A 72,089-nucleotide genomic window follows, 5' to 3' on the forward strand; every position below is an offset into this window, starting at 1 on the left:
GAACAATTCGAATATTACGTGTCCATAAAGCAAAATCAAATTTTCTCTGAAGAAGAAATATCGATTTGCCAATTTCGCAGAATATATATATATACACTCTTGTCCAAAATTAAGGTCATAAACATAAAATCCGCGAAAAAAGAAAAACTATTCACTGTGTTGCCATGAAATTTGGCACAGAGGCATCTCTATAGCGATGTGCATTTACAGTACCCGTATCGAAGACGTGCAGTGGTACGACTGCCCAAAATTATGCCACCCCAGACAAGGATTCTTCTGCCACCAAATCTGTCGATTTCTTTTACGTAGGAGGGATGATATCGAGCTCCTCGCTCTCTCCGGATGAAGATTCGACGATTGTCACTCTGTGTGGTAAATCTCAACTCATCAATGAAAAAACACGCCCCCATTCTTGCTGTTCCCAAGACTGCTATGTTCGGCATCACAACAACTGGCTTTTCTGTTGGATGCAGTCAAAGGGACGCACTCAACTGGTCGCCGGGCATAAAGGGCACTCTCTTCTAGACTTCTGTATACTGTTTGTCTGGAAATTCTTATTTCAAACGCAGCAGGAAGATCACGAGCAAGTTGAGGAGCCGTTGTCAGCCTATGCCGTTGTGCGCTTAATGCCAAATAGCGATCATATGCAGGCGTCGTTGCTCTGTGACGGCCTTGGCCTGCCTTCCTGGTTACAGTACCCCTTGTTTGGAATTGATTCCACAACCTGGATACCACTTTTGGTGCCACTTGTAAACATTGACTCACCTCTGCTTGAGACTGCCCAGCTTCAAGCCTACCAACGGCTCTCCATCTCAAGAAATCGTCTAACCGATTATGAAAACTCATTCTCACTGGAAAAAGGTTAATTTTTTTTAATGCAATGTTCACAAAATTGCAGGCAAAAATCCCAGATGCCTAAACGATCTAATTTCAGTAGTTCCTCAAAAACTAATGCTAAACAACATTTCTTCCTACAACGATGTTTAATATCGCATTACCGGTCCTTCACAATACAAAAAATATAATTTGTCTAAATTATACTGGTAGCGATTTAGAATTACTTTGAAAAACATCTTTGTGACCTTAATTTTGGACATGAGTGTATATACAGGGTGGCCATAATTAAACTGACCGTGCTCACATTGTTCTGTAGCGCGATCTATCTGCTAGAATGATGCCACATTTTGTAGGAAGATTAAACAAGACGGGGGGAGGCGAAGGATTCCTCGAAAAAAAATAGTTCCAAAAGTCACCGATAGGGAAATATGTGGCGCTGTGTAATAGAAAATAGAGTGTTAACAAATGCAAATCAATATGGAAATAAAATTACCTTTTATTTTGCTCATTCAAATCATGTTCAATGTGGCTGCCGTGTCTGTGGACCACATATTGCATTCTGTGCACAATATTCACAACAGCAGAAAGTAACATGTCTGCAGGAATCTCCCGTACAGTCCGTGATATGTTATCCTTCAACTTAGCCAGGTCCTTTACAATTCTTTGATAGACATTGGAGTTAAGGTAACCCCATAGCCAGAAGTCGCATGGGGTAAGATCAGGGGACCTAGGGGGCCATTCAGTTGGAAAACAGCGGCTAATGACTCTTTCTGTTGTGAATTTCTGTCGTAGCAGCTGTTGTACCTGTAAAGCAACGTGTGGAGGGGCTCCATCTTGCATGAAAACGATTTCCCCCAGGCATTGTCTTTGCTGAAGTGCCTGAATGACGAAGCTGTTCAACATGTGGCGATATTTCTCTCCGGTAACAGAATAGGTTAGCGGTCCTGTCGGGGTAATGTTCTCATGGAAGAATGGACCTATGATAAATTCCGCTGTGAACCCACACCAAACAGTTACCTTTGGTGAATGTAAGGGAATTGCTGTGACTGCATGTGGTGACGTTATATATATGAACAATGAGAGCACTGTCAGTTTAATTATGGTCACCCTGTATTTAATAACTTATATAATTTTAAACTGATCTATGTATCAAACCTATGCTTAGAATGATATAATTTTTGACTTAAAATTTAAAATGCAAACTTATGTATAACTCTCATTTCAAGTGCTCAGTTCAAAATTTTTTAATATTAACTTAGATTCTTCATGATTCGAAATGATTAGAACAATAGCACTTAATGTAATCTAAAACTCAGATAACAGAGACCAAATTTTAATCATGACTTACAGCAGAATGCTAGAAAATGGTTTATATTATGATTTAAAAATACAGGAGCAAGTACCTTCAGGTATAAATATTTTAAGAAATTCAAAAAAACTTAATTAACTACAAAAAATGTCAAATATTATCAACTTTTTTTAAAAAAAATATTTTTCTGATATTTTAAGGGCTTTTTCAAATTAATTCCTCACAATGTTCAACTATGCTAAATTTTCTGGTATATTTACAATGGCATTTTTTTTCTTTAAAAAAAAGCTTAAAATTTTCTCAAGTCATTAATGAAATGTTTATGGACCTATCTGTGACTTTAACTTTTATTCCAAATAAATTTTTCAGTTATAAAACATCACCTCCAAATATTGATTTGTCCAAAAATTTAACTTGAATATCGGAAGAAATGGCTTAATTGACAAACTTTTTAAAAGTTTCGTTGACTTAATTAAAATAATGTAAAATGTAATTAAATTCTCTAACCAGCTAACAGAGACCTGTTTGAAGTTCTGCTGCTCTTTTTAAATAGTGAAAAAATTTTTATACATGCATGAAATATGAAAGATATTTAACGATAATGGATTGAATCTTCATATATCTCATATAAAAAATACTTGAAATTTCTCTTGACGTGTTGTATCTATCTTGTATTACTTTTGCTTGGAAAATGAATTTTTCCCTCTAATTCACTGCTTAAGATCTCTTATAGTATTTCTTATATTTTTTTAGTTCCCTGCCTGAAGTTTTTCCCGATATTTATTACAAATTACTGAAAGCAGTTCATAAGTATGTTTGCTAGTTGTTGCATCGACCGTCTGCCTTCGCGGAAACAGAGGAATTCTCTTACAAGACATCAAAACTATTTTTACACTAATGAAAGAAGTTTTCAAAAATACACCTTTACGCTTTATCAGTGAAAAATGGAAAGATTATTTGTATCTTCTGTTCAAAGAAATTGCGCGAAATGTATATACAACTATGAACACTGCTGAATTTCCGATGTGATATCCATCTAAGCCTGCTCCGAAAGACTTAAAACTGTTTAACAAAGAATATTATTTGCCTAGTATCTAAATAAAAAGAATGTAAGGAAACAAAATCTGTGAATTATAACTTACTTGAAAAATATTAGTATTTTGTCAATTATAATTCGTCAGATTACTAAATGTTTTATATTTTTACTTGATTGTTTCATTGTCTTTAAAAGCCGCACATCTGCGTAAATATTATTGTGTACAGATGTGATGGTTGTCATGTGATTGTGATTTATAATAAATGAATAAATACATATTTTCTAGCAGTAAGAAAATAATTTACTATAAGTTACAAGCATTTTGACTAAAAAATACTGAAATATAAAATTAACTGGCCAGATGATTAAAAAAGTACTTTTTATTGTAAAAAGTAAGAGCTGAAAAATATGTATACTCATCTTGATGCTTGAATTTTTTTTTGTTATAGACATATAATAAATAAATTTTCATCTTTTTCGTGTGCTTTTTCTTAATTGCATTATTATTTCAATACCTGTTCTAATTTTTTTGATATTGTACTGGATGTATCTATTAAAAAATTTAGACATTTAATGAATTTCCAGATTTCAATTTTTTTTCTAAATTTAATGTCTATTTTTTGTAATTCTAATTAACGAGTTAACTTTTGTAATTAGTTATATTTGGAAAGAAAAGAAACTTTTAAGGACTGAGATTTCTTGTTGAATTAAAATTTCCTTTTAAAATTCTACAATGTATATAAAACTCAGGTGATAATGTTTTATAAAATTTGGCTGTAGTGGGAATTGGAATTTAAAAATTCAAGAAAAAAAATTCGATTTAATTTTAAAAATTTATATCATTTTCTTGGGAAAGTACATTTTTTAACTAAACGCAAAAATTAACTATTGTTTTTTTCTTTATGTCTGAAAATATGTATTTTACTAATTAAAGATTCTGAAAGAATAATATATAAATATGTTGTCCGTTGCATTAAAAATAATATTTTACACCCTTGGTTTTTAAAAAATTATTTTGTGAATTAAAACTTAATCTGTCTTTGAATTTATATATTTTCAATATAATTTATTTTAGAAATTGGAATTTCCTAAATTTGTGTATTTCTTGTCTGAAGTAGATGCTTAAAAGCTATATTGACATTTAAAATTAATGACTGAAGAATATTTGCACTCTCTAAGGATGTAGTTAAAGATTAATTTAATGTTTAGAAGAAGGAGTGAAACTTTATATAAGAATAAATTTTATTGTTATTATAATTTACGAAGTTATTTTGAACTCTTAGGAGAATGTAAAATAAGCAATAATTTCCAAAACCGTTTTCCTTGCAAATTCAAATTTCATAATATAAATTTATTGTATAATATGATTTGTTAATTTTCCAAAATTCTAATCATAATTTATCGCAATTACTACTATCATGATTTTAATTCAATAAATATTAATCTGAAATATATAATAAATTGTATAAGTAATAAAGTAAAATAAATACTTTCGAACAGCTAACTTTTTCTTAATGAAATCTGTTATCCATGTACTTTGGAACTCCAAATTTAAACAGTAATTCTATAGCATGATCAGTGTAAGAATTATTGAGAACAAATGTTGAAAGCTGGGAAAACGTTTCTGGAAAGTGTTGTTTTTTATAAATGTGAAATAACCTGACTTTTAGATGTTTATTAAAATAAAGAAATCTGACAGTTTCCATGTTAAATATTAATTAAACGCTTCCTTGGGCACTATTCTAATTTAGTATAGTTGTTGATTGTATGTCATAGATTTCATTTTAAATCAGGAAATCACTGACATCGATCAGAGCTGATGAAATTCTAGTAAGCGTTTAGCTTTAGAAACTGATTCCTTCTTCCATGGTCATTTGCATTCAACTTATTTCATATTCACTCCTCTCACAACTTCGCATTTTTCATCGTCCCAAAATATACGTATACATGTAATTTGTTAGAAAGTCATTAAAATTTAGTTTTATTTACTTAACTTTTTTCTTGCTGTACTGATAGTATATAAAAGAAGAAGCCGCAGTGGAAATTCTAGTTATATTAAGTATAAATTGATTTATATTTTAAAATATATACTATATTTGTTTTTAAATTAAATAGAAAAAGAAATTGTTGAGCAAATCTGCATAAAGATAATTGTTTTTAGAAGGTAGCTTATTTGATGTTCATGAATCTATTCGGATTACTGTTACTTGGTATATAATTAATGTAGGTATATTTTTTATTCAAAATCTTTTTATAGGGAATCTACAACAAGTCATTTTTCCAAGCATTTTGTGATTATTTGATTTATGTATTATTAGGTTGATTTTCTATGTTTCATTTCTGATTACTAAAGTAATGCTTATATTTCTAACCATTCATAAAAATAGTTATGCTTCTTTTTGTTTTGTTTGAAACTGAATATAAATTTGTTGAAATATGTGGGACAGTTGTGGCAATTTGTGTAAAAGATAATCTGTAGATCCATGATATTTGAAAAATTATATTTCATTTATAATGATTCTCAATCTTTTTCATTATAAAAAGACAATAAATTAATGTTCCGTTTTCTTGTTTGTCTTTTCTTAATTGTATTATATATTCTAATGCCTCGTCTTGTTTTATTGACATTATGCAAGATATATTAATACATAATAGAATTCAAATATTTTGCGAATGCATTTCCATAATTCACTTTTTTTTAAATATATCTACTTTTTGTATAAATTTAATTACGTAGCTAAAGTTTCGAACTGGAAAAATTTGAAAAGAAAAAAACTTTTGAGCTATAATTTTTTTTTTTGTTTAAATTAAGTCTCATTTTTAAAATTCTAGAATATATAAAACTGATGTGATAAAGCATTATAAGGGTTAGTTGTAGTTAGTACAGAAATTTAAGAATTAAAGTATTTTCCAATTTAACTACAAAATTTATATCGTTCTGTTATGAGCATTACAACTCTTAGATAATGAAAAGAAATTAATTTTTTTTTTATTTATTTCAATTTGAAAATATGTATTTTTCTTGTTAAAGACATACTTCTAAAGGAAATATATGTAAATATTTAGACCTTTGCATTAAAAATGATATTTTATTCCCTTTATTATTGATTTTATTTCGCGAATTAAAATCGAATCTGTTTTTGAATTTATATTTTTTATTGAAATTTACTTGAGTAAAGGAATTTCATAATTTTTAGTATTTCTTGTATGAAGTAATGGCTTAAAAGCTATAATATTATTGAAAGTTAACGCCTCAAGAACATTTGTACGTTATGAGGCTGTAACTAATGATTAATTGAATGTTTAGAACAAGGAGTGAACGTTTAAGCCAGAATATATTTTATTGTTATTATGACTTGCGAAATTATTTTGAACTATTAGGAGAATGGAATCAGAAGACAATAATTTTCACAACCGTTTTCAGTGTAAATCCGATATTGTATAATATAAATGTAATTTTCCAAAATTCTAAATATAATTTATCGCAACTGCTGCTATGATTTTTTAAATTCAATAAATATTAATCTGAAATATATTATATGTATTTATACAGTATGTATCAAAAACCTTGACTGCGGCTTTTATTCCTTAAATATTGACTGTAGACATATACTGTAAATTACAAAGTTGCGTAAAAAAAGGTGCAAAATATTATGAAATCAATTAAAATTTCCAGGGTATTCAACTTTTAAAAGTACAAAATTTAAATTTTTATATGTTTTCCCGTACAAAAAAATTCCCAGTGAGCAAAATTTTTCCCATCCTCAAATAAGGTCATGCACAAAATTTCAGAATTTTATCATGAAAATTCTCAAAGATAAGTTAAAACAAAGTTGGAGAAGGATCAATCACAAATTAAAATGCAAATGTTTACAGCTTCAGTGCAGATGACGCGACGCAGGAAAGCATCATAAGAAAATTAAATATGCTTCATATGTTTAGTTTTGAATACAAATTTTGAAATCTATGCTTCCTGAAAAATACATTAAAATTTTATATCATGAATTACAGAATATAACTTAAAAATAGCACAGTCAGTGAACTTGTAAAATATCTTATGTAATCTTTCCTTTAAGTTATTATTTCTACACATTTTTAATACTTTTGAACCAATAAATAGTAAAATTATTATTTTTTTATTCAATCATTACTTTCTTTATTAATTTGTGTACGTCCCCTAGAACACGAACATCCGAGATGATTCGTTTTTCTCTTTGCGAACTCATATCCAGGCATTGAAAAGTAGTTTAAGTCAGCATTTAGTAGCTTCATATCTTTGAGATTTTTTGTGATAAAATGATGAAATTTCATACATGACCTTATTAGAGTATTAGTTAAATTGTTTAGATTATCACCATACACAATTCTTTTCAGATAACGCACAATGAACATGCTTTGTAACACGTTTCAGAAACGATTAAACACATTTTAAACCGGTGTCTTCATGTCCTATTTTGCTTCACAATATTGATACAGCACTATACCACCCCTGGCAGTGAGATAGATTTTAATAATTTTTTTTTGCAAAGAAATTTCCATGATTTTCTTTAAATTATTACCAAGTTTGATAACATTTGGCCCTGTAGTGTTCCTTTTATCACGATTTCAAAGTGAAACTTTAATTATTACCACCCTGTATTTGAAACATTTTTTTACGGATAGTGCATTTTTTTTTTTGCTTATTATTTTTGTTTACTATTTTTATTATATTTTTTTTGTTTATTATTATTATTATTCCACAAGGATGCCTACAATATATTATGCACAGATGATTCATGGTATTTTAAAATAATTTTTTACATGTACAATATATAAAATGATTAATCATTCACCAAAAGATGCCCTCTCAACTATTAATCTCAGGTTATTTTCAATTTTTTGCACAATAATTTCTTTATTTATTCCTTTTTTTTTTGGTCTTCTTAAAACCGCATGAAACAATATAATTTCAGTTTGTTCATTTACCAGTTGTTGCTGACCTAGCTCCTTTTGATGACTAACTGGTTAGTTGGGAATACTGGTTTTGTGCAGTTTTAACTAAATGCAATTTCATCCTAAGCAAAATGATGAGTTATTAATTCCCTCAACAAAATATTTTAAGGCATCAAATTGTGATAAGCATCGAAGCCGGCTATTTTAATACCCTTACACTTGTTGTGTTTATTATGTGAACGAACATTCTTAATGGGGTAAGTTACTATGCTATCAAAAAGTCACATGAAACTAAATATTTGATAAGCCTGTTAAAATCACTCGCTGTCATTTGCAGTAGTTTAACTCTGCTTTCCGATGTGAACTGTCGTGTCAAGAAACCATTACCAAAATCTCTCTTCCTTAACTTTACGTAATGCAAAGAGATCATGAGTTCAAATATTTTATAAAACTGTGAATATGATTTGAATTTCAGTGCGATTGCAGCCACGGTAGGTTGGGGATAAAGTCTTGGCTTCAGTGCCGGTGGGGTTCTAGGTTTGAAATACGATTCCTCTGAAGAGCCGTCATGTAAGCATATCTGGTGCCAGTTAAATCAAGCAGCTCCAGATGTCCTCCATCTGGTGCGGCAGTTTGGAGACGGGGTACTAGTTCAGGAGTAATCCTCGTCATCTGGTTGCGGTTCAAAATTACAAGGTTCGGCCCAATACATCCCAAGCGTAGCTTTGAAAGAGGGACGTTAATATAATTAAACTAAACTTCAGTGAGAATGTTGAAATTTATGTAAAAATTCGAACACCAATCAAAGATCATAAGGAAATGTTTAAATTTATTAATTAATTATGAGTTCATCTATTTTACTAAGAAGTGAAATTAATTATTTTTACTAATAACAATAAAAAACAAACTTAATGAATTTTCTGTATTTGAATAATGTTTGGTGTTTTTTATAGATTTTAGGAAAGTAAAGATTTTTTCCAACATCTATAACTATAGATGTTGGAAAAATAGACATGTTTGTACAAATTAACTATAATTTTTCAATTTTGTATAGGCTATTATATAGCATCTATAACTATATTACATTTTTTTACATGTGCTTGATCCATAGATTCATTTTGTTTACTTATTAAAATAATAGAACTTAAAATAAAGGAATTAAAACAGAGCTGACTTACTGTTCGATTTAAATTCTCAAAATAGTTAAAGAAAAAGATCATTGTTCAGTGATGGTTCGAAAATCGCTTTGTAAACTGTCCTACACTATAATGGAAACGCCCTTTCTAAAATTTATTTTCGCTTGTTTCGTCAGAACAATACTGTTGTGTTCGGAAAAAAAAGCATCTGAACGGATTGCTTATTCTTGATTAAAATTATTTTTTTAAATAATGAAATGTTTTAAATTAATTAATTTATCAACAAATAATTTTAAAAAATAATTATATATTGGTCTAATATTTTGAACGTATAATTGCAGAAAACTGCAAAATATCAGCAGCAAGGTGAGTGAAAGACGACTTTGTAAGCAGAAAATTCCAAGAAATCGATCCATCTCAATAAGGGCTTTTGATATAAATAGACTTGTTTACGAAGTTCTGCAGCCGTCCGGGGCTCATGTTGCTAGGCAACCCATGGGGCCCTCATCTCGCTTTTCAGCTGGAGTCGGGCAAGTGTGACTATGTCTTGCACAATCGCTTTGGGAGAAAGAAGCGCACACATCATTGCCAGATTTCAAATCCAGGGTTGTTTCGACAGATCTGCTTTTTTTTTGTGGTCTCTAACCAGACAATTTTTCAGTGAGTTGTTGAGTCATTTGTAGTTTTTCAAATCATCTGCTTTCTCCTTTGATAAATATTTATTTAAATTTACAGAAAACTCTGCGGTAAATAATTTTAAAAATTTAGCTTTTGACAGAATAATTTCAAATATTAGTTATTTTGTCTATTAAATAATTTTAAATAGCTCATAAGAACAGAATATAAATTATATGTAATTTCTTGAGCTACTGTGAAACAAAATGGAAAAGTCACACTGAATTTTTATTTTTAAGAAAATACATTAGTAAAATATCTATTGAATTCATTTTAGACATGTGATAATAAATAAGGATTTTCAAAATTGAAAACTATTTATTTATGTTCTTTGTAAAGCAGGATTCTTTATAAAGCTGTAGTCATTCGTGAGTGATTGTTGTACACGGTTATAAGGAACTGAAATATCCCAACGTTCTCAGCAGATATATATTTATTTATTAATTATTACTTTATCAATCAACGAGGGCAATTCTTTTTTTAGTTTATTAAATTAAAAAAAATAAAAGCGGGAAAAGTAACTATGCCTTTCCTTGCTTTCAGAGTTTCTTAAGGGACTACAATTTTCCTAATAGTGATTTTCTTCAACTGCGGCAGCAAAGAAAAAAGGCTTTTTTCCCCCAACGATTTATTTTAAAACGATGGAAGACTGCAGAAAAGTGCAGTCCTAGACATTTTAAAATAGGACTTCATTTTTTTTTTTTTCATAACAGAAGAATTTCTTGCTGGGCTATATTTTGGAAATAAGTGAAAAATAGAAATGATATTTTACAATAAATAAAAATGAATTTAGAATAAATTGTAATAAGATTTTTTTTACTCTGGTTTTTCCATTAAAATTTCCAAAATGACAACTGAGCTGCAATTTTCCTTAACTGCAATTCCTAAATCCTACTTTTTAACATTAATGCATTCTGTTGAATACCTATCACAAAATACATTATTTGAACAGGTTTAAAGTTTCCATATATTTATTGATCATTAAAAAGCTTATTTTCAGTGCTTATCAGAATATGTTTACAAACAGAAGAAAGCATTTTAAAGCATTTTTACTTAATTCGACATTTTTTTTTTCTGCTGTAAGAAAATCAATTTTTCACTTACTCCTTTATGTTTTAGAAGCCTGAAATCTTTTATAGTTGTGTGTTCCAAATGACAATGTATTATTTTAATGCATTCCAAAAATAATTATTAGTTAAATGATTAATATAATTGCTTTTATTTCATCTTATTTACATATTTTTTCTCCGAATAGTAATTCATTTAGAAAGCCAAACTTAAATTTATTATTCAATATATTCACAATAATTATAAATCGGAAAGTAAAATGAAGAAAATAGATGATATAAAATATTCGCTTCTTAATAAATAATTAGGAATCTGTTCTTGAATACTATTTTTCTGAAATTTTATATCCTTGTATATTCCCGATGACAGTAAAATATTTTAATATTATTAGGGATAATGACACATTTAGATAAATTTCACTATGATCGTTGCCATTTCGTATATTCGTAAAACTAGTTCAAAATTTAAGATATTTAAAATAACTAATTATGAATTAAAGAATTTAATTGGGGAAAATATTTGTAACATTTGAAATTTACTCCTGAATATATAGATAGATATAAGTTTTTAAAATCACATTTAATCATAATCACTTGAATAGCTTTTTAAAATTATTAGGAAAATGGATGTAAATTCAAATGAATATCTCAAAAAATAAAGACAAGAAATATATAATAATAAATGCAAACAAAAAACATTTAATGCAATTTTAACAGTGAATAAAGAAGGAAAAATAAAATTTTTATCAAAAATCTGCAGTAAAATAAATTAGCGGAACATTAAGTTGCATAAAACAAAAAAAGGATAAAAAACCGCAAATAATATCATAAATAAATTACTAAACATTCATTACATAAAAATTAATATACTTTATGAATATAATTACAGCTTCAGTTATGTAAAGAATTTCTAATTTGCAGGACACTTTTTCTAAGCTTGTTGGGATATGCAAAATATTGAGAAAAATATTATTTTCACTTATTATTAAAAAATAGAGCTGCTTTAAAAAGTGATCTAATTTGGCTTTCAAATATTTATTTAGATTCTTATTTCTTCATTATAGCATAGTGATTAATTTTTGTGATTAATAAGTTATTAATTTTTTCACGCCAAAGAACCCGCCAAATTCTACAAACGCATACTCAGTAAGAAAAAATACAATACAGCGGCTTGTAGTTGTCCCATCCGGACAATTACTTGCCATTGACCAAACAGCATTTTTCAGCCTTTCTACGCATGCTGTGCCTACTTTTATAACTGGCCGAATGTAAATCCGGCATTAAATTGCATGTTAACTTACATAAATAAAAGAGCGATTCTAAGATAGATGAAACATACAAACATTACTTTAAAAATTAATTCTCTCTTTTTGTATGTATGTGTATGTTTTTGTGATGATACATATGCATGAAAAATTCTTTCAAAAAACAAGCTGTTATGTTATACAGAAATATTGATTTTGTGATATTGTTTGATATCACAAATTTGCAATGATTTGTAACGACGCATGGCTCCATAAGGAAGATATCGTCATAATTCTTCTATATTCTAGAATATTGAAGTATTGCTCACCTTGGATATAAGACATGCCTACATTCATTCAATATCTATTAAAATTATCGTAAATTTATCTTTCTTACTATACGAGAAGCACTATTACCGACTCGTATAAACTGTGTGGTGAAACATTAATCAAAAATTAAGTAATTTTTTTTATAAATGATGTGACATAAAAATAAAACTGAAATAATCCGTTTTTTATCTTCATTTTCAACTGCAATCTTTTCAAAATATGCTTCTAGAAAATATCTTGGTTAATAAAGAATATTTTCTATCTGTAAGCCATATTATCATAACTAAAAGATTTATTCTATATTACGATATGCATATTTTTATTGCTTACTAATTCCTATTAACAATTCTTATGCAATACTGAAAGAAATGGTAGGTTACCAACCATTTTTTCCTTATCGCATAAAAATATGAAATTAAAATAAGCAACCTCAGAAACTGAATTTAATACTCTTTTATATGCAAACTTTTTAAAAATTACATAAGGATGAAACTGATCAAATATATTTATTATTTAATGCAATAATCTTTAGAACTGATTCATATTATTGTGAGTCTATATTCAGAATGAAACCTCTATGGGAAAGCAATAGCAATTAAAATATCTGAACATCTCTCAGTACCTTGTACGTTTAAAGGCGTTGTAACGTGTTCAGCTTCAATGAAGCTATGCTGACTTCATTGCAGCTGACTCTTGCTGAAGAGTATGTACTGGAATATCTAAAAACCAAATAGGATCGAGACAGACCACCAAGTTCTTGATTGAGTTTGGATCTGGGAAACTACCGTGAATTTACAGCCTTTCAATTTTCATATATAATTTATATTGTGTGAAATATCACAGTGATGAACGTATCCTTGAAAAGAATATAATTAGAGTAACACTGAATTTTACCCCACTAAAAAACTGCTATTGAGAAAGAATTCATAGAAAAAAAAATTTCCATTTAAAAAAATGTCCCCAAAAGAGTTTAAAAATTTCCCTTTTTTATCTATTTTAATGCAGATTGGGTTTTTTTTATTATTTGTATGCGATGCTACCGCGAGATAAAAGAGAAATAGCATAATGTTTCAGCGTCCCAATCCTCTGCTCAGTCATCACTGAAACTAACCAAATTATTACCTGAATGAATAATCAAGTAATTTATGAGTGAAATGGAGGTTTTGAAGTTACATCTACTAAAAATGTAAAATAAATGGAAGGATTTATAATTATTAAATCTTTTCCCTTAATCTAGATTTAACGAAGAAATAACAATATGATATAAAAATGTAAAATGACTTTTATGCAATTTCTAATGCCTTTGCCAATGTGGAAATGGAAGGTTTCTCTTAATTCTTTCTATTAAATGCCGTTCAATTATTTACTACCAATTATCCCGCCATTTTCCAAGTTTCTAAAACCAACAGCTATTTAAAGGCTCCATCACACAGTCTCTTACATAATCACAAAATGTATATCCAACACTTACATATTGTATATTTTATATTCTTTTTTTAGTTATATGCTATTTGCAATTATTGTTTTTAATATAGACAGAATGGGCAAATTATTACATGGTGTATTAATTATTATTGGTTAAAACGTTGTATTGACCAGCTCCTCAAAACAACGTTTGGCCATCTATTGCCCTTAATACTACATAGATTCTTCGTGGTATGGACTTTATGACATTTTGATAGGTTGTATGAGGAATTCGAGATCACATGTTATGAAGTGAGCTTTCAAATTTCTTAAAATTTGATGGTATTGGATTCAGCTAACTGATACCCTATTTAATCTCATCCCACAGATTTTCAATTGTAGTAAGATCTGGTGATTGAGAAGACCAACTAAGACAGTTAAAGTCTTTGTGATGTTCTTCGCACCCATTGCGAACAATGCCAGACTTATGATGGGAGGCGCTGGTCTACTGGTAGTATGAATCTCCGGGAGAAACGCCATTAGCATAACAAGGCATATTTGATCTGCAATAATACTTAAATTACTTTGAGAATTCAAATGATGTACACAGTACCCATACAATGCCGGGAAAACATCCTCCAAACTGCCTCCGCCAGCCTAAAATATTGTAGTCCTGCAGTTGAAGATGCATTTGTACTGATTTATCCTTCTATTAGCATGGTATAATTGAAAACATTATTCGGTTATCTACCCTTTGTGGTCATCTGTTGCCCAATTTATGAGCTCCATTGCGAACAAGAGATATCTGCTCTTGCTCAAGTTAGATAGTAAAAGTTTTTGAGTATGTTGTCGGTTTCCACAACCTATACGACGTAATGTGTGGCTAACACTTTGATCAAAGACCTTTGCAGTTGCTTTTTGATTAATATTTCCCTCAATTTGACGTATTGACTCTTCTGCTTCGGCAAGTCTCCTTACAGATCGAGCATTTACTAATTTGTGACAAATAAGAAGCTGACGTTAAGACTCGGCATTAAAATCAGTAGAAGCCTAACGTTAAGATAGTGTTTTCTGCTTGGTGGTCCATTCTGTAAACAATTATATTTGAGCACTTCGTAGGAACAAACATTTTGCAGACACCGATTCCGACATTAAGAGCTCCTACAATCCTCCCATTTTCAAACAAAGTTAAATTGCTTTTTCCCCTTTCTTAGCAATCATGCAATGCAAATGATGCTACACTTTGCTTGAAATCCCATTTTATAGCTATATTTCTATTTTATAGCTTATCTTATATGTAGCAGTAATAACATGAAGGTATAATTGTAGAGTAATCATTATAATTTGGCCAAGCAATGAATACAATCATTGCATTTACATCATGTACAACTTTATTGTACAGTGAATAAATGCTATTATTTTCCTCTGATTAAATGGGTGAGTTTAAACGTGATAAGCCGATACAATGTTCACACATTTCAAAATATACTAAACTAGTCTTTTTTTTAATCCACATTGACTGTCATTTCCCTTCTTACAAGCTCAAAATAATTGACAGTAAATCGTATGGAGCAAATAGTTTTAACCTTGTAAATACTTTCAGGGTTCTACTGAAAATTCCATTGTATTTTTATGATTTCACAGTTTTTCCTCCCTAACTGTCTCTACATTGATTGCAAGAAAATGAAAGAAAGAAAGAATCGCCAAATAAGTGTTAGCAGCATGCTTCTGAAGTCGGCGGTAGTTTTGTCATTTCAATGTTAGATCTTAGAATAATTTTCTTTGTCAAAAGCTCAGATCAATTATCAGTTATCTTTGGACATAGAATATTTTTAATCCATAAAAATGTAGCTCAAATTTTTTTCAGATAGGTAAAAATTATTCTTTCAATGTAATATTATCTAGTAGAATCTCAGCTAGCTGGGAGTCTATGAGAACTCATTTCCATCGATTTTATTTGTACTATGCATTGAAAACATGAGTTGATATCAGGGTCGGTAAAATTAATGCGAAAATAGTAGAAGTATTAGAAACTCTTGCATTTTTCAAACAGTGCCTCTGTCTTGTACATAAAAGTTGAGAAAGTAGCATCGTCTTTCTTTTTATGAAAATATGTATTTGTTTCGTTCAGAAGAAATGAAATCAACAAAAACAGTTAAATTTGTATCTAAAACTATATCATTAGAGATAACTTTAATTTGGTTCATGGCTGCCATTGCAATTGGAGCATGTGCATCTTTATCTGCTGTTATTGCTCTCATTGAATTTCTGATTCCAGAGCTGGAGTCAGTTTCCTTTCATTGGTTTTATTGCCAAGTAAGTCCACTTTTGCGGAAATGCAAACAATGTTTTTCCTATGATAGGATGAGAGTCTGCGTTTTCTTTTATTTCGCTTTTTATTCCTGATGTGGTGAAGCTGATCCCTACTTGCGCATGCTTACCTTTGAGCATGCGCAAGCAATTAAGCCATCAGCTGAAAATGGAACATAACAGAATTTCTTTTAAGCTGGTGTACTTGAGCTGTGTAAAAATGAGAGCTTCGAACCAACGTGTAGATAAAAAATTGAATGATTCCTACATGCTTTTAATTCTGAAAATGAATATTTGGCAATTGCACAAATGATAGTAAATAATCTTCTGATAATCGTTATTATTTCTCCATAATGGTGATACGGACTTGATTTGAAAAAGCAACCTTCTAATCTGGAGTCAAATTCTCCATACAAGCAATCATCTCTTAAGGTAATATGATCAATTTCAGCTGTCACATTTTTCCCATATTTTTGAAGATATATGCGCTAAACTTTTTCAAGCACCATAAGTACAATTCTTTAGGTATAACACATGATATAATAGGAATCTTTCACTCCCAAATGACACCTTTTATGCCAAATTTCCTAACAAAAACTTCCTCAAACACTTTTATCAGTTAAATTTTTTATAACTTTTCGAATAGATACATCCTCAAACGTGGAATCAGGATTTGTAGATAATTAATATTCCAGAAACTATCTTAATTTACTGAAGCTTTCATAGACAAAAAGGAAAGTTGAAGATGTGCAGAATTAAAGCTTATTTCTTTTGCTCTGATTTAAGAAATATTTATTATGATTTGATTTTTATCATATCTTTCCTCTGAAGAATTACAAAATAATTTTATACATTATTGAAAGACAGCAGAAGCCTTAATAACCTTAAACTTCTTCTCCATATTGTGTGCATGAACAACCCTGATGAAATCAAGGTTATGATGTATATCGTGGCATTATAAACTTAAGTGTATAGGTAATATATTTCAAATTATTCATAACTATTTGATATAACGGAATTCTTCTTTCTGATTCTTCGTGTAAACTGCCATGTCAAGAAAGTATAACAAAAATATCTTTAATTAGCCAGAAGAAGAATCCCTGGATCAATCCATGATTCATCAATTCATAATCCATTTTATGTAAGAATGAAAAAAAAATGGAATACCAAAACAATGATGAAATTAAATACATGCAAAATATAAATTTCGTGCCTGCGTCATGGTATAGGGGTAGCGCGTCTTCCGCAGTCGTCTTGGGTCTTGGCGTCCTGGGTTCGAGTCCCGATGCGAGCATGGTTGTTGTTATATCTATGAGGTGTGTGAATGTGCACCCATGTAAAATGGGATTGTACTAACAAATGTGACGCATGAAGTAGCTAACTCGTACTCTTGGCCCTAGGTGGTGCTACTGCAAAAACAAGAGACGCTCGCTCGGCTTAAATCATTCGCAGACGGCGGACTTGTAAAGTGTCGTAAGTAACAACAAATTTCATATTCTGATTGCTAATCATAAAAAATTATTTGATTTGTCAATTGATGATAAATTAATAAAATTTATTTACATGTGAAAAATATTGCCATTGCGTAAATGAAAATATTCTAATCTAGGGAAACAACATTTCGAATACAAATTTTAGTCTTATTAGATTTTTTTTTAATTTTCTATAATTGATTTTTTTTAAAAAAAATTTCTATAATTAAATTTTTTTGAAAATTTTTTAAATGATTATATTGACGTTTCATTTTAATATTCTTTTCATCTTTCCCCACATCTACGAATTTTGTTTTGGTCACCAGATTTCTATTTTGAAAAAATTGTTCTGTAAAAAAGTTTGTATGTGTGTGTTTCCTTATTTTCTAGCACATATGTTTCATAATACAATATCTAAAAGATATGGAAGATATTAATTTATTTCACATCCTGAGATTCCACCAATAAGTGAATAAAATACATAAAAATAAATCATTTAAATCTTATTTTTTAAGTTTTTATTTTCTAAGGAAAAAAACTCTAATCCTTCTTTTTTTTCCTATTTTATATCTTTCTTTACATTTTTTACCATAAAAATATAAACTGCTTTTTAGAAGAAATAAAATCTAGAATCTTGAATGAAAGTTTTTTTTACTTGTTTTAAAGAATAAAATCTTATTTTTTTAAATTCTTGATTAAAATTTAAAAAAAAAAATTGAATTCAGTAAAAATTTTAAGCGAATTAATTCGTTACATTTAATATTAAAATATATTAATAAGTTGGAGTGGCATTGGGCATACACGATTGTGCATTAGTTCATTCCAAGAAATGCAGTTTAATAACAGCGCATTATATAAATAGGAGCGATTTCGGAATTTCTGGGAAATCTGGGGTTCGTTGCTTAGCAACATTTACGTCAGTGCTTTTCATCCGGAGGCGTATTAGTGCATGTGTACTTGGGACTATAGCAATCGTGTCTTAGAAGAGACTCTTGTGAAAATTTCATGAGCTAATTTTAATTTACAGTGACTTAGACAGACATTTAAAATTTTCCAAGAAAAATTCTGATTTTTACATCGACGAACACTTATTGAAATTTTCTGTGAATTCTATGGTGAATAGCTTTATAGTTTAATTTTACCATCGATTCATTTAAATTATAACCGTTAGAGTATTGGTCATAGAAATGTTTTAAATAATTCAAGGAAGTATTAAAATGAAATCCTGATCACAAATTACGAGTTTTAACCATATGTCTGGCGCAGTTTAGTCAAAGTTAGGCTTGCACCATTAAACTCACAACCAACTAACCACAAATTCCAAAAAAACTTGGCAATTATTTTTATGGTATTATTATTAATAAAACTTATGACTAATTTAAGTTTACAGTTGTTGCAAAAAACTATTCATACTTTTAAAAATATCCATTTTACTTTTGAATTTTGGTCTGTTAAACGAACAAATTAAAGGTTTAGAAATCCAATCAATGACCCATTAGAATTTATTTGACATAAGTATGAGATTCTTGTTTCATTTCCAATAAGTTTTAATCGATTAGAAGTAAATTTTTTATGAACTTTTTTCATTTATTTTGCTTTCAGATTAAGAACCAACTAAAAGTTCGGCACATTGCATTTCCTGTATCTAAAATTTTTGTCCCACTATAAATATTTTAATTTTTTTGTGTTCAAATATCTATTATTTTTATGTCGCAGTTTGCCATTAGAATATTTTTGTTTAAAATTAATAGAAATACGTACTTTAGTAACTTATATATATTTTAAGCTCAGATATGTATTAAACCTATATTCAGGAAAATACAATTTTTTATTCTCAATTTAAAATGTAAAATTATGCATAACTAATATGTTAAGAGTGCTGTGTAAAAATATTTAATATTATAGTATATTCTTGATTAGTCAAAATGATTAAAGCCTTAATCACCCCAGCTGATACAGACAAAATGTTAAGCATAACTGCTCTTCTTTGACAGAATTTTGCAAAACGGTTTAAATGGTATAAATATGTAACAGCAAGTACTTGTTGGAGAAATAACAGAAAACAGATTTCGAAACAACTTTGTTTATTCGTCTTGAATAAAACGTAATAAGGTTCAAAAGAAAACTTAAAAATGAACATTAGGGCATGTTTGGTACATGTCATCTATAGCCATCTCCGTCTACCCATCGTCTTTTCGTCTATATAAATAAATACACTTATATCGTGAGCTCAGTGGCATCTGAATTCATCTGCTACCTTACGGCACTTTTCATAATGATCCAACGACTGATTACCAACAGTACTGTCATGCATTAACAGTTTAAAAGATTCAAAATCAATGATAGCAGAATTTTTCGAATATTCTTAATTTATTGTGTCATTTTTACATTCTCCTAATAATATTTTAAGGACATTTTCAAATCAATATTTTACTCTATTTAGCATCATTACGCTTTCTGGTACATTTAGAGTGGCATTTTTTTTTCATAAAAATTCTTAAAATTTGCTCCCATGATTAATGAAATGATTATGAAGGTATCTGTACTTTTATGAAGGTATTATTATTATGTACTTTTTATGAAGGTATCTATATAATTTATTATATAAAGTAGTTTAATAATTTATTAGTTAAAATAATTTATTAATAAAACAGCATTATGAAACATCAGTTCCAAATAATGATTTACACAAACTAAACATGTTGAAAATCTGATGCAGTGGCATCTTTGGCAATTTTTTTGAAGATTTCTTTAACAGTGAAAAATATAGTTAACAGTTATTAAAGCAGTGTAAAATATTGTTAAATTATCTGCCTGGTTGGCAGAAACCGGATTGATAGAAGCGCAGATAATCGAAGTTCTGTTGCACCTTTTAGATGGTGAAAAAAAATTATTATACATTCATAAAATATGATAGAAATTTAGCAATAATGGATTCAATACCCCCCCCCTTGTTTTGACAGAATAACGTGCAGCTGTGAATCGAAGAACAGCATCTGAAAGGATTGTTTTATTTTGATTAAATATAAAAAAATAATTAAATAATTATAATTTTATTTGTAATTATAAATAACTGCATAAATTACCATATCAAGAGGAAAGGGAAAGAATATTTTTGTTATTAGAGAATTCATCAATCGATATCAATCAGACAGTTCGAAATAAATAGAAGTGTTTACGAGATCTTGGGGATCCGTTTTGAGCTCCCGTTGCTATGGGAAACCCTTACGTAGATTGTTTTTCTCCTGGAGGCTGTTTAGTGCATGCATACCTGGAAATTTGCGCAGTAGCGCTTTGGAAGAAATGAATGCGCACATTCTTGCTAGATGTAACCTTTCTGAGCTGTGTTCATTTCGAACGAAAATTTTGTCGAAGATTATAGACTTGCTTCAGTATCACTTCAAAAGCTAAACTAAATTTACTGTGAACTGGTGAGACATTTGTATTTTTTCAAAATTTCTACTTTCTCTAGAATTTTGTGGTGAGTAGTTTTAAAATGTTTAATTTAATTTTCATTGAAAAATTTTAAATATTCAGTACAGTAATTTATAAAGCTGTTTTAAATAGCTTGAGATAGTATGAAGATGAAATACTGATCACGTATCTCAAAAGACTTGACAACGAATGTTCAGCTGATGTTGTTGTCATCAATAAAATTCATGTCCTATTAAGTGACAAAAAATAAAAACAGAATAAAAATTTTTATGAAAAGAGATTTTGAAAAATATGCATTGAAATTTTTATTGTCACATTTGTTCAGTAGCGAGAGATTTTAATTTAATTGGATTCCAAAATTGACGAGTTGAATTGCAGAATCCACTATAAATCCATTCTGACTCGTGTATAATTTCTAGCTCATAAGTTTACAGAAAAATTTATAGAATTTTTTCAGGAAAATTCAAAAACATATTATTTCCTGCATTTAAAAATAACTTGACTGTCTATTAAATAAAATATTTGTGTTCTGCTGATAAATTGCATGTCATTTTCAATTTTTTTTTTAAAAAATAAATTAAACTTTAAGAAATATTTTTAAAGTTTATTGAACTTATCCTGTTCTTTTTAAAAGACAAAACATACTTAAATATAATTAAACCGAACAACAATAATAAAAAAATCATTGTATTTTCATTTTTGACGTTTTCTGAAATATATATTTTAACAAAGGTTAGAAAATGTGAAAATAACATTTAATAACCATATAACATCGAAGTGTTAGTTATCTAAATACAAAAATTATATTAAATAAAAAAAGACATCAACATCGAAAAACGACTTTGTAGCGCATTCACCTACTTTAGGTATAGTTCAATTTAATTTATGTCAAAGTAACGGAGCAAAACGAAGGACACATTGGAACTGATATCTCAATGTCGTGCAGCCGTGGATGCATGTGCGTAGTCCACCCCATTTCCAAGCTACCAACCACATCTGTAGGAAACCGTTTAGCTTGCGATGCCAGATTCAACATAAATGCAGATGGAACCACGCCGGAGCTTAAGTGGAATCTTGTTTCGAATTTAGAACCTTTTAACTTTGAAGTCCAGATCTTACCACTTGGAATTGCAGCATGGATACTTTTGAAAAAAAAAAGTCTTAAATCTGGCCCAATAGCTAACTTCTCAATCGTCAGATGTAGGCACATGCTTATAAAGTGAAAAATGCTTTAAACGTGTAAATAGTTATATTTTATATTGTTTAAAATAAAAAATAGACATCGTTGAAAAAATTACGAAATCTATATTTTTACCTAACGTCCTGGTATTATAGTTCTATATTCTGAATACTTTAAGCATTTCACCAAAGAAATTTGTAATGCTATTAGCATTGATAAAAATATGGAACTCTAAACTTCATTTAGACCAATTGTACAGACGATCAAGAAAACGCCCTACCCAGAATCTCAAATAGTCAGCAAGATTCTTAAAAAAGCAGTCGAAAAAAGACATTAATATTCAAAGCTTCATAACTCGGCCAATATCAGTCGCAAAAATGTAGAACTTTTAAATGGCTGCTGAAATGTTTGAGCGGTAAGGTTATTTAACTTCATAAGCCTATATAAAATCACATTTTTGTAATTTTATCATCCGAGAATTTATTGACTCGAACAACATAAGATTTAATCTTTATGTCATTTAGAGCATTGATTCCACACTAAATATTTGCTTGAATTTGCAGAAATTTGTTATTTGACCATCATTAGTTTAAACATCAACTATATTAGCTTTTAAAAGATGCCAAAAATGTCTTCTTCTTGTAGCTTTAGTGAAATATTTTTAAAGTTCTACTTGAGTTTCTATGTTTGAGTATGTTTCCCTATTTAATACTATTTTTTTCTATGTTGTATCTATTGTTAAGAATAAATTATGTGTAAGATCAAGTATGAAATTAATATTATGAATTAATTTTTGTCACATTCTCTTCATGTCTTTATTTGTAAGATTTTTTTAAATTTTATTTTTGAATCAAAATCTTAATCATCTGTGGACTAATATGCATCAAGAATCTAAATAATTTTTAGTTCATCATTAAAGTTTGCAGAAATGAACTTTGATAATACTCTGTCTCTAAGTTCCATCTCTCGTGTCATGAAAAACCGGATTAACCTCTCCAGAAGCTCTTAGGTAATGCGGACGTCGGATCTTCTGTCTTCAATATCCAATTTCCACATCCAAATATTTTATATGATTTTCAATTAATCTCCATATAAGCAATTTTAAGTCGCAAATTTTTGAAGATAATAAATATTTCATTGCGGTTAACTAAAAATAAATATAAGCAAAAAAGCAAAAAAAAAAAAAGTCTCAAAAATTATTCATGCAATTTAAATGCTATTTGTAAGTATTTGTCATATTTTCAAACTATGAAACAACAGCATATAAAACATGTAAAATTGTAATAATGAATGATCATTCATTAATATGGATTAATGAATATGAATTTAATGAAGGAATTCATTAAATCCGAACAATATAAACAGTGTACACATTATCCAAACAGTGCACAATTAATTTTTGTGCAATAATATTTTCAGAAATCAATACGGAAATGCTGCAAAATCTGGCTTGAATTTTAGTTAATTAAAAATTCGAGAAAATCGCTGCTAAGTGTCATTCAGTGCATGTGTTATTCTAAGTGCATGTGTTCTTCTAAAGTACACATGCGCAAAATTTAATAGCTGTAAGTGAAACGGTCTGGCCTGTAGAGTGCCAAAACACACATATGGACACTCACACACGAATTCATCTTTATTATTAGGTAAATAGAAAAATACATTCATTTTGATTTTATTATCAAATTAATAAAGTTTTCAAGAAAAGATAGATTTTTATCGAAATTATGTGTATTATAAAGGAAGTTAATATTCGAAATGGAATTGATTGAAAAATTGTTTGTCCATTTTGAAATAAAAATTCGAGGCAAATTAAAAAATTACAGTTCAATTTTTTTTAAAATAGGAAGCATTTTAGAAGAATCTGCAAATGTTTCTGAAATTTAAAGTTATAAAAAACTAGGAAATAAGGCGCCATTTCATTTTTATTACTATTGAAGTCCCTAGCCTATATTTGAGTCTTATTTTTTCTGATCAGGAAAAAAAAACTATCTATTCTTAATTGATTAAATCTCTTATATTTGCTTATTGTTATTTTATAAGAGAACATTTTTTTTTATTAACACTGGTTATGAACATATACATTTAAATACTGGTTGTATAATATATACATTTCTTTTCTCTTCTGCAGGTCCACCAATTTTCTACGAATTTGGTATCAAGTCGAACAGAGTGTAAAAAGAAATCAGTACATAATTACAATTAGGAATTCATAATGCATCAGAACTCAGATACCTTTGTTGATAACCCATTGGATCAGGGATTTAATTGTTCCATTGACCGTAGTTTACTTTCCGTGGGGCTGCCTGCCTTGTTGAAATCTTTGACAAGTGGGTTATCAACTGTTTCAATGGTATCTGAATCCTTCTTAATCCCTTACAAACGGATTAAGTTCGTGGGAATGCGGTGGAATTAATTTTCAACCTTATGATGAAACAATAGCAAATCTGCAAACGCTAGGCTTCCCTAAGCGCCCTGTGGCAATTTCAGATCTTCATTTGGCTTCTGGGAGATGAATAGTGAGAATTCTTCAGGGTGGTCACTTTTATGCATACTTAAATAGAAATTTTAAAGATCAGCAGCCTTAGAAGATTCTTATATTTGGCTCTGTCAGCCAAAACAATAATTTTTCCTGTATGGTTGTTTAATATCTGGTTTATATTTAATATTGATTTGCCCTGTAAACAACAAAGCTGCAGAGTGAGATTGCGAGGATCATCAGAAGCACACCATTGTGTATGAATGTGGGTTTTCTGGTTTTGATGCCAACAGTTCAGTTGTATCAATGTTTGCATTATGTCAGCAGCTATCAGAAAAATATGTAATCTCGTGCATGCATAATCCCTTTAATGTTTTGGTCTCAATGTTTAGAGCCATTTGTTTCCTCTTAATTGTAGCTGTCAATCTAACAGCCGCTCAAACGGTGCTTTCTATATATTGGTATTGAAACAAAGTTTTTCTTTTGCAACAGAATGCAATTCGGCAAGATCAGCATATCAAAATCAATATTGTTAAGATGCAATTTTATGCATATAATCCGGTGATCTCTCTGGAATCCTTTGTCTTTATTTCGTAAAGATGGCAAAGCAAACAATTGGATGTCTGCAAACAAATTTCAACTTCATCAGAGGGGTTATAATTTTTCACCTAAGAATCGACTGATTCCGTCACTGATGTGACAAATAATACGGCAATGAGAGCAGTGAAGATATGACAATCCCTGCATCTACCAGAAGAGAAAAGAGAATTCCAGTCCATATCCCTACTCTTAGAATTATTGACTCATTAAGCTGTTAGGTAGGTATAACGGTTTGCTTTTTCCATTTATATTTGTTTTAAGAGAAATCACACATATGCTAAGAAATTTATGCAAAAAAAAGAACAGTTAAGAAAGGCATTAAATATTAAAATAAAGCATTCTTTGAAAACAACCTTTCACAATTCTTATATATTAAAAAATTCTTTGCTCTCATTATTAATTTTTATACTCACTTATACAGAATAAACTATCCAGAAAGCCTTTGTTCACTGATGGTTGAAAGATGCTTCATTGCAAATAAAAGGCTTGCATTCCTGAGATTGGGTTCCTTTCACTTTCTTTATGTTAATATGGGATTATAAATTGTTCTAATGATTTTTATTTCTCAGATACAAATTTTAGTTACTCTTAATACTTTAAATAGGGAATGATTATTTTTTCAGCCCATGGATTTGTATCTTTTTCTTTCTTTATGTTGGTATGGGATTATAAACATTTCTAATACATTTCCGGTACAATGTTTTCTTTTAAATCTTGCTATCATTCGTCACAATTAACTACTTGAACTTACCAAGAATGAAAAAAGTTGCATACATATCGTAAGTTGTTATTAAAGAGCATAAAGTTGTTCATTCTTTCTTAATTAATGTTTTTAGCATTATGACTAAAACATTATTCGCTAAAAGCGACTGCGTTATAATGATTGCACTTTTCTATTTTCTGTAGGTTAGAATTCCGCAGGGCATCATGGAAAAATCAGTTTTGGAGAAATACTTGCTACAAACGCCATGATTGAATTTGATCGATGTAAAGCTCTTTTGGACTCAGAGACCATTGAAACAGTTAGTAAAGCATAATGGATTAATACGACTGTTTCGGTAGTATCTGGGTTCGATGGAGCTGTATTCCTCAAACTCGTCCTAGTTACTGCCAACTGCGATTCCCGGAAAGATGGAAGTCTTGCACGAGATCATAAATTCCTTGGTCGTCTCCTTCTCCGGATCATTTACATTTGTATTTTTTGACGGCAAATGCTGAAGCTCCCAGTCCATAATAGAAAAAAGTGATTGATTTTTTCAACTCTAAACTGCATGAATCATATGTGTTTATTATTATTATGTAGACTGTCAGTAATCTGATAATGTATCTTTAAATAATATATTTCAACTTATTTTAATATTTTATTTTATAGTAACTAATTTTGAAAAGATGAAATTCATTTTGTTTCTGAGGCTAGTTTACCAACTTTAAAATCTTATTAAAGCATTTGTACTAAAATAATAAATGAATAAATGTACTAAAATTTTTATACAATTAATATACATAGAAATAAACTGTAAGAAAATGGCTACTTTAAGAATACCGAAAATTCTTTGAAAACAAGTGCATCGATTCGATAAAGTTTACATTTGAAACATTTAATTTCATAGATACTAATAGTAAAATTAATTTGAATTGAAAAGGAAGAAGGCTTAAGAATTTTAAAGAGAAATTTTATTAACCGTCATTAAATTTGTATTTTTGGTAATTGAACAGCACTTTTGTTTCTTTAGTTTTAGTGTGGAAACAGAACAGTAATTTTTACCAGTTTTCATGATAAAAGTGGGAGAATTGTATTTTAAATTTAAATAATTTTTTGGTATTATTTAATCTTTTATTATCGGATTCCTGTCGCTCCTTGTGGCTTTGTTTAGTTGGTGTTTTGATTCTAGAATGGGTATTTTTATTGGATTCACATTTTCTAATGAATTTGTTCAGTATGAGTACTTCTGCTATAAATCAGTTTAATAAATGAAAACTTTTTCCATTTTTTTTTAATTTTATTTTGATGCATGAATATATGCAATTTAAAAATTTTTTTCAATCATTAGGCAATAAAAATAACGTTTGCATATTGAAAATCAAATAGCTATATTTAAAATATTTCTGGCTGAGTCTTTTTTCAACAACATATAATCAAACATAACATTATGAATTATGATGTAACTCATTGTCATATATTCATTCGTCTATAACATTATTATCTTTGTCTGGTTTTGTTAATTACTTATGCAGTAACATACATTTAAAATCTTGAAGCAGGAACAATAATCAGATTTATCTGCTTATAAATATTTTTTTTTATTCGATGAGTAAATATTTCATTAGGAAGAATACAAGTATTATTTGCCTTTGAAGAATTGAATTTTTTCTGAATCGCAAGCATAGATTTGACGATTTCACAGATTCAAGAATTTTTTTATTTTATAAATAAAATTTTGCTACAAAATATCATTAAATATTTTACAAAAAAAAAAACCTTCAGACTTGAAAATTCCTATTTTTTTAGGGCTGTAATCATATTTTATACAAAAGTCCTCTATGTGCAGAATAAAATATTGTACTCGATTATTTATTCAAAATGTTTCAATTTATAACAAAAAAAATGCTGTTTAAGGGAAGATATGTGAAAGAGAAAAAGTATTTTATTGTTTATAGACAATACCCTGATCAGGGACATATTATTTTATCTTGAAATTGTTAAATTTTTTTAAATACTGTTAAAATCGTATTTACCAAGAATACAAAAGTAATTTTAAATGATGTGACCATCCTTCAAATAAAAGTGATTATCAGCAGTAATCAAGTTTCGGAAAACTTTTGCAGTTTAAGTTTTTTCATTACAGTTTTGACTATATTTTTTACTATACCTGACATCAGTAGTATCCATCTTATTGCAAGTTTATTTTATATTTCAAATATTTCAGTTTTCGTCAGAAGATATTCATATTTCTCTTTCATAAACTTTATATTGACTTTTTAAATAATGTTATATTTCTTATATTTGCATTGTGGTTATTTTCAGCAAAGAAAATGTAACTTACATTTGCAATTCCAGAAAGAGAAATGATTACTGTTTATAAATCTATCCATTTAATTTTTGTATTTTGGCTTGTTAAACATACAAAGAATAAAAGTTTAGGAATCTGATATCTTATTTTAAAACTTCATTTCATAAAATATAAAGAGACTTTTGTCCCATTCCCAATATATTTTAATCGCTCATTTTTTATTATTCATTTATTTACTTTGCTTTCAATTTAAAAATCAATTTTTGCATAAAAATTCTTGAATATTGCTCACATCATTAATGAAATGTTTATGGAGATATATGTGTCGTTATCTTTTATTCCAAATAATTTTTTGAATTATAAAACATCAGCTCCAAATAATTATTTTCCCAAAAATTTAAGTTGAACATCGGATGCAGTAACATAATCGACCGTCTTTTTTAAAGTTTCGTTGACTTAAACAACAATTACAATTAAACAACAACTAAAACAACGTAAAATATAATTAATTTATCTGTCCGATTCACAGAGATTCGATTGATAGACGCACACATAATTGAAGTTCCACTGAACCTTTTTCTTTATGTGTTGTAACTATATCATACGATTTTTAAATTAAAATTTGAAGTTTTTCGAGAAAATAATTTTTTATCTGATTCACTATTTAAGATCCATTATTGCATTTCTTTTTGTTTTAGTGTTCTACCTGAAACTTTCCTGGTGGTTATCACAAATGACTGAAAGCAGTTCATCATGGATGCGTGCTTGTTGTATCTGCCTTCTGCCAACATCGAGTTCAACGTCCAAGAAATCATATCTATATTCATGCTAATAATAGAAGTTTCCAAACTTGAAAAAAGTGAAAAGAATATTTGTATCGTCTGTTCAAAGTGTGCGAAATGTATGCTCAACTATGAACACTGATTATTTTTAAATGCTTGTTATAGCTAATGTACACAAAATGATTGAAATGTTTTTTTTTTTTAAATTCAATTTGATATTTGTTGATTAGGCTGATCGGTAGTGAATTCCCCATTTGGCAGCTATGCCATCTAAAACTACTGGCTGAGAAAGACTTCAAACTGGTTAACAAAAAATTATTTCTTTATTATACAAATAAAAAAAAATGTGAAAATATAAAATCTATGAATTATAAAATATGATAAAATTAGCATTTCATCACATATAATTCGTCAGATTCCTAAATGTGTCATATTTTCACTTAGTTGTTTCATTGTCTATAAAAGCCGAGCATCTGTTTAAATAATATTGTACACAAATGTGACTGCCATTACGATTATATATTATAATAACTAATTTATATTTTCTAAGAATAAAAAAAATAATGTAATATAAATTATTGATATAGAAATATTGTCTAATGAATATTGAAATTTAGAAATAAATTGATCAGATAATTAAAAATTTTGTCTTTTATTATGTAATAATAATGGTTATAAAAGGTCTGTATCTATCGCCAGACTGATGCTTAAATACAAGAGAAGAAAATGTTTCTGAATTAGAATAGCTGAAATAATTTTTACAATTAGAACGTTCCTAATATTTCCCCCATGGAATGGTAGTAAACATGATCAATATGGAAAATTCATTTGCTATGAAACCAAATGAATATTACAAAATGAGCACTGGTACGAGAAAGATGTACTAATTATGAAGAACAAAGAAATAGGAATAAGCATTATTCATTATAGCGATTGAGGAATATACAAAAATAAAATTCGATCAGTTAACTGCTTCATCATGAAATCTTCTACCCATGTACCTCTGAACTCCAAATTTAGGCTTTATTTCTGTTGCATTATAGGTGTGAGAAGAGTTAATTTTGAGGAAGAATTGTTGAAAGCTGCTAAAAAGTTTCTAGAAAATATCTTTAAAAAATGTGAAAACCCTTGATATTAAAGTGTTTATTAAACTGATGAAATCTGACTATTTCCATGTTAATTATTAATTATACTCTACACTGAATACTAATCTGACATAGTACTGATTGTTAATTGTAAGTCATAGACTTCATTTATAATTAGGAAATCACTGACATCGATCAGAGCTAATTAAAGTCTAATAGGTATTTAGCTTATTTCTTTAGAAACTAGTTCCTTCTTCCATGGTCATTTGAATCTTATCTTTTCATATTAACTCCTCTCACAACTTGGTACTTTTCTTGACTCAAAAAATATCTTTCACATGTAATTTACTAGAAAGTTTAGAAATTAGTTTTATAGAATAAACAATTTATTCCTAATGTAGCATGTAAGAGGAGCTACCGCAATAGAAATTTAACTTACATTAAATGTGATTTTCATATTTTTAAATTAAAGGAAAAAAGAAATTGTTCAGTTAACTTTTAAAAAATGCTTGTTTTTAAAAGTTAGCTTATGTGGTTCTCATGAATTTATTCAGATCAATGTTAATTTGTTTATAATAGTTATAGGTAAATTTTTTTATTCAAAACCTAAGAGGTTCTCTGCAATCTGTCATTTCTGAAAATATTTTGTGATTATTTGTATTATGTATTCGTAGATTTATTTCATTCTTTGTATTTCTAAAGTAGTACTTATATTTACTAATAAAGTAGTAATATATTTTTAATCATTCTTAAAAATGTATCCGTTTGTTTGTTTCGAATTTAATATAAATTTGTTCAATTATGTGGGACAGTTGTGGCAATTTGTGAAAAAGAAAATTTGTTGATACATGACATTTGATAAATTATATTTCATTTATAATGATTCTCAATATGTTTTTTGTTATAAAAAGACAATAAATTAATTGCTATATTTTTTGTTTGTCTTAATTGTAAAACATATTTTAATGTCTGTTCTTGTTTATATATATATATATATATATAAACATCCCGGTTTTATTTCATCCCGGAGGTATGACTTATGCACAAACAGAAGCGACGAGCTCATCAACACAGAACGACACAAGAGAAATGATGAAAAAAAGGGAAGAAAATATTTTTCCCAGCGTTAATATACTGTGAGATTCTGATAGGGATTTCTTTACACATGCCGATTTGGGTAGGGGAATGTAGGTATCTTTTAGAAGAATTTGTTTAGGTTAGCTATTTTTCATCCCTTCACTTGGAGTGTGGGAAACACCGACCTAAGCATTTTTATAAAGCTTTCGTTGCATTAATTAAATAAAAAGGTTGGAATTGGCTCAAAAAATAAGCGAACATATTAGAATGAAGTAAATATGTGCTAAATTAAGCTAAAAATAAGGAAATTAATTAAGTTTAAATTAGATTTTAATATATATATATATATATATAATAGAATTCAAATAATATAATATTTAATAAATGTATTTCCATTTTTTTTCTGAATACGTATAGGTATTTTTTTGGTTATTTTAATTAGCTAGCCAAATTTTCAAATTTGTAAAATTTGAAAAGAAAAAAAATTTCTGATAAGTTTTTTGTTGAAATTAAGTTTATTTTTAAAATTCTAGTATATCTAAAAACTGAAGTGATAAAGTATTATAAGGGTCGGTTGTAGTTGATACTGAAATTTAGGAATTAAAGAAAATAGAAGTATGATCCAATTTAACTACATCAGTTTATATCATCCTGTTGGGGGGTATTACGTCTCTTAAATAAATGCAATAATGTACAAATGTTTAATTGTTTTTTTCTTTTTGAAAATATGTACTTTGCTTGTTAGAGAATTTCTTCTGAAACAATTATAAGTAAATATGTTGACCTTGCATTAAAAATAACATTTTTAAACCCTGGTTTTTTATTTTATTTTGGGAACTAAAATTTAATCTGATTTTGAATTTATATTTTCATAAAATTTACTTGAGAAAAGGAATTTCATAATGTTCAGTAATTCTTATCTGAAGTAAAGGCTTAAAAGCTATATTATCATTGAAAGTTAACGACTCTAGAATATTTGCACGTTCTGAGGCTGTAACTAATGATTAATTGAATGTTTAAAACAAAGAGCGAACCTTTTTAAGTTAGAATAAATTTTATTGTTATTATTACTTACGAAATTATTTTGGAGAATGGAATCAGGAGACAATAATTTTCACAGCCTTTTTCAGTGTAAATCCAAAATTGTATCATGTAAATGTAATTTTCCACAGTTATAAAGAAAATGTGTCTAATTTATTGTTATGATGATTTTAATTCTTAATCTCTCTTTAATTCTCTTCTTCTTTAATTTTTAATGATAAATATTAATCTGAAATTTATATTAAATTGTAAAAATAATAAAGTATTATTTTCTAAATTAGATGATACATTGCAAAGGATTATATTTTTACTACAATGCCGCGAATAAAGTATTATTTGTATTATTTTAAAATTTTATCAAAATAAATGAATCAAAGTTGTTGAAGTATTAAATAAAATAAATTCATACACACACGGACACAATCGAAAATAAATACGATAGATTCATACTTAATACCGATATTTCGTAACTTACTTTGTCAATTTATATCCAAATGCTGATTTTCATCACGATAGCGAAGAATCGGAAATCGCACATTAAAGATTACAAAGTTTGTAGAATTCAAGACCTTGCCTAAGGTTCATTATTTTACGTGCTTGCACGGAGCGGGTGAGTGGGTTACATCATTATTAGAGAACACGTGAGAAATATTTGAAGGGATCACTTTAGCATGTTTAAGAGGAGAAATTCAACAGCAAGCAGCATTATTCCAGAGATTTTTTTTTATTATTTCTTTACTTTTTTTGTTCTTTTTTTTTTCTTGCCGCTAAGTAGAGAAAGAAAAAATTATTGTAATTGCCTCAGAGTTTTTAATTATTATTATTATTATTATTTTGGTCTTACACCTTTACCAATCAGAAAAATAATTTCGTAATTAAATATATTATAAATCAAATATTTTTAACCAGATGACTGAAAAACGAAAGAAATCAGAAAGATGTAATTAATGTATTACATTAACATCAAAACTACGCATTTCTGTTAATTGTTTGAAGGTGCCTACCGACAAGAAATTGGTCTATTCCATCCTTGCGCTCTTGAAACAAATACTCAGAAAAGCAACAAACTCAATATATCGAAATGATCATCGACGCTACAGCACAGAGGTCGAAATTAAGGCTAAAACCTAATGGTTACCATCGGCCGCAGAACACATTAACCGTTGAAGGAGCGTCCATCATTGGAGAGGACATAACTCGACACCCTCAATATTTTTGTGCCTATTAGGTAAGCTAGAACCAACATTTAACAGGATTTTTTTGATACTTGAAGATATCTTTAATTGGGATGTACAACAAGTTAATTGAACCATATTTAAAGTAGGATTTTATCACTACTTTAAGATAGTTGGGTTTAATTTTGCACAAATTAACCAATCAAAGATATGCAAATACATACTCGTTTTTCTTCACTTTAGTATTATTCTTAATATAAGACATTCGTTTTTGAGTTGTTTTTGTTTTAATTTTGAAGCTTTTTTGAATGTTTATTTATGATCTTGTCGATGGCGATGCATCATCTTCAAATTAGGAAGTAACCCAAGAAAGAGAAAAAGCAGACTAAATAAGTTAAATTTATGATATTTAATAATCATTGAGGGAGTTGCCTTCTGCCATAACGATAAGTTAAACGATGGCAGAAATTGAACATTTGCAGGACAAAATAATCTTAATCACTTTTGGGAATCGAATTAGGAAAATGCGCGACGCATTATTGAAGAGTCAATAGAATGAGCCAACAAAAAAATTTTTTTGTCATTAAACTTTTTTTAATATAAAAGTGTAATCCTTTTGATGTGATACATTTTTTTTCAGTTGTCAAACAATTAGTAAGGGTGTATAATAATTCTGGAGAATAAAGCCAGATTACTGCTTAAACAAGAGCGAAGAAAATATTAAAAATATTTTTTTATAATTCCATTAAATTATTTATTTAGAGTTATTTATTATTAGAAGTATTTTAAACAAGACAATTTCAATTTGTTGAGTTACCACTTATTGCTGAATAAACCAGTTTTTGCGACTATTTTTTTAAGGAAAAATTTATATTTAGCAGTTTTATATAAAGGCAATTTAATCTTCTGCAGAATTCTATGTTTATAATTGTATAAACAAAGTATTTTAGACATCAAATAATGATATGCATTAAAATCATCGTATTTTAATAACTGCACACCTGTATTTTTAGGTACATAAACATCTATAATGTCTCGTGTTATCTTAGTGTCCTTAGAAATTTAAATGTTGTAGATAATGAATTTTAATTTAGTATTCGCATTAATTTGGTAAAATTTAATTCTATTCTTAAATTCTTCATATGCACTATCAAGGAATAGAACTGAAATCTTTCTTCTTTAGCTTTAGACAATGAAAAAAAAAATTTAATCCCGTACTTCACGAAAGTTGGAATATTGACTTAATTTTAAGGCGAAAATGAAATTTGTTGCCAAAAACTATGAAATAATATATATTTCGATTTTCGATCATAAAACATACATATTCTTCATTTATTAATCAATGAAAACTTAACTATATATATATATATATATATATATATATATATATATATATATATATATATATATATATATATATATATATATATATATATATATATATATATATATATATATATATATATATATATATATATATATATATATATATATATATATATATATATATATATATACAGGGTGTCCCAAAAAATGTATACACACTTTAAATAATTGTAAATTTGGGGTTTATTATAATTCGAATAATTTTCAACATGTAAAAGATTCTACAAATATCATTCTATTGTCTTGTTATCGCATGTTCTCAAACTGATGTCCGTTCTGCTCCAGACACTGCTGACAACGCGAAGCGATGGAATAGCACACATAATGGAACAATTTCTTTGGGATATTCGTACATTCATGTTCAATGGTGCCCTCAATTGAACAGCTGTTGCATTGTAAATCAGAGATAAGTTTGAAGCTGAACAGTTTCATCAGCTTCAAACTTATCTCTAATTCGAGTGATGGTAACTCGTGTAGGTGGTTCTTTGTTAAACTCCCTCTTAAATTGTCTTTGCACTTCTACTGCATTTTCATACTTCCAGTTGCATTTTAGAATAAATTTCCCTTCTTCAAATTCATGTCTGTCTGCCATCACTCGGTTCAATGGGTTCAGTCTGTAAAGAAAGAAGAAATAACTTAGTTATCAGCTGCTAAAATGTGTATACATTTTTTGGAACACCCTGTATATATAAGTATTATATATGTCAAATGATCTTCAGCACAGACAGCTAGATTTAGAGCTACAAAATTTCCGCATCTTTAAATTGAAATATATGCGCACTTTGAGGTGATATTTTTTCAAATTTTAATTAATTACAAATTAATTGAGATTTTTGTGTTATTCCGCAATAACTTCCAAAGCGTTTACGTCCTAAAATTAATTTTACATCATTTTGAAATTTAATTTATTCTCCTTCTAATGATAGGATTTAACTGCCATACAAAATCTTTCTGAATTATGAAAATGTTTTAAGATTATTATTTATTTATTTATTTTTGCTTGTTGATTTTATTGTTTCATATTTTATTATAAAAACATGATTTGTTCGGTAAAAATAAAATCCTCAATTGTTGATAATTTTTTTGTTTCTTTTCACAGAACAACATACTTCCATATTTCTAAGGACAGCGTCTGAAATGACTGTTTACTTTTGATTAATACAAAACTTTAAAAATAATTAAAAATTTTTAATAGATTGATTCGCTTCCAAAATGGAAATCCGCTTTAGAAAATAAGGATATTTTGTAGGGGTGCTGTAAATGCATAATTATAAAAAAATAAGGAAAAAAAAGAACTAAAATTATAGAAAATTTGCATATTTAGGACGAGAGTGGAAAATGATTTTGAAATCAGAAAATTTAGTACTCAGAATCAATAAGATGAGATGATATAAATAGACATCTTTACAAGATTCGCAGAAGACTGGGCCTCCTGTTGCTAACGGAAACGCTGACGTAGATTGCTTTTTTCCTGGAAAAATCCCTGGGAACTGAACAATGACGTGTTGAAAGAGAGAAGCCCACGCACCTTTGTTGGATCTGCAATCCCCCGGAACAGTGCTCATTTTGAAAGAAAATATCGTCGAAGATTGCAAGTTTGCCTCGGTATCACTCCAAAAGCTTACATCAGATTACTGCGAATGGGTGAGACATTTTTATTTTATCAAAGTTTCTGCTTTCTCTATTGACAAACATCTGTTGAAATTTGTAATGAATAATTTAATACAAAGATGTTATTTTTGGAAAAATATTTCTTACTAATCATCTATACTTATTATTTTTTGAAATATTTTATAAAACTTTTATGTTTTTGCAATTTTTTATGTAATCATTTGGGAAAAAACACCTGTGAGCACAGATTGATAGCGTTTAAATCCAAAATTATTTCAAAATTTCAATGAAATGCTTTCTAAGAAGTGGAACGAAAAAATCTTCCTAATTTAGCTGTTTGAAAACTAAATCTTAAAATTGAAATCTTACAGATAAGGAAAATAAAACATATTTACTGAACAAAGAAATAAGTAAATGCTGGGGCTCGAATGATAAATACAAGGAAATATTCAAAATTTTTGGCTTTTAAGGAAGTTTTAAAACAACAAATATGTACAAGCATGGACTTTGAATTGATTATCAATGAGATTTTATGCAATAAGATTTTGTCAAAATCTAGAAATGGAGAAAATAGCAATAAAAAACATAAACCTTGTTTAAAACGTAATTATGCATTTACAAAAACCAGAGTAATTTCTAAAGAATGAGAGCACATACAAGTGTGAACTGGCTTTACAAAGAAGAAAAAATGTTCAAAAATTAAGAAAATTGAGTAAAAATATTTCGATGTTGTCACCGAAAATTGACTTTCCAACGTAGTCATCCATTTTGTGCAAAAAAAATTTGTTGAATGGAGTGTTCACTGTAATAATGGTCCAGTATCCAATTTATCATTAGAGATGTCATTAGTATATCATTAAAGATGGTCAAAGATTTTATGTTTGAAAACGGTTTAAATGATGTAAAAAATTAAAGTTTTTGTTGTTTTAGATTGAAAAAAATAGGCATTCATGAAAAAATTACGAGATCTAAATTTTTATGCAGCCATTTGAATCGTATTTAGTACAATACTCTTGAATTTAAAATATTTTCTACAAATAATTTTCACTTTTTGCTACAAAAACTAAGTTTTAAAGCTTTGAATTTTATTTATGACAATCAACGAATGATTCAGGAAAACGCCCTCATTGAAATGTAGAATTTTGAATAAATGGTGATGTATATGTGTGACAAATATGATTTACTAAATTAGGATAAAATATTAAAATTATTAAATGGAAATAAAACATGGAAAAAATATTAAAAATTTAAATTTTGCAATTTTTTTTAAATGTCAATTTATTGACTCAAGTGCCGAAATGTCACTGTTATGCCATTTAAAAGGTTTTTTACTGGGTGTTTTTGCATGCATCTAATAGTTAATTATCAGATTCTTTCCGATGATTTGAGTTGACACCAAATATATTAGTTTTAAAGTAATTAAAATATATGTCTTGTTTCGCAAGTGAAATCAATTTAAAATATTCGGATATTTAATGTTACAAGCGTAATTCCATTTCAAACGCTGCATATGTGTCGAGATTCTTATCAATATTCTGAATAATCTATACTTTTGTGAAATTTCTGCTCGTTATTAGCTTTACGATATGTTCTAAACCGATTTGAACTTCTCATTGAATTAGCATACATTAAGAATATAGAAAATTCTCTTTTCAGTGTTTCGTTATTAATGAATAAAGCTTATTTATATAAATTTATTTTGAAAATGGTCTTTGAATTCTGTTTTTCGTAGCATGCAGAATCGGATTCTGATTGCCTCCCTGAGACCGATTTCGGAATCTTCCTTATCTTCACCATCCAAGACGTGACATTTTTTTTTATTATTCATTTTAATTTAATGTTCATTAAAACAATTTTAATTAGCAAATTTTGACAAATTGAAACAAAAAAAGTAATTGACAACAGGCTGATTTGAATTGATTTCAAAATGTCAGAAATTTGAATATATATATATATATATATATATATATATATATATATATATATATATATATATATATATATATATATATATATATATATATATATATATATATATATATATATAACTTGTCACTAAAAGGGCTTCTTACAGTTGTGAGGTTGCCTGTTTAATATTGAAATTCTGATTGCCTGAAAATAAAGTTGTTTTTAATTTTCATTTATCAAAATTCTTAATTTATTAGGAAATAATATTATATTAAATAGCTCTTAAATTCGAGGTACATGGTTCCATTCTATGTATATTTTAATAAAAAGTATACATAGATGGAAAATCAAGAATACAAATAGAAAGCATACAAATCAAGTATAAAATAGAAATTTAAAATACAAAAAACGTGTAGAAAGCCCTGAAAACTGAAAAGAGAGTATCGATAATTAGAAATTACCAAATTACATTTTTCAGAAATTGTTTCATATTTTTCTTCGAAATTATCAATACAAAGAAAAGATTAAAATTTTATCGAAAAAAGAAAATTACATGCAAGACATATTGCATTTTATATATCAATTTTTCAGAATTGTGACGTTTTTTTATTGATTAATATTTTCTATAATCTTTTTTCAATATTTTTAATAATTTAAATAAATTTAAAAAAGAAGTGGGGGACGTTTTTGAAAAGATTTTATATGTTTAGGAAAATATGTATTCTTACTTATATATATTTATCTATATATAATTATGTTCAGAATTTTTTTAATATTTGAGTCAAATTTAAATAACTTACATTCGTGAAAATAAATTTATGTCGTATGAAAAATATTTAATATTATAAGTAAGCATTTAATTAAATAACAAAAGTAAAGATATATCAAGAATTAACACGCTTGTTACTTTATACATTTTGATTTTTTGTACGGCAGTGAAGTTTACCTTTTTTAACTTTACTGAGTCTTTCAATTTACCACTTTTATAAACTTAACCTTACAACTCACCTATACCCAACTGTTCAGTGGTTTATTGGACGAATTAATGATATTAAAAATTATTTGTTCATGAACACTAAGAAACACAAAGAAATATTATCAAATCATGAAAAATAACAAAAAGATAATAAGCTGGTATTCTGATTTGTAATTTAAATTAAAAATTGCAATGACTTATATAAAGGTAATTATAAGTAAAGATTTACTCTACTTCAACGAGAAAAGTTTAATATGAATGAATGTAGTTATATATTACATTTATATAGTAGGCGAATTCTTCGACTTCACATTATTATCTATATTGAAAAAAGAAATAGTTTCTTCTGAATCTGTTACCTTTATTATTGGTAAAAATTCGAGATATTTGCCCGTCTGGAAATTAAGGAATTTTGTGATGTAAAAGCAGCTGCCTTCTTCAGTCCAAATATAAATTAAATTTACATTAATACAGCGATGTGTCCTCTCTTTCTATAACATTTAAAGGGTTTGCATTCAAATTCTGTGACTATTTATTTAAGTTTAAATGCAGCCTTAATTCTGTATTTATAAAACTAAAAATTTACTTTATAAATAAAAATTCCTTTTAATAATCTTTCTAATTTTTCGTCTAATCAATGACTGTACAGTATAACTCAACCTATCGCTTCCGCCATGCAAAAATAAATTCTAATATATTCCCTTTTCTCTCCTAAAATATTAAAACTTGAAAGGCCTCAAAATAATAAACAATTATAACATCTAAAAGGATATGTGCATGTTCAATAATAAATTTTTATAGCTTTAAAGGAAGATAGATATATTAAAGCAGTTTCTAAATCCTTTTTGCTTTGCTTCGCTTGTTTCACATTTCATGGGAGAATTCTGTACTCGAATTTTCACTAGCTTTCTTAAGCATTAAGAAAGTGACTGAAAAAGAGTGAACTTTTTTACAGTTATTCATTCTCAATGACCACAGAATATTTAAATAACTTTAGAGCTATCATTTAATAATTAATATATTAATTTAGCAGAAGAGACACAGAGGAGAAGTCATCTAGAACTCAACTTGAAAAATACTGATTTATATATATATATTTATGTGGAAAATCTGGATAATATTATTTTTTCAATAAGAAATAAGGAATATTAAAAAGACGTAAAGTAATCATCATAAAAAGAGCATGAATATTCATTAAAAATATTACAAATGCGATTAAAATTTCAATTATTTCAAACTATATTTATGAGAATTGCATGATTTTACGAGGGTTTTTTTTATATGTATACTTTTTTAATAAACATCAAATGATGTAAAAAATTTAAAAATTTACAATTTTTTTAGAAAAGGCCTAAGAATACTTTTCTGAAAGTAATCGACTTCCTTATTTTAACTTGAAGAAATTAGAGAACTTGTTTTGCTGTATTCAGAAATGAGACTCAATAGAATGCAAAGATCAAATCACTTAAAAGATAACTCAGTGAATGTGTCTCTATAAGATTTTTTAAAAAGGTTATTGTATTCTATAGAGATTAAATATTTAAAAAAACATTTATTGTTGTGTTATGATAGAACATTGTTTAAGTAAGTAAATACTGATTGCTTTATTCTATTTTTTCTGCAGGTCATTTTATTTAAGAAATTGAAACCAAATCTTCAACAGTACACTAGGAATTTTTTATTTGATTGGTATTTGATATCTGTGATGAATCAACTCTCAGATACCATTGTTGTTAACCCATTGAATTACGCTGTAAATTGTTTCATTAGCCATAGTAGAAACTCTACGGATTCACCTCCCTTGCTGATATCTTTGATAAGTGAGATATCAACTGTTTCCATGGTATCTGATTCTTCCATGATATCATGGTTTCCATGGTATCAAAATTTGACTGCTGCATATTGTAAATCTGAAATAACTTGAGTGGAGTGAAGAATTTTTCACTGATGAGAAAAAAGGGATTAAACGTCTTATTTTAGATTGAAGTATATTAGTAAGGATCAAAAATGGAACTCAAGCAATCTTCGTACACGGAAGACAATGGAATGAGCCGCATTACCGCATCTAGAATGAAGGATTGATTGAGCAATTGGGTACGTACATAGGTCTTCAAACATTCATTTATTTTTACACTAAGAGGTGTTAAAAGTCTAATTCAAAAGCTTATACTTAAAAAAAGGAGAATTCCATTCAATAAAATTAAGCACAATTTTTAATTAAATATTTCATTGTCTACTACGTTTGATTCATCATTAGAATTTTATAATACTAATAACGCATCATTACTTTACTAAATTTTACACATTTATGTTATACAAATAGACTAAATGCGGTTGAATATGAATAGCATAGTGATAAGATTTATTTCTTTGCAAATCAAGGGCAGCATTCCTTTGATTCTGCGCACAGTCGAACTGGAGAATCTTAGAATGAAGGAAATTTGATGAATTATTTTTCATTCAATTTTTTTTGAAATATGCATGTATTCGAATTTTTAAGTAGTTTAATCAGTATTTGAATTTTAGTAATCACTTTCAATATAATAATTCCGAAGCAAAAGATTTCCCCCACAAGAATTGAGGATGTTCCACTTTTAATGGAACAAAAGGTTCAAAAATTCGAAAAAGATAGTCTGTATTTATATTTTCTGGAAATAGAAACTTCCTATTTCAACTGAAAAAAATTAATAATAAATGATATTAATTTTACTAATAACTTCTTTTCATTATCATCTGAATATTGAGTAGGTGTGATTTCAATAAAATTTTTGGTGCATTTATTAAGTGAAAACTGAGATATAAAATCAGACATTAGCATATGTATTAATAGCCTTATTCCTTTTCTGCTCTTTTTTGCACGAATCTTCTTAATGGAATTAAGTCAGTCAGAATTCCGTTGAAATTATAACTACAAATTTTCTGGAATCTAATTTTCAGTTTGCATACGCAGTGTCTTAATTTCCTTTTCTTATTCCTCACTTTTCTGCTGATTCCAACATTAAACTGGTGTGGCGACGTTTGCATGCACTATGAAAGCATGCGCAGCTTTATCCTAGTTAGACTGAAACATCCAGATTAAGAATATTTAAGAATTCCAAGCTTAAATATTTAATCTACGGGATTTATGTTCTAATGCAGATAATACCTTTGTTTAGACATCTAAAATAATTAAATCAAATAAAATTAGACTGCAAAATTTCATTACAACGTTGCTAAAAAATACGAGACTTTCTATTTCTCGATTTCAAAAATTAAAGAAAATCGTACCCTTAAATAATTGATAAAAATGAAGCGTTGTAATTTCATTGCAAAAAGAAAAATACTCCTGAAATTGTTTATGAAATATAAATATATATTTATAAATTATATATAAAAATATTTTTTGAAAAATGCTAAGATTAGGTTAAAAAAATTAGCGATATATAGATACACTTAATTTAGACGATGCTTTTTTTACTCTAGAGTGTGAAGAATTGTTCGTCTGTACTTGAACTTATCTGCATAAAAAGTAAAAAAATCCCTTTTCATTAATTAGAATTTCAACAAGAAAGTCGCTCCCACCCTTTTAATTGTATCTCTCCCACGTTTGGCAGCTCTTGAGTCAAAAAAATCGGACCTGTAGATCTCCTACACATATTCATGGACGAACGAACACTTTTATTGAAAAGAGGGATAATACAGAAACATTTCATTAAAATAAATGAACTAATAATAAAAGAGAATGCATGTATTGGCTTCCTTTTCCCTCTCGGAAGGGCAGATTGTTTAATCTAAAATAACAAAATTTGGCACAACTGCAATTTTAAAAATGAGAATTAGACCGATTTTTTCGAAATTTTAATTAAGTATACATTAAGTAATAATTTTTGGGGTATTCCAGATTCTTACCGAAAATTGTTTTTGAGCAAAAATGATCTTATAATAATGGCATAGAAAATATTATCGTTGTAATTCTTCATAAACAATAGTCGTTTAATATTTCTGATTCAAACAATTTCTTAAAGAAGGTTTCAAAACTTATTTGCAATTACCTTTTTTTTTTTTCCTTCTTATATTGAAAATTAAATTAATTCCACTATGTATAAAACTTTTAAATTTATGTTATTTCTTTTTTAAAAGGTTCTTTATTTCACAGACGCAGTTTTTCTCCACTTCATCTAAATTAAAGAGGAAGAAACTGCTTTTCCAGCGTATGGACGAAAGAGGTTCTTTCATGATGTGTAGGTGAGTTATTTAGCAGGTATTACGTAAGTATAGATAAATATTACTTTTTAGTATACATAATTTCTGGTATGTGGTGTCTTGAATCATTTAGTTATTGATCGAAATTATTAGTTATTTAGTTATTATTTAGTTATTGATAGATCATTAGGTTTATTTTTTATTGTCTGTAAATAAAGAGGCAGAGATCTGTTTTTGGTTTCGGGTTTAGTCGATTCGAATTTCAATAATGGTATTGAACCTCACTGGGAAAAATATATTCGTATTTTATTGTTAGAAAATCTTTAGTAGTCACTTTATTATTAAAATATGTGATATAATTAAATTAAAAATGAACTTTATCATAAACTAAATAGTATTTATTGTTACACATTCTTGTTATTTATCAAAATTATACACATTGAAAAAGAAAAAATTAATACTTATTTCTTCCATATTTATTGAGTCATTTTGTCTCAAACCTCCTTAACAATGGGATATAAGGTCCTAGCTAATTATTTTCACTAGGTACAAAACATTTAATCCTTTTTTGTGCTGTTTAGTTGTTAATTTTTTGACAGCTCGAATGCAACTTGTGTACACTGTTTTCTTTTGTGTGTGTGTTTATATATATATATATATATATATATATATATATATATATATATATATATATATATATATATATATATATATATATATATATATATATATATATATATATATATATATATATATCTCTTATTTGGTTTTGAGTAATTTTTTCTTTCACTTAAAAAAAGAGAAAATTGTCGCATAAATAGAATACGTTTTTAAAATAATATGAAGCATAAAAATGCTCAAAATAATCTAATTATTGTTATTAATATGATAGGTAATCTAATGGTCGCCAAAAGTCGGATTGGAAACAATAACTACATTGTTCTTATTTCCATTCTGTTAATGGGAGTTTTTTAAAGGTTTGATAGAGAGTTTCATAATGAAAAACATTTATTAAAAACAATAACTCTGATTGGATTTGGTCGTCACTAAAATGTATCAGCATTGTTCGGATATCGTTAAACAGTTAATAATTCATGGTAGTGAATGAACCGATAAAGTCACTATTTCGGTCGTGTCTGGGTTGTACTGAATTGCGTAATTCGAAATTATGATTGCATTAAATTCCGATAATAAGCGAAGATATGAACCAGATCATCAGTTCTCTCATCTCCTCATTCAAAGGATTGCTCACCCTTGTTAGCAATAGCAAATACTGCAGCTCCTAGTCCATAGCAAAACAATGGGTTTATTTATTTATTTGCAATCAAGTTACCTGGATCAAGCGTTTTTACTAGCTTTACATAGACTCTCAGTAATCCGGAACTGCATGTTTAAATAATATTTCGACGACAGTCTTAATGTTTTCCTTTGAAAGCGATTAATTCAGCAATGATAAAATTCGTTCTGTCAGTGAAGCGATTGTAAAGATATAAAAAATCTGGCGTTAAAATCATACGGAGTTCTATCGTTCAGAATAAATGCTCTAAAATTCTTGTGAACGTTTACGATAAACATATAAAAAAATGACTGCATTAAGAATGCTAAAAATTATTGGTTAGCATCTCCAATTATTAGAAATAGACAAGCTCTAAACATTTAAATTTAAGGAAGAAAGTAGTGAAATGTAATTGAATTCAATGAAAAAAGGAATTGGAAATGTTTGAGAAAAATTTAATACCAATCATTCAATTTTCATTTCACTAATCACTGAAGAAACCCTTTTTTCACTTATTTTAAAGTAAAAACGCAACAATAATTTTTACTCCTGTCCTTGTGTCAAAGGGACGTTTGTTTTCTAATTTGCAATGAACTTTTGGCTTCGCAGCAAGACTGGTTTCCTATCCCTCATTATCTGTCGCGATTTAAACAAATATTCATATTATTACCACGAGATGTAATTAAATATGAATTAATATATATATATATATATATATATATATATATATATATATATATATATATATATATATATATATATATATATATATATATATATATATATATATATATATATATATATATAAAATATATAATAATATAAACTATAAAATAATTTCAAAGTTTTAAGACGTTTATAATATTAAATGAAACAACTCAACTTTGTATTGAAACGATATTTGTAACGAAAACGATGATTTTTGTTTTTATGTGAATGGCAACAGTGTGAACAAACAAGCAAAAATGGATGTTGAGTTTTGGGATTTATTTAACTAAGGGAGGGATTTATTTTAAGGTTGGGATTTATTTTAACTAACCTGTTTTATTATAATTTGGACTAAATATTTTGGTCACCTGCTTACGTGATACGGAAACAGATGAGTCGTGGGTATTAAAAATGATATAATTAAATTTGAGATCATGGTTACGGAGGATATATTGAGAAAATGAAAGTGTATTCACACTGCGTTTACGAAAATCGTAATTTGAAAAAAGAAGTGCCAAATAGCGAAGTTGTAAAAAAGAAATGTTTAACTTTAGATCGTATTTAGAATGAATTAAAATACTGTCATGATATAATTATGAATAATATCGGAACAGATGAAGATTTTAAAATGAATATGTTAAAATGGAAGAATAGGGAAAAAATAGTTTTAGTGAGAGTAAAAAATGAAAACTTCTTCAATAAGATGTGTTCAATAAGATCGAAAGCACAGCTGAATCAGTAATTTCATCGCCAAATGAAATCGAAATATACGCCGACCAAAAAATTGAATTTCTACATTTTAATGAAGATTTGAAGGACTATTTAGGATTTTAGAGCCAATTTCAAAGGATATTTACTGATGAGGATTTCGAGCCGGATGATAAATTTGAATATTTATTACAGTGAATTATGCAAGGAAATTGAGGGCGCGAAGTTATTGAAAGTTTCCCTCCAACTTCAGAAAACTATGAAAAGGCGATTGAATCTATAAAGAACAGATTTGAGAGAGAAGAATTGTTGATAGAATTTTATGTGAGCGAGTTATTAGCTCTCGTCATACAGAATGAACAGAAAAACAAGGTGCAAGTCAAATATTTCAAAGTTCTAAGAAGTGTATAGTATTAAATGAATCAACTCAACGTTGTATTGAAACGATTTTTGTAACAAAAAAGAAGATTTATGTTTTTATGTGAATGGCAATAGTGTGTATAAACAAACGAAAAAAAGGATGTCGAGTTTCGTGTGGTTTTAATTTCTTTTAACTAACCTGTTTTATTATAAATTGGAGAAAATATTATTCATCTTCCTCATGCTCTATTGAGACATGCGTCTGATGTATTAATAAGAGGATAAAATTTCGATATTTATCTGCCATAGGATACATGAACTTATACATGATACACACACATCGTATTGAAGTTCTTGTATAATTTTGTCTGTCTTATGCTTACTTTTCAAAAAACATAATTTTTGTAATTTTTTGAAGTTTTTAGTAACTTCTTCAGTTACAAAATTTAGAAAATATCAAATATTTTGATAAAATATTATTTCAAATCTAAATAATATTTTCTAACTTTATTCTAATATTAAAAAATATTAGAATAATATTACCATTTGTTTTTAAATATAGTTGATCAGACTCCCGTTTCATTATCTTTACTTAGTTTTTTCACCATCTTCACCAGACCATGCTGAATGCCTGCTTAAATAATATTGTATACAAATGTGACTGCAGTGCAATAATGCTATTGTGGCTGCACAACATTCCTACCACTATTTATATCATATCACACACACACACACACACACATATATATATATGTGTGTGTGTGTGTGTGTGTGTGTGTGTGTGTGTGTGTGTGTGTGTGTGTGTGTGTGTGTGTGTGTGTGTGTGTGTGTGTGTGTGTGTGTGTGTGTTATCGATGCCGGAAAAGTGCAGGGGGTCCAAGGTTGGACCAATTATATTTTGAATCTAGATAATGACATTTCCTTGCTCAGGATTTGCCAGACTCAAATATGTCTATTGGCCGACGACACTGCCCTCATGAGCACCAGTGCATCCGAACTGGTAATAGAACAACGAAACAAATACTTTGGCTGATGGTTAATCATGTGAAAAATAAAATTTAACGCTCACAAATGTTAATAAGTTATTTTCGGCAGAAGAAAAATAGTTCCGATCCTCCCAAAAGTATATAGAAAATCCAATTAAATGGAGCAATAATACAAAACACTAAGGAGTAATACTTGACAACAAAACCTATAAGGATCACATCAGGCGCGTAAGAAACAAATTTTTGGCCATGATAGCGAAATTATACTTTTTCTTGGGCAGAAAAGAAAAACTCTCTTTGAGAAACAAGCTCCTGTTCTACAAGGAAATGCTTAGATCCATCATGAGTTATGCCTCCCCAGTGTGGGGTGCAAGCACCAAAACACGCATCAATAAACTGGAAAACCTACGAAACATAGTTGCAAGGCAGATAAAACACTCCCCATGGTTTATCTGAAATAAATATATCAAAAATATTTTAACTTTCCCTCCAGAATAGAATTCGCTCAAAACCCAGCAAATAATTTTTTCAATAAAATTCACTCTAAACCCGCAATTAAAGCAATACCGACCTACGATCCCCTCAACCCAAAAAAGAAAAGGAGCCCTCGTGCCCTTGTCCCTAAATTCAACAGCTGTGCTCCCAGAGCCTGAAAACTCTAGCGGGAAGCATTGGAAAGGAAACGACACCATGGAGCTCATCCTCTCCCCCAACTGCTGGCCGTGCCTTTTCGAGACTTGTGAGGAAAGACCAAAGGGATGAGGCTGAAATGAGCAAAGACAAGATAACAACCATCTGAACCTGACCAGTTGAGCCGAACACACACCAGGTATTACACAAAGGTGAGCAAACAACTTTTTTGTTGTTACTGTTGTACAAAAAGAGAGTTTGAATGTAGATGCATATTAGACGATGAATAAATATTGTGTGTATGAGTTTCTAGCACATCTCTAATAAGTAATTAACTGTTGATATTGATGTTCATAAGGTTTAATCGATAATAACAAGATTTTAAATCCTTAAAGATGATGTGATCTTGAAGATTGTAATCCGTTGAGATCGGGGATCCGTCAAGAAACATCACTACTGTGTTAGCTCAGACTTGCTTGTCGTGTCTAAATGACTAAGCAACCATCTACATTGGTGATCCGGCTTCTTTGACCACTCTTGCTGTGTGGATCTGGTGCCTACTTTCCAACCTCGACTCTGCTAGTCTCAGTTTCATTGAACTCTTCTGGATGATTCTACTATCAGGTACTTACCTACTTTCAAGCACGACACATTTTTTCCCAAATTTATTTATATTTTAATTAAAGGAACATTCTTAATTTTCCTGGCATGATTCTATTTACTTCAGAAAAAAAGGGGTATTTCGACTTTCCATGAATTTTGGCTTCTCATTGCAGTAAAGAACCAATTTAAAGAAAATATGTTTGTATTGATAAGAAATTACTGCTTATTGCCTCAGAATTTATTTTGCTGCCCATTCCCAAGCATTCAAATTACGATACTTTTTATTGTTTTTCAATAAAAATATGTTCCGTTTCCTGGATTCTTGTATCCGAACTTTCATAACTTTTTAATACATTTAATTTGTAGTAGTTTATTATTAACCGATCCCTTATTTTGTAGGGAAATGAATGAAAAAGAAATGGTTAAATGTTGTTTAACATGAGAAGAAAACATAAAATTTAGAAACTTACTTTAAAACGAATAATACCTTGTAAATCATTTCAAAAGTTGAAACTAATTCTCATATTCCAAGTAGAATGTTCAATGTGCATTTCAATTAATTTTTCTCTGACATTTATTTTGCTATAAAAATTTACTCAATGATAAAATATAACTGTTATCCTATTTCCGACTGCTTTTCGGCTTATTAACCTCCAGAACAAATTTCGGTTAAGTCAAATGGATGCTCTTAATCTAATAATTGGTTAATAAAACTTTTACATCAGCTGTAATAATTCAAAATAATTGCTAGTCGTATACAAAGAAAAAATGACAAATATTCAACAAAGATGGTTCTGTTTTTAAATATCTCTTACGAAATCTCGAAATATGTTAATAATCTGATATCATATTCCTTGAATATCTCGACACAAAAGAAAGAAAGTTAAATTTAGTATTCCACATAATTTGACCATATCTTTTTTTTATATATATAATTTTAAGTATGAAGGTTCTCGAAATTTTATTTTATATATATACATAATTTCTTTATTTCTGAAATATTTTAATCTTTTTATAGACCTCTGCCTGAAAATGATTCTGGTATTTTATTACAGAAATTTAAAGACAGATTATCATGGATGAATAAATGTTGCTCCATCTTCTGTCTGCCACACCACGTCAGAAGCAGATTAATTGTCGATCAGGAAAAAAAACATGTTTCCAGGGTGCTAACAGAGCAAGACAAATCTTAAAGTAAATTTATATACTTTATTATTAAAAAACGATCTTTAGGGGAATACTATGAAAATTGATCATTTAAAAAAAATATTTCTAACTAGTGAAATGAATGAACAAAATGATTATTATTATTATTTTGCTTTTAAAAAAGTCCTTAAGAAATGTGTTCATTAAGTTGATACTTGAGCCTAAAGAGTAGAATAAGCACTAGTTCGGGAAGTAATGCGAATGAAATGCATTTCACATTTTGAAGTTTTTGACCTTATTTTCATAAATTTTAAGATTTCCATAAGCATGGGAGATTCACTTTACATGAAACAAACGAATATTACTGGACCATGACTGGAATAAGGGAGTGCCAAATGTTATTACGTATAATTTTTTGTTTATATACAAATGTCGGATTCAACTCACTGACTCTTTTATCATGAAATCTTTTAACTCTGAGATCTGGAAACTAGAATTTTAGCAAAGAGCTACTGTTTCATAAAGAGGCAAGAGAAATTAATTTTGAAGACAAAGAAGACGTTTTAAAATTCGGGAATCACTGCCTACATAGAACCTGCATATTCCAATGCTTAGGCCCGTTGCCAAAATAAAAATAATCTTTTTCTTCAAAGAGATGGTTTCACGTACATATTATGGTTTAAGATCTCAGATTTCAGTTATAATTGCGGAATTACTTATATTATCCAAGGTTAGCATAATTCCGTTAGTCTGCATTTAAGGACTGACAGATCTTTCCGCTATTTACGCTATTTGTATATTAAGGGTTACATATTAACTGAAGGCTTGGAGGTATTTCAACTTAAAGAAAAATAATTAATTGTTTCATATTAATATTAATGGTCTATATTATTGGTTCTATATTAATTGAAGGCTTGGAAATTTTACAGCGTAAAGAAATATTTCTTAATTAATTCATTCTGAAAATTATTTCTACTCAATAAAATATTTTTTAAATTTTACCAGGTGGCAAATCATAGGAAAAATTAAAGTGGGTTCATATGGTTTTGTTTGCATCTGCCTTCTGCCACTCCTACATCCGAATTAGAGGAACAGTCGTCCTGGAAATCAAAAACATTTTTGAGCTAATAACAGAAGTTGAAAAAAAATTTCAAAGTAAGCGTTTTTACTTTATTGGTAATATATATATATATATATATATATCCGTTTAAAAGATTTTGTACTAAACATATGCTCAATTGTGAATATTGATTAGTTTAAAAAGTATTTTACAGCTAGTAAATCCAGAATGAGTTAAAAATTTAAAAGAATATTTGGGAAATGTTCATTTTATGGATGTCGTGATCGATTCAGAACTAGGTAGCAACTCAATGCTCCAATACAGAAGAAGGCCTCAAATTGGTTGATCGAATAAATGTTTTTAGCCGAGAAGCCAAATAAATTAATACGTAAAAATACAAAATCTACGAATTAAAATTATTAGGATAATACCAGCAAAACTTTCAAATATAATTATTCAGATTCCTAACTATTCGAAAGTTTTCACTAAGTTTTTATCTTTTCTATAAAAGCCGAATGGCCGCTTAAATGATATTTTGGACATGTGGCAGTCTTTAGATCATGAATTATAATAATTAAAGAAAAACCATATACCTTTTTATAAAGTATACAAATTTACCATAAACATAAAAAGCTAATAAAATAGAAAAAATGGGGAAAAAAACCTACACTTTGATATTATCATAATATCAAACCTACACTTTGATATTATTTTTAAGTTACAAATATGTTGAAATATAAAGCTAAATTAAGCAGTTTATAAAAAAAACGATATTTCTAGTTGCATTAATTGGGGCTGGAAATATCTAAATCTTTCCATAGAGTTGATGTGTGAATATAAGAAGTAAATAGATCCTAAACAATGCGGATGAAATTCTTATTACATTTTGATATTCATATTATCTATCTTATGGAACTGAGGAAAATATGAACAGTATTGGAGATTCAATAGACTTGAAATGGAAAGTATATCACTGGGTGAATACTGGTATGAGAAAGTCATAGTAAATCGTCTAAATGTGATTAAGTTACATGATAGAATAGGCATCATTGATACTGGCATTAATGGTGTTTATGCCTATTGTTATATATATGAAGGTCGGATTCGATTCGTTGACTAAACATAGCAAATAGTTAATGATAAATAGGAACTACTATAATAATTAACAGATTCCACTGACAAATTTATTTGAAAAAATATCTTCTATAATTGTGAAATTCCGCGAAAAAAATCAGTGTATTGAAATACTGAAAACTCTCTTTTGTTATGTTAAATATTAAATAAATTCTACAGTGAGCACTATTTTGAAAGCAGTTACTGCATCTTGATTTTAGAAGATAGCCTTCAATTATAATTTTGGAATGGGATATAACATTGGTCAGGGCTAATAAAGATTCAAAGGGCGGATTTGCATCTAAAGACGCTCTATCTCTCGATATTAAATATTTGCCCTCTTCCATTTTCACCTTCTCTGACAACTCAGTCTTTTTCCAGCCTAAAAGAATATTTCAAATGCAATTTAATATAAAGTCTTCAAAATTAGTTCGATTGAAGAAATCATTTATTTTTATTTAACAAATTCGCATATTATAGAAGTAATCGAAACAAAAAAAAATTTTGTCACATGCAAAATGTAATTCATATTTGCAAGTTCTATCAGAATTGCAAAAATCGCGAAAGATAAGCACAGAAAAAAAGATTATTGTTTTAAAAAATTAAAAAGTTAGCTAATTTGGTATACAAGAAACTATTCAGTTGCTTCTTTCTTTTGCTTTACTTGTAGTACTGGATAAATTAAAACAAGTTTTATCTTAAATCTTTAAACTCGTCTGATGGAATTGAAATATTCAAGACTTACTACATTTGAAATATATATCTGTTTCAGAAAATATTAATGCTTCCGTCTTATTTTAAATATGCCTTAGAGCTAAATAATGCAATGTAAAAAATTTGTACAAAAGAAGAAGAATGTATCTTTTGATAATCTGCCGTTTGCATGTTTTTTCCTGCATTTTATGATATCGTATTCCTGACGAGTCTAATAATCCGTTGCATGCTAACAGGTGGCTTCGTATTTTTGGTAGATGGATGAAAAATATTTGGAATTTACTGACATTAGTTACAACGGAGTGAATATTAAAAAAAGGCATAATAATAAATTTTTATTTAATGGCAGTTTTTTTAAGTAGGTATCTAATTTTGAAATTTAATCTTTTATCCCCATCATTCATTTGCTGCTATCGAGTGTCTAAATAACTTTTTTGATTCCGCAATCTTGTATAAAGTGATTTGCATGTGAAATTTTCCATAAAAAATTTTCATTATCCAAAACATGTATTATTAAATTTATTTCATGATTAACAGGTTTTTGAGGACAAAGAAGATATTTTTTTTTCTCGTCTACTCCTAAAAAAGTACCGGTCTTCTCACTGAATGGAATTATATTCAAAATATATGAAGACAACTTCAGCATTGTACCATATGAAAGAACCAGAGTTAAATACACCACAAGACGACTCACAGTTCTATGAAATTTTATTTTTCATTTTCTTGTTATAAATAAAGCAGTAAATTCTTTTTCACATTTCAGAAAAAAAAGTTTATTTAATTCAGATTTTTACACTACTAATGATTTACAAATTGAAAAAAAAATGTAATCATCATTTTGACCAGTTATTTTTATGCTTGAAAATAAAAATTTCTACATTTGTTAATGAATAAGAACCTGCATTTGAAAATGATTGTGAATGTCTTGACAGCTCTTTAACTATATTATTACAAATCTGTAATACTGCTTCCCATCACGGTTAGTTCAATCACTGGAAGGACTATTTTATGATCAGCCCTATTGGATGCTGATCGGGTGCCGAATCAATGATCTCAGAGCTTGGCGACTTGACAATAAAATATATAATACTGGAATCTTCAAGAATTTTAATGGTAGGGCCAATAGGAACCGAGATATGCCTGATTGTTCCAGAACCTTCTCTGCCCGCCTCTGGGAACTATAAAAGGCAGCAGTCTCAAGCCGAAGTCAGTCGTGTATCAAGTTGTCATCTTGGAAAGAGTCAAAGACGAATAGTTGGATCAGTCCAGTTTTGTGAATCTCAAGCTATTGCTGAATTGAGATGTGTGCCGAGTCTGGGGTTTATTGTAGAAGCAGCATGGAATTGTGTGAGGAGTAACCAGTCATGCAGTAGTGAGTCGGCAGTCGGATACATCTAAAGCGATGAGACAGCGGAGAATTGCAGACGTTTGGAGAGACCATAGAGAGTAGCTACGAAGATTCCCTCCTCCTTCTGAATTCTGTCTGGCCGCCTTGTGGGCTGTGGTTGCTATTACTACAAATTACTACTTGTGGGCTACTGTTTATTATAGTGTGCTGCTGTGTGTTGCATTTGTTCGTTTCGACTATATATTTGTTGTCTTTGTATTCGTTTAATAAATGTCGTTGTCTTTACTAAAGGACTGTTTCTTCATGACCAAACAAATCAGAAAAAACTCCAGAATTTCCGTAACAATATTTTTAGTATCATTCAGAAATCATTCAATTTCAAAAATGTAGTATGTATTCAAATGCCATTGACTGAGTGCGAACTAACCGAAATACCGTCGCGACGACTTTAATTTCATAAATATCATTCTTAACTATATATAACATAATTAAAGAAAATATAAATCTTTAATGTAATAAAACGGTTGAAATATTCCAAAGGAATATATTTTAGAATTATAATATTTCTATTTATAATGCCTATATGCAAAAATATTGATTATATAATTTCAACACTATACTTATAAATTTAATTCATTTTTCTTCTTAAAATTAATTATTAAATTCCGACTTTGTATTTCACTTTAATTTCTGAGTTGTGTAGGGATCTGGAATTTTAACGCTTTTTAAGTTTTAATTTTTGTAATTATCTAACATAAGTAGCAATATTATATGTAAATTACAGGTATAAAATAATTTTCCGCAAATTTCTCTTCAGAAGATATATAAGTTTTCCAAATGCTTTTACATGGCCTTTTTTCCGTCATTTGAATTATTTTAAACATGGCAACCGAGTTCCGAATATAGATTAAACATAGAACTTTTAGAACTTGCCAATACTGAACTTTTCGCTTAATTATGGTAAAGAAGAACAAAGCTGTCATTTAGAGAACTCTTCTGCTCACACATGTGCATATATTTAATTAAGACCTTACAATTATTGATCACAATTTAAAATGTAAGCGATTTGATTGAACATTTGTATTCCTATCAACATAAAGCAGTTTAAATTGGCTTTATTAATTCTTCAAAAGTTATATTTAATGATTACATACTAGCAACATTTTTATATAAACATTCTTGCTATTAGCAACTAATGACTCTCTTCTTTTAATGATTAAGGAATATTTCTTTTACCAGAAATCTAATTTTTACAAATCATTTTCTCCATTTTATAATTTGTATACCCTTTACTTAAATCCTGTATAACTTTCTTTCCTGACATTGTTTTAACCACCGCTTATGAGCTAACCACACTGCAGATTGACACAGCGATAGCAGTTTAAAGATAATCTCACACAATGTTAAGTGCTTTACAATAAGTCCAACATTAGCATGTGCATTTAATGTCCCATTTATTAAATATCTTTTGTTTCAATTTATAATTTTTGTTTTTTAAATGTATTCAAACGTTACTGTTTACATAATGTAAATACTCAATATTATTATACATTAGACTTATGCCCACTATCTCCATTAGAATCACTCAGGGAATTTACGCATAATAACTAGCTATAAATATCACACTTTTAAAAACAGACCGTGCTGATCCCCCCCCCTTTGTTTTTCTTTTTGCAAACGTGGCTTAATTGATTTGGCACAAATAGTGTTGACGCTCTAATTCATTTCAATGATTTGTTTCTGTAGCATTTTCTGGTTTGAAATTTCCAACTCCATTTTATGACATGGTGATTGTTGCCATATAACTTCTGAATCTTCATAAAAAAAGAAGGAGAAAAGATGCAAAACATCTTTAGATAAATCGAGATGGCATGCGTTAGTTATCGAACTAGTTGTGTCAGTTCTAAATACAATCTTAGTGTAATTTTCTTTATCGAAAAATCAATAATCATGAAAAATAATCAAATTAAAAAAATACTCCATAGAATACTTAAACTATACAAATGCAATTCAGATTTATCTCTAGCAGTCAGCAAATCTTCATGTGATGTAAAAGAATGTCATTCCGCATGTTTTCTGTTTGTGGTTGAAACATTATTAGTATTTTTATTTTTCCTATACATAAAAAAATAACTTGGTATAGCAAGTGATTAATCGGCACAAAAATAGAAGTTGTAGAAAACACGCGTATTTTTCATTGGATATTGAAAAAAATGGTATCACTTCATCATTTTCTTTCTTTTTTTTCTACCAGAATAAGCGACATTCAACGTTTCAGTCACATTTGTATTTGTAACCTCGAATACAACATTACAAGTAGTGTAAGTTCAATTTTTCACTATCATCACAGTGTCTTCGTGCGCATGTTCTTCTGAAGTTATAACTCCCAGCCTATAATCTTAAATTTATGATCCTAGAATCGATGTCAATTTCTTTTTATTGGTGTTGTTGCCAAGAAAGTCCTCTTTTGCTACAGCACAAAAGATGTTTTTCTCAAGCAAGATATCACAGAATGATGACTTGTTCTGCATCCCATTCTTCATGGCATTATCTTCAGAATATTCGTATAAAGCACCTATTACATTTTTAACATGCTACTGGAAACATATTCAAGACTTTTATCTAAGATAACATCACATACATAATTCTTTGCCATAGTCCATGACAAAGTAGGAATCTTGTATCCAAAATAAAAGTATCATCATTCCTGTCAAGCTTCCGGAGAATATCTTTTTAAAATTTTTTCTTCAGAAAAGATTTTATATCTTTTCAAAGGGAGACTAAATTAAATGGGGGTGATACAGATGAAGTCTGAATCTGAAAATGCCAACAATCATTTTTATAAATAATAGGTAGAATTTTCATAGATGTTTGAATTAAAACCAAGGGAAGTCAAAATAATTTATGATATATTAATATTTTGTATACCGGTATTTTATACATAAAAATATTGAACCTTTTTGTAAAAATACAGTTGTTTATGTTAGCGTCGATATTTTATCAAATGCTAAAGCCTGTGCTATTCACCCATTTTGCACATGGAAATATTTGTACAGTATTACAAAGTGACATATACTTCATGCTTAAATACGCCACAGGTATGTTCATATACACATCAAAAGGAACTAAATTTAATATGAAACATGTTATCAATACTTTTTTTGTTGTTGATAGAAATCGTGAAAACATGGATATAAAAATTATTTATATTCAATTCTTATCCCAAAAATTTAAGAAAAAAGAAAATTCTTAGCAAATCGATAACGAGGAATTCAGAAATGAATTCAATATATATGTATATTCTAATTTCAGGCACTCAAAGGAGAATTTCAGCATAGAAGAATTCCGATAGTACGGAAACATTAAATTTACTTTTTTTCTATATTTTATTATATGTAGTGTGCTATTATGATAAGATTACTTTTCTACAGAAATTGATTTTTTCCCTCACAAATTTAGCGTGCGTTTATTTGAACAATTCCCCCAACAGAATTTGACAAATTTGATTAGTATAATTCAGCAACGGATTGTAAAACCCTCAGCACTTCTGCGCATGCGTTAGGATGGGTTTAATTCGTCAGAATAGGGGTGAAAGGAGGAAATGTTTACATTTACTAGTATCTAATAGGGGAAATCCAAGGTCAAAAGGAATACCGGAAATGCACTCATCGTTCCTCGTTTCACCCCTTAATGAGATGGAATCGTAGTAATGCGGTCGTCTCAGAATCTGTTGACAAACTATAGTGATATTCATCGTAGTCATCGAAGTACCTACACGCTCTGAGTAATTGTGTAGCACAGTGCATGTTATTGATTCGTGCAGTTCAAAATATTTCACAAAATTATTGAAATATTAATTTTCACATTTTTGTGTTAATTACGAACACGTGATTTAATATACAATAAATAATTTCCGATATCAAATTTTCAAAACTTCATCAGAAAGGGTTGGATAATTTTTAATTTGAATATTTTCCCCAACAATCGGAATTTGAAGGAAAGTCTATTTTTACTTGAATTAAAATATTTAATTAAAAAAGGGAAAAATTCTTATAGATTCCTAGTTTTAGATCTTTCAGACCTTTATTACGAAAAATGCCATCTCTGGAATTAAATTTCAGTGTTATCATGCTAGGTAATAAAAGCGAGAGCCCAGAGAGAGTAAATTGGTATGCTGGCTTTAAAATCAAAATTACAAATTTCTGTCAAATATTCGAAAAAATCGGTTACAACCGAACCGTGTAACCGAAAAAGGTAACAAGCGTCTCAAAAAGGTAACAGGTTCACCACATTGGAGTTACTTCCACCCAGTCAAAGCATTCGGAGTAGAGGAATGTCCACCGTAACGATAAAAAAAAGCGGGAACTAAGCGAATTTTTGAAGAGGTAACACGTAACTCAAATTGAAGAGATAAAAAGTTTCAATAACAAATGAAATTAAGGCCATTAAAAATAAAATTTTAATGTAAAGTGTAATATCGACAATATAGTGCATTTCTTCCAGTGCCAACAAATAACTCATGAGAATAAAATTATCCAATCCACAAACTTATATTTTCCTTTTTACTTTAAGTAAAACAAACTTTAAAAAAATAAAACACCAGGAGAGAGAGTTTAATTTAGAGTTTTATCATTGACCACTTGTATTGTTTGTGCTGACATCTGGTGGTGATATTTGAAAGCTTCTGTTTTTAACTTTAATGTGACTGTCGGGTCTTTTTTCTGAAAATAACTGGTTAATTGCGTGATAATATGGCTTCATTTATTCTATAGTTTTTAAAAATATCGTGAAATATTTTTAAAATACGACTGTAAATTCTGCACAGAAAAAAGTAACATTTGCATCTTTAGGGTCAAATACGACCCATACTCGTTTACATTGAAAGCGTGTGAATAGAGCTACTCTTTTTGTGTTTGATATTCTTCCAAATCTTATAAATGCCAATATAAGAAAAAATATGATAATTAATACTGAAGTTTATAGTTAATTTTATTAGTTAATTTATGTGCCTCCCATTTATGGTTAGTTATCTGATGGATTTTGTTTACAAACAACTCATAATTTGTTTCCCTTAATCGAATTCGAGTCAATTGTAGGGCCAACGCCATACATAACTCAGATTTTTAAACTTAAGAAATTTTAATAACAAACAAAAGTTAAGTCAATAACAAAAAAATTCAAAAGCAAAAAATAAAATGTTTGTGAAAATACATAATGTTTAATTATAAGCCATTCCTTCCATTGATAAATTAATAATATCATGGGGATATTATTTCTATTACATAATCTACGTTTTACTGTTAAAATTATACCTGGAAAACATTCGAAACACTAGAGGAGTGTTTGCTCTTTTCAATATTTGGCTTTTTGATCTTTTGTATTGTCAGTAATGGCAATTGGTACCAGAATGTGAAAATAATAGTATTTAATACAAAGATTGACGACCAATTATTCAATTTAATTTGCTCATTTTGTAAAGAAATGATGCATTTGATGAATAATAATATTTATATGATTTCCCAACTAAAATTAAATGTTACAAATATTACTTCTTGCCTCATAGCATTTCATACCACAATTTAAAAATGATATTAATGTATGCATATTCTAGGAAAACTTACAATTTAATATCGTTCAAACTTTGATTTTTCTATTTCAAATCAAAAATTATTTTTAAAGCTTTAAATATGAAAATATACACGTTATTCCTATAACCAACATCATGTGTCGCTCCTTTAATTAAGTCAGATGTAAGATATTTCTTATGTGAAGGAAATTAGGTTCCAGGATATTCACACAATCTTATCTTTACAGATGATGAAGAAAGCAGTAATTTTGCATGTAATCTGTATTTGATCCTTGGTTATACGGCTTATTACAGAGATTTCCATTCTGTTCTTAAAAACTACTGTAATGACGGATAAGTAAATATATTTTATTAACCGAAGTAAATTTTCTCTTCTTTCTATGTGGGTTGGGAGTTCACTCTTGAGAGAAATCTGAAGTTTGATATACGATATTGCGTACTATCTAAATACTAAGTAATATAATCTTGCGAACACTTTTCGGCTATATTTTTTTTTATTTTATTCTTTCTATCGATATGAAATTAATTTACGATTTTTAAGATTACATTTCGATCTTTATATGCTTTATAAGAATAATTTTTTTCAATTATTTAAGCTCTTTAATGATCATTTTCGATCAAATCTTATAAAAACTGCACTATTATTTATTGACAAACATGAAACTGTTAAGCTAGTCCTCTTATTGAAATGTCAAAAAAAAGGGGGGTGATTATTAGGATCCTTCAACTTCATAACAATCATCAAATGTAGCCTTTGAATGTGTGTATTTGGCCTTTTCGAAACTTATCAGAACCAGACTGGATGGTAAAACCAACTATGGTAACCATATATCCATGTATCATATGGTTAAACTGGTTACTAAATTTTTGACTACAATTAATATCACACACATTATCATATCAGTGTTATAGATTTTGTTCCCTTTACTGAGAATGTTTTAATTAGTGATGAGATTTTTCCCTTCGTCTGTAGCGGACAATTGGATAATTTATCAAAATCTCATACATGATTCAGAGATTAAAGCTTCGTTAACTCAGATTCTGATACAAAGTACTGCAAATCTAATTATATCATCAACCATATCAGTTACATCCCTTAGAAATGTGGAGCATTTCCCGAAGACAGAGAGATTAATAGAAACAAGCAAAGAAAAACAACAGCTAAATTATCATGAGAATATTGAAACAATAGTCTCCCAGACAATAAAATCAAATAATGTCTTGAAACTAAAAATTATTGAAAGATATTTAAAAACTTTACAATTTTTACAAAAAGAAAATAAAAGATGAATAATAAAATTACTAATTTTTTTTTCAAATTAGAACTTTAGTAAATATTTTCTTCATTCATCAAATTTTATAATAATGAATATGTTTTAAAAGAGACATAACTTATACTACAAACTAACAAAACATATTACTAAAAATTATATAAACTACAACCTATAGTAAATGTCTGGTATTTATATAAAAATTTATATTAGCATTTTATGAAAATAAAATATATACTCTTATTTAGAAAAATATATTTTTATTTATGTTTGTTTTCATAATAAGTTCTGCCCAAGGTTTAACACCTTTCGGTCAAGGGTACAATAAACACTATCGCGTGCCAATATAGCAAGCTTTTTTAATTATTAGAATGTTAAAAAAGACATTTTTGGATTTTTAAATTTATATAATAAATGTAAAGCTCGGAAACCTTTGAATCAACATTCACAAAGGAATCGTAAACTTATTTAAGAAGCCAATCAATAACTAATATTGAAAGTCGATCAAAACTGCAGCACTCTCTGTAATATATATAACCATTAAAAGAGCTTATTTAGAGAACCACTGAAATTAAGATAATATCGCTCTGCCTTCATAACAAGTCTGACTTCATTTCTTGCATTTTCTCTCGTCCAGCACGGATATCTTCACGCATTTTCTACTGAGTAGCTTGATTTTCTTATGCATTTTCTTTAAGTCAGCAAATAAAACGTTCACATCGACGTTTTCTGCCATTTTTGCTTGGGATCTCGTCCGCAACATATACTGTTAAACACTACCCCACTCCTGACACCAAATGTTACGGAAAATCAATTCCACCAAGTCCGTAAATTTACCGGGTTCGATTGTAGTGGGTGTATGGTGTGAAAATAATCAGCAGGCCTCAATAATGGATAATGACTTTTTTTCAACACGAAGTCACAAGAATGTAGACCACAAATTCACAGCCGAGACGAACAAAGGCAATACACAGCAGCACTTCTCGCAAACAACAGTATACAAACAGCGCAACACAGATCAGCAATGATAAGCTGCTCGAAGCGCTCAGGGTGAGAGCTAGTTTTACTTTTTTAACCAGATTTGAACTCTAAAACCTGCATCCAGTTCCTTTGCACAGCCTTTTATAGTTCCCGAGATACGGGAGAGGACGTTCTCGAACAATCAAGCATATCTCGGTAACTATTATATCTATCGCCAAAATTCTGTAAGATTCCAGTTTTATCTAATTTTGTTCCAAAGTCGCCAAATGGTCGAAAAGTTTGTCTCCCAGCTCTGGGATCACTGACTTGGCACCCGAGCTGCATCCAATTCAGATGATCATAAATCGGTCTTTCCGGTGATAGAAAACAAAATTACAGATTTGTAACAATATTTATAATAAAGAATTATAAATTAAAGATTTAAATCTGAAAAATAACTGAAATACTTGAAAACTATAAAGGTATATGAAGCTTTAGTCTTCTATATGTATCTGTCTATATGTATTTGCTACTCTGTTTTACTTATTATTTTTCCTGTATCTAAAGAGAGAATTTAATAATCAGATTTTCATTCATTTTTGAGATATACTAGAATTTTAGATTTCTCAATAATTGGATATTTTTGATAAAAATGCCATATTTTTTGTATTAAAATTTGCTTCACATTTTGTCGATAATTTTAATTAAAATTCATCTTCATATGAGTGGCAGTATTTAATAATGAATTTGAAAAATATAATCACATTTTAAAAGTCCATGAGATATATAACAATGAAATGTGAAATGTGCTAAAAATTAAAATTCAAAAAATAATAAAATACAGTTTTTAAAAAAATAATTCTATTCCTGGACAGCGAAACTTTAAAAAAATATCAGGAAATAAATCAGTGAAACTTGTGATTTTGATGTAAGATACAAAAGTATTTATTTGAAATTAAAATATGCCAAAAAGTATTTTTTAAAGATGTCAAAATTCAAAAAAAAAATATTTATATAACAACTAAAGTACTATTATGAAAATTAATAACTGTTTGGATTTTAAAATATTGCAAAAAGCAGTTTTCTAAATTAATACCTACGAGAATACTGAGGAATCATACGAAACGTTGGTAAAGTTTTAAATTAATTAAAATAATAAGTAAAATTATCTACCGTATAAAGCGTCAACACGCACACACATAAACAAACACATGTTCTCTTTTATAATAACCTCGTTAGATGTGAGGTTATTCCATATCTAGGAGTGTTTTTCGCAAAAATTACGGAAGTAAACCTTTATAAAGACATCGTAGCAATGATGACGAAAGAGACCACCAAGCGCCCAATTTAAACTACAGCTATTCAGGTTTCAAAATTATTTAGAAATGCCTATAAATGAAAAACAACTGAGAACTGAAAAGAATATGAAAATTTTCATCCATTTTATAGAAAACTATTTGATTTCTAGAAAGGGTTAGATAGCTCAATTTTATTAAGTTATTTTTTAAAATAAAAAAAAAATTATTCTTATTGCTAGATTGAGACTCCACCGTCGATACATAACCAGCCAAGATATTTTAAAATAATTTATTTGAAGATGAATCCAGAATGCGAAATAATATTTTCTTTTAATTTATTTTAATCACTATATTGAGAGAAATTGCAAGTTATAATAAGATCTTTGAGATTTTACTGTATTGCTAATATGTAATTTCACATCAGTATATCAAATTAAGACAACGTATCCCCGTCTTAAGAACTGGAGTGGCTCCAATTAGATTTGATACACGTATAGGCGACTTTTACACCAAAATTATTATATGAAATATTAAAATATAAAATTTCGTTTTGGCTATAGTAAAAAAAATTTTAATGCGCATATTTTTAATTATTGAAAGAAATTTCGAATCAATAAAAAATACCAACGTGCTATAAAATGTGGCATTAAATTTTGGATTAATGACACATTAGAAAAGATATAATGAACCATCGGGAGCTGTCCCTCTTCAATTTTTTCCCATACTCCCAAATAGATATCTTATTTCACTACATCCACATGAAATTATTAGCCTTAGATAAGGCAGTGAATATCTTGCATTTCATTGGTGATCTCGAATTAAAAAATATAGATTTTTTGCATCAAACATTACAATTTTTACTGAATCTTTTAGGAAAATATGCATTTTGGACATCTTTTTCGCTAGTCGATCGACACCTAAATTCGACACAATTCTACAATTGAAATCGGAAGATAACATACAAACTTCATTGATTTCAATCTGAGAGTCCATGAATTATGGAGTTTACACACATTCAAAGTGCAGACTGAAAGACGGTCAACCGTTTGACGTAATGGTTTCAAAATTGATAAACATCTACATTTTAGATAATAAACATGTATACCCAAATGTATCGACTTGGCTCTTCGCGCTTTGTAGTTGTCGAATTCAATTGTACTCGAACAACCGGCCAGACAGACAAATTTGGTCACTATTCTATATGTTCGGTAAATATCATAATCTAAATCTGGTAATAGACATTTAGCATACGATTTCTTTTCAGACATTTTATAACTGATACCAGTTTTATTTTGTTAAAATATTATTAAAAAGTAAAAGCAAACGATTTTTTCTTGATAAACATATTTTGTTAGTATTATTTCGTTTATTTTTTTGTATAATAGTTGATGATCAATTGTAAACCTTCTGTAATCTGGCACTGTTTGTAAGATACGCTGTTATGCTGAAAGAATAAATAAGCCGGTGGAATTCTAAATTGCTTGCAGTATTATTTTAGTTTTAAGAATTTAAAATGCTCTGCAAGCTATAGTTTGAAACTTAAGAAAACGGGCAGTTTTCTAGAAAGCATGCAAAACTATATATCGTTCCAACCATATAACTCAAAGCGTTTTTTCGCTATCGTTTTTACAGACAGACTGAAAGTTAAAAATGTGCTTTTTGGATACATGTGTTTTTTGGATCAGAAACGTAGAGAGCCGTAACTCTCAAATTCCAATTTTTTGACGATTACAATACTTCCTCTACACTTCATATACGAAAAAGCAAAGACGGATGAAGTTTACTTAATATAGTTTTATTATACTTTTGTTTTGGCGACTTGCTGGCATGTCGGGATATTAAATGCATAATGTTTCAAATAAATCTATAATGCAAAAGGTGATTTCTTCAACAAATTGATTTTGAATATGATGTGAAAGATTGCAAAGTAGCCTTATATTACTAACTTGGCCGTTGTTCTACATATTACGTGTATGAACATTCCTAATTAAATAAAATCTCATGATATTATTGTGTCAATATAAACGTAAGTGTTTAGGTAATTTATTTCAAGTTTTCGCTGCAACTTGAGATAATTTAATTCTAATGTCTGATTTCCCGTGAAAATATCATGTCAAAAACTGCATTGGCAAAATCTCTTTTCTTTAGATTCATAAAATGAAAGAAAACCATGGAATCAAATATTTAATGAAACGATGAATGTTATTAGAATTTCAGTGCTATTGCTGAAATGTATGCAAGAAATTACGTTTCGCTTTATAATCCCAAAAGGTAATGAAACGCTACAATTTCTTAATTAAATATTAGTTTATCAACTTTATTAAAACCCGAATTAATTATAGCAAGTAATAATAAAATAATTGTATAAATAATTCGAGCTCCACTCGAATGTTCCACTGTTACCACTATATTGGACAGTCTGTTCTACTTAGAGCTACCACATTTGTCACAGATATACTTTGCAGGATTTATTGTATACCTCAGAGCTATTTTTTAATTAATAAAAATCTAATCGAGACTTTTGGTTGGTTGATTTGGTTTTCTAGAGCACAAACTGTCGATGCAGATCTATCGTATCAGGATATAGAGAGCTATTGCAATAGACAGTCTTGTTATAAGGAATCTACCTAAAAGATTCAATTCAACATCTGAATAATTTATATGTGGAATACGAAAGACATGTTTTCAGCATAAAAGTAGTTTTAAGTAGCACTGTAACGTCTTGGGGCATTACTGTATTAGGAGGGTTTGTGCGCACAATGAACAGTGAATGTTTCAGTCTAATGAAACGACACATTTATGATGTTTATCTCAAAGTGAGGTTTAAAATGTATTTTGGGAGTATTATGAGTGCTAATTTAGGACTTAAAGATTTGTTTGAAAGTAAACACTATCAATACCATTGGTTCTTTCTGCCTTCACTCTAAAAAAACCGTCACAACAGTCATAAAACAGTCACCCAAGAAAGCTAGTTTCGAATAATTACATCTTCAGAATAAGTAATAACCGATATTTAATAGCATTTACAGAATTTATTATTTTAAATCCACATATACATTGCCAGTTACACTTAATTTTCTTTTTTAATATAAAACGGAAATATTTAGATCAGGTATCTCTGTAAAAATTGTCGAATCTAAAATTAAAAATACAGCTCAGAAAATGTTGGAGATCGAGGGAAAAAAGCTATGGTAATCAATTTAATATCTTTAAATAATGGACAAGTAGAGAGTTTTTATCAAGTACCAACTTGTTGATTTCTATAAAAGCCCTTTGGTTTCCTTCCACAAAACTGTATGGAGAACAAGGAATTATAACAAGTGTGTTGTAACAAAATATCGAACGGCTTTTGATAAGAACATTTGGGAGAATTGAATTCAGTGTGTTTAAATAGATTTAATTTGAAATAAAATTTTTGTCGATCGCATACTGAAATAAAATTTTAAAAACTTACAAACCAGCAATTTTATCAAGGTATTAAAAAATAATTCAGTGCTTTGTTTGTATATCAAAACAAGAACCATAAAACATCACTCAAGTAGAATTCTTCTCGAAATATTTTTTTTAATTTCCTATAAGTAATTTTTTAGATTTATGATTTGAAGCTTATAATGACATCTCCTTTTGATATTGTTTTCAGGTTTCCACGCTTTAATGAATTTTGTTTTGATCCCAAGATTATTGTCATCTTATAATACGCTAATTTTTAAAATAATAATAACAATAATAATACATTTTTCATGCACTTAATTATTTTTTAATTTATATACTTCAGAATTCAGTGACAGAATTTTTATGGAAGATTTTCATTTATTACATTACCTGGTATTTCATCAATAAGTTCTCTATAGAAATAAGAACAAATATTTCAGTATTTATATCATAAGTTTCTAAATTTTTAAGGAGGAAAACTCTGATTTATTCTGTCCAATTTTATTTTTGTTGTGAATTCTAAATTTACAATAAATGCATAATTTATTCAGCAGAGATTAAATCCTCAATCCCTGAAACGCACTTTCTTTTAGGGGAGTATTTGTTTTTTGAAGAACAGCCATTACGCAGATTTCTTATTCTTGATTACAGTTTTAAAACAAATAAAAACTTTAAATAAATTAATTCACTATGGTTAATTAAAATCATATCGATGTGTTGGTACAGTATTATAAATATACTCTTGTGCAAAATAGTAAAGCATAATCACATCAAGAGGTAAGTATAAGTTCAGCTCAAAAACAAAATATGATACACGTGTAAATGTTTTCGAAATTCCGAGAAATCGGTGCTCGTTCTAGGAAAATTTTCCGCCATAGCATTCTTTTTGGAGGCGCGTGTCGCGCATGCACACTTTGGAGCTGAGCAATCTCGCCTTAGAAGAGGGGAGCTGGCGCATTCGAATGAGAATTCGCAAGATGCCAAGTTGACTGTTCTCTTATCTCCATATTTCCAATTCTAACAGTTTCTACGTATATGAACATTTTTTGAAGCTTGCAGACAACTCTATTGTAAGTAGTTTTACAGTTTAATTAAACTATTGACTAATTTAAAAGATAATCGTTCACAAATTAGCTGTAGAGTCAAATTTAATTTAATTTACCAACAAACTCAATTCCTTTGTTGGCTGTTTCAGTTTACGGGGAAAATGGCGGAGAAAAACAGTATGTATCAGTTCACTTTTGTTTCTTAAAGGGACGGCAAATTACTGCAATCCGATTTTCTTCTGCCACTGATATGGAAAAAATCGTCGATTAATAAAATTAGAAAATAACCAAAAAAAGGAGTAATATTATGTAATAAATAAAAATGAAAAAAACGTAAATTATCCTCTAATCGTTTTCTTTACTGCAACTTTCCATTAAATTTTCCAAAATGGCAATTAAACTGCAATTGTGATTTTACTTGTTAGTAAACTTTTGTTTCATAAATACATGTAATTGTCTGTAATTATTTCATTTAATAATAGTTTGAACATAAGTCATATCTCAGTGCATTCTTGGGAAATTAAAAAAAAAAATTCTGAATGTTTATCGATGCATATTTACAAATGGATGAAAAACTTTTTCGCTTCCTTTAATTTAATACTACTTTTTCTCCTTTTTGTAAAGAGAAAATCTTGTAATCAATTTTTAATTCAGTGCTAAAATTGTATAATTTTGTATAAAAATGTGTTTAAAATATTTTAAAGTTTTCCCAAAATAATAGTAAGTTTATCAAATAATATGTGTAATCATATTTCCTCCTTTGTATTTTTTTTTTAATGTTATGAAACAATTCCAAACCCGTGCTTAGTTTATAGAAAACTATTATTTCTATCTAACTATTTTCTATTTAAAACTATTATAGAAATATATTATTTCTTGAATTACAAAATTAGTTCTGTTTCTACACATTCTTTAAATATTAGTGTTCGACTGATAAATTACATGCAATTTTCAATTATTTTTACACAAAATGAAGTTTTGAATCTACTATAAAATATTTTGAAATAAACTGATTATTTATTCTGTAATTTATAACTTACTTATTAAAATACTTATAGATATATACTTTTATTATACTTATTAAAATATCATTAACCCAAATTTGAAGAAAAAGTCTCCATTGCTTTTCATTTGCTAGGTTGAGTTTTTACAATTTTTCATTTTAACGAAAAGTACAAATTTAGAAAAAAAAAAGCATTCAATAACGCATGTAGCTTTTTAGTTTAAACTATAGAAATACCAAAATTGTATTAAAATTTCAAACATGGCTATCATTTCCAAAAATCAACTTTTTAACACATTCCCCTACCTCAGATGTAGTTCAGTTTAGTTTACTTATATTAAAGCAATGAAGCAACTGGAATGTTACATTGGAAAAGATCGATAATTTTTATGATTTTGAATAATTCTCAATATAAGCAGTTTGAAGTTGCAAATTTTCGACAAATTGAGATAACGGAGATTTTATTACGAGTTATTTTGAAGTAAGATATTTTAAACAAAAAAAAAACTGAAATAATATCAAAAATTATTCATTCATTTCACATACTGGTTACTGGTATCTGTCATATGTTCAAGAAATGAAGCAAAAGGATATAAAACATCTAATTTGTATTAATTCAAATTAAATAATATTCCTTAAATAATAGCAATAAACACAAATTGATAGGAATTAATAAATATGAATAACTTTACAAGAATGGGCAAATGAAACTTAATGAAAAAATACAATAAATTACACTGACAATTCAGTAAAAGACTAAAAACTTGGCCTTAGACTCTGCAGAGCGACGAAATCTCGAAAAGGTGCTTCCTGAGAAACCTTGCCTTGATGGCATGAAAATAAATTTTTGTTTAATTGCAATAAAGTAAAATATTTAATTGTTGCTCAACACTCATTTTATAGCTCAGTAAAAATGTCGACATTAAGAATGTTTAATTCTATTTTATTGTTAAAGAGAATGAATACATTAATACAGCAAAACTCAGAATCAAAAAAAAATATCTATTTACTTTAATTTTTTTTGAAAAATTTACATTTCTTAAAAAAATTACTCAAGATAATTTATATTCAATATTTTAAGATTTTAAAAATTAAGATTAAAATCAACGTCATAAAAATTGACGTAATCTGTTTTTTCCTTGATCAGAAAATAAAAAACATTTATCAAAAACATTTTGGTAATTCTTCTTATCTTGAAAGTGGCACAGAATTTTTTGTTTTATTAAAGAATTCTCTGACTTTTATGATGAATATTTCGTGAATACGCTTATCCAAACACATAATTTTATCTGCATCCATTCGTTTACTTGCCACAAATATTTTACAGTTAAGAGTGCTTCATTGGCATTTTCTCCTATAATGCATATGATGCCACATAACTCATATTTATAAAAGTAAAATTTTTTGTTATTCCTAAAATCAAAAAAATTACTAATGTTACTAAATTAATTAAATTAATTAATTAATTAATTAAATTAATTAAATTAATTAAGACGTAATTACTAAAATTACGTCTCAGCATTCATTAAATTATCGCTACGTAAATTGTAATAAATGCTAAGAGATTATAAAACATTTTCTGTTTATTTTGATGTTGAAACAGTCATGTATATGCCGTGTATGCCCTACTATATATTTTGATAATTCTATTATTAAGAGTTTTTATTAAGAGTTATTATTAGTTATTATTAAGTTCATAAAATATGTTCAAGATTGGCCTTGAAATGTGTGAGGAAGAATAGGAATTAATTTTATTTAGCCTTTTAAGCATTTTAATAAATAATACACAACACAGAATATATATATATATATATATATATATATATATATATATATATATATATATATATATATATATATATATATATATATATATATATATATATATATATATATATATATATATATATATATATATATATATATATATATATATATATATAATTACAATATTTAATAATTTTAAATTTTCAGTTTTGAGAAATCTGTTGAAGATTTAAGCATAAAATCTTAAAATAATAAACAGTGAGTCTTTTTCTTATTTTTTCTTTAATTAAATGAATTGTACATCCATTTATGGAAGGAATTATAATTTAAAATAATTTTTGTTCACGAAGACTGAGGGCGAAAAAGAATATAAATGCTAACAAATAATAAAAGAATAATAACTTAAATTTAATAAAAATAAAAGAACAATCTTTTATTTAGTACTAATCTAAATTTTCAATATTAAAAACAGTTTTAAATAATGTTTAATGTAAATCCATATAACCACATGTGGCAATCAACATAAGTCTCAAAATTCTTTTTAAGCCCAATGTTCTATAGAGACTTTATTTACTTATTGGTAATTAGCTCGAAGTATTCTTTGCACCGAGATAGAATAAATTATAATCTATCATTCCCTCCCTAGTTTCCCCTGAAGTACTTATAAGTATTCGAACGTCCTAGAAATAATAGTCATAACTGAACATTACAAAATATATAACATTTGCACATGCGCATATTTAAATTGTTTAGCTCGTAATCGTAAAACTTAAAATAGATAAACTCTTTCATTGTATTTAGTATTTTATTCCCCCATGTAGTAGGACTTTGAATACTGAGTGTTTACAGATAAAAACTGAATACTTACATAATCGTAGAGATCTTAATTCTTAATTAGTATCTTAATGTAACTAAAAATTATCCGGAAAAAAGATTAAAAAATGTTACTTTTTAAATAAAAAATAAGCAATAATATTATTGCTTGCTTCCCTATTATCATGTCTATGCGAAACTAGTCATTTAATAAAAGACTTAGTTGCAGATATTCTTATGGATGATGAATGAATGCCTTGTCATTAATGACCATGTGAGAACTTGGTAACAAATTTGAAAATTTTGCGAAAAAATTAAAATTCTCGAAAGTTTAGATATTTTGGAACTCTAATAATTTGGAACTCTGTTACTAGAAAGAATAGGTTTTTAGTCATGTCAGAGGAATAAAATAATGATTAGAATAATATAATTCGGAGCAATATAATGAGCAATAACCATATATATTTTAAATGGGCAAATTTTCAAAAGTTTGAATATGAAAATTGCTCCAATGCTGCAAGTACAAAATGAAATGACAGTGTTTATTTTCACGTTTATTGCACTTTTTCTCCATATATTTGCA

At 28.2% G+C, this 72,089-nt stretch overlaps 3 long non-coding RNA genes across 3 annotated transcripts; all 3 read left to right on the forward strand.

The window, feature by feature from the left end:
* The first annotated feature begins 26,552 nt into the window (after positions 1–26,552).
* LOC129989280 (uncharacterized) lies at positions 26,553–29,434 on the forward strand. The gene is made up of 2 exons (XR_008785745.1): positions 26,553–26,686; positions 29,153–29,434. It is a non-coding gene; the product is annotated as an uncharacterized LOC129989280 (long non-coding RNA).
* Positions 29,435–36,519: 7,085 nt separating this feature from the next.
* On the forward strand, positions 36,520–44,312 carry LOC129988967 (uncharacterized). The gene is made up of 3 exons (XR_008785716.1): positions 36,520–36,644; positions 41,120–41,589; positions 43,631–44,312. It is a non-coding gene; the product is annotated as an uncharacterized LOC129988967 (long non-coding RNA).
* Positions 44,313–45,763: 1,451 nt separating this feature from the next.
* On the forward strand, positions 45,764–54,602 carry LOC129989442 (uncharacterized). Its single transcript, XR_008785773.1, has 5 exons — positions 45,764–48,557; positions 48,741–48,969; positions 50,004–50,142; positions 51,100–51,249; positions 53,519–54,602. It is a non-coding gene; the product is annotated as an uncharacterized LOC129989442 (long non-coding RNA).
* Positions 54,603–72,089: the final 17,487 nt, after the last annotated feature.

This window comes from Argiope bruennichi, chromosome 10 (assembly GCF_947563725.1).
Source record: "Argiope bruennichi chromosome 10, qqArgBrue1.1, whole genome shotgun sequence".
Taxonomy (NCBI): domain Eukaryota; kingdom Metazoa; phylum Arthropoda; class Arachnida; order Araneae; family Araneidae; genus Argiope; species Argiope bruennichi.